This window comes from Buteo buteo, chromosome 2, assembly GCF_964188355.1.
Source record: "Buteo buteo chromosome 2, bButBut1.hap1.1, whole genome shotgun sequence".
In the NCBI taxonomy this organism is placed as follows: domain Eukaryota; kingdom Metazoa; phylum Chordata; class Aves; order Accipitriformes; family Accipitridae; genus Buteo; species Buteo buteo.
The window spans coordinates 36,225,696-36,279,537 of NC_134172.1; the positions used below are offsets into that span (position 1 = coordinate 36,225,696).

A 53,842-nucleotide genomic window follows, 5' to 3' on the forward strand; every position below is an offset into this window, starting at 1 on the left:
CTTGATGCCTTCCCCAGAATGACGTGTCTTCTTTCAGCATATGCGTAACTGCCCTGGGTCTTTAAGCCACTGGAGAGATGCCAGCCTATGCGCCGTTATCTGCCTCTGGGGTATGAACACAGGGCATTTCCAAATGATTTTTTTCCTGGGGAGGTTTTCGTTTCAATGCTCAGACCTGTGTCCCTGCCCATGGCTGTGCTGGGAGACCAGGGCATCCGTCACCTCAGCAAGCAGCCCCCCGTACATGGCCTGCCACACACACGCGTTACGCACGCAGAGCTCGCAACACAGGCTGAGAGCCGCGATACTGGTGTGTGTGCTGCAAGCGACCTGGGTCACGCTGAGGCACCCATGCGATGGAGACTGTCACCTGAGAGGCAGCAGATTGCAGGGTACCAGGAGAGAGAAGGATGTACCCTGGCTCTCAGTGCAAGGCTGAAGCAGTGCTTCTATGTGCAAAACCAGAAAAAAGCTGCAGGGAGAGGATGCAGAATTATACACATCTTGCATGCATAGCTGTCTTGCACCTCGCAGGTATATAGATGCCAAGACTTGCAGCTTTTTAGGGTACACCCCATTGGCCATACCAGGAGAATTGGCATCATGACTCAGTGAAGGTTTAGATACATAGCTTAGGGCAAGCTGAGCCTTAGTCACTGGAAAACACACAACCCACTGTGTACCTCTTTAGCATCAGAAACAAGAATTGTCGTTCAATCTACAGATTACCAAAAGCATATGAAATTTTTCCTTTCACATACAAAAGCAGTGAATAACGTATCCTTTCACATGAAAATATCTTTTCAACTACTCAGGTTTTCCCTTGTATGTTTATTTTTTGCCTGCTACTTCAATGTAAAAAAAAAAATACTGTTTTAAAAATTATATTTTCCTGGGCATCCAAGTATAATATTTCTATTGAGCTCAGTAAAGTATCAGCCCGGTCCTCGCACATGTGTTTCTGTGTTAATAGTAGGTCTACTGGACTAGAAGCCAAATTGCCTGCATTTATTTCAGTGGAATGACATTGGCAGAAAACTGAGTTGCAAACAAGAAAGGGATGTTTCTTACTAGTCTCAGGGATGGATGGGCCTGATGAATCAATTGCCTCTTTCCCCTAGAGATGGTCCTACCAACTCGCACAGGCTCACTGGGGAAGATGAGGAGTTAGGGAGAGAGGGCTGAGTCAAATTGTTGTTGCTGACTGCCCAGGCTAGTGCCCCATCTTTTGCAAGCTCTATAATTCCACGATTCAAAAAGAAAAGCCAGGTCAATTTTGCTTCCCCACTTCATTTCACTTTCTAAATGATTTAGGAGAGGCTGTGCCCTTGGACCTCCCAAAGAAATTCCATTTTGTGAATCTCTTTAGCAAATCTGGACTTCTCCTGACCTCTTCTTTCTCCTTCTTCCCTTTAATTCTCTTTTGATTCTTTCCTTTCCCCCTACTCCTTTTCTATATCCTCATTCTGCCTCAGCTGTACTCTTTTTCATTGAAAAATAAGGTTTTTCCCAACCATCAGCACCTCTTTTTGTTCATTACTTGGCCATTCTCATCTCTCCTGCAAATTACCCTCAATCTTGTGAAAACTATATTGAGGAAATGAGTGATAAAGGCAACCAATAAATAATTTGCCAAGTTCCTCTGTATCAAAAAATGCTGAGAAGGCATCATTGCTGCTGCTAAGCTGTGAGACCCAAATACTAAAAGAGATGGCAAGACATGTTCTGTTTTGTCCCTGCATGTCTTCCCTGACATGTTCTGTCTTGTCCCTGCATGTCTTCCCTGTATGGTTCATAGCCTGGAAAGAACACCCTGGTCCTCAGGTCTCTTTCCTGCCTGCCACCTACATGTACAAAATAATCCTGTTGTAAAGGTCTGCCTTAACAGCAATTGGGGGTTTGAGGACTTTTCCTTTCTTTCCTTTTGCTTCTAATATGCTGTGAAAGGTGTCTAGGAGTTTCTTTGTTCTAATGGAGCATGGGATCATTCAGATGGAAGGCATCTCTGGAGGTCATCTAGGCCACCACTTTATTTAAACATCCAGTTCAAAGTGAGATCAAGTTGCTCAGTGTCTCTCAGTCAAGCTTTGCACACCTCCAAGGATGGAAATTCAACAGCCTCTGGGCACCTGTGCCAGATCTTGACCAATCCCACTGTGAAAATTTTTTCTGGTTAGGAAATTTGTTCCATGGTTAGGAAGCACTTTCTTTGAAACACACATCTCAATTCACAGCTAGGTTAGACCCATGTGTTGATTGGTGTCCTCTCTGGTATTTACACTGCTAATAGGAAGCAGCCTTGGTCCCCTCTGAGGCTTTGTTTTGCTAGACTAAACACAGTGTCCACTTCCCAGCTCCTTTCCAGCACAAAGCTCTCCATCACTCTGACCAATCTGGGCACCCTTCAGTTTCAGTCCATCTTTGTTTAATATAGGCAATCAGAAGCATGAGCTAAATTTAAACAAAATCTCAAAAAATCTTTGAATCAGGGCAGTAAGCTTCCCTCTTTTCTGCTGGATATACCTCGTCAGACCACTCTAAGATCACATTAGCAGCACATCCACCACATACACCAAGGTCCTTCCCTTCCACAGTTATTTCCATCCAGCATATTCACTGCCATCACAGCACCCAGCTCATGAATTCCTTCCTCGCCGCGTACTTACTAACGCTTAGCAGTGCTCTCTCCCTTTTCGCCAGCTCTGTGCACACCTAATCCCTGCTGTCTCACAGCTTCCTCATCACTGCATCCCACAAGACTCCATGAAAAGGCTTAACTGAAATTCCCAGGAAGGAAACATATGTTTCCTTTGTGTAGGAAATAGCTTCTCAAAGATTGTATTGGGCTGACACAATCCAACATTGTAAAGTCATGTTTCATTTTATCCTGTTCACCTCTCAACCACTGTTCGTCCTTTCATTTAAAATTTTCTTGAGAGCTTTGCATACTATTGCAGCCAACTACACAAGACTCCCTGGGTCACCTCCTCTCCCCATCTTCTTAACTAAAGTGCCCAGGTTTGCTTTTCTTCATAAGTATGTTATTGTCCTCATCTGAGAGGTTTGAAACTAAGAATACTTGCTACCAGGGCTGTGCTTCCATGTACCAGTCCCTCCAAAATTCATAGGCACACTTTGCTCCACAATAATCCAGGGGTTCTCTGCAAAAATGCCAGACTCCCTGTATCTTGAACAGCAGAAGGGGCAGAAAAATGATGACACACGTGAGATCCAAAATGACTTACGATCATCCCAAAAGTGTGCAAAAAGAGACAAACTGAGCAACAGCTGGCAATATGTTCATGGCTGTGGAGGCAGTAATTTCTTCAACTATATCTCTATTGTCAGAGCTTATCTGTTAGCCAAGGGGATCCAAAACACTGCCATAGCTCTGCAGTTTCATTTCTGGAGTTACTAGCTGGAAAAACAGTGAGGAGAAGAGATGCAATCATGGATGAGGAGTTAGCTACCAATAAGCGAGATTTCAATTTCCTTCTAATCTCTTTCTTTGTTGAGACATGCCTGTTTATCCCAGTTGTGTTATCCTTTTCAAACAGCATTCCCAGCAAAACAGTTACCAGCACTGCTATTATGGTACCCATAGCTAAAATAGATTTGCAATATGGGGAATATCAAGAAGATGGATTTTGCTGGCCTCTTCCCAATTTTCTTGAGCACTTCTTGAAGTGGCAAAAATCCCTTGGTGCAAGAGGTGCCTATAAAAGAAAATCTTTTCTCCTGTAATCTTTAAGAAATCTGCATGTAGAAAAAGATTTTAAAACAATTTTTAATGTGATACTCCACATTTAGATGTCTTACTTTCTAAGTTCAAATACAGTTGTGAATAAAATCCCTGATCCTCTGCTCAAAACATACCATAAACCTCCTACCGCACGTCAAGTGGAAATTCTGAAATTTCATCCTAGCAATTTAAACCAGACCTAACTCTTTCATCTGTGCAATCACTTACAAAACCATCATTAAAAAAACCAAAACATCACACAAGAAAGAACTGCCAACAACAATAACCCCAACCTTCTGTTGCAGCTCAATGGTAAGAACACTAAGCTTAAAAGCTAAATCTTGTGGACACTGCTATTTAGTTACGAAAAATGGTACCTACGTGGTATGAATTGTCAAAAATTAGATTTATCAGTACTGTAAACTAACTGTAATGAATAAAATGTAGAAGGCTGGAAAGTTAGAAGTCAGCAGAGAGAAATGACACAAACCATGTGAATGTGAATGGTTATTTGTAATAGGCTAAGACCACGTTATTTACGTAAAACCGGCTATTTTCTATGTCTAAGCATGACGCTTCATGCCAGGATATCACATCTTTTTCTCCTGGTGCTCTCTTGCTCAGTCTATAAAACTTTCATATATTTTCAGGAAATATTTAACATATTCCTGCCATGTTGCATAAAACTCTGCCTGAGAGAAAGGTAACTACATCTGCCAGCTCCGTGTGTGCTGAGAAATGTGCGCCGAAGCTAAAGGCTTCAGACAACTTACCTTAAAAAAAGCTTTGTTGTAGCAGAGCCCTGGTCCAGCGGACATCCTCATCTGTTTCACTGCTGTGACGGGGCCTAGCGTCACCATCTGTGTCAACAGGATGACTCAGAAACACGGGGCTAAGCACCTCTTTGCAGGTCTTCCACATTTAAGACAACACTGTGAAAGGAGCAGGAGAAATGGAAATGCAAACAGAGACACTTAAATATCTCAAGCTAGCATTCACAGCGTGACCCTTTGGTGAACATTCAAGAACAATTCCAGGCCATGTGAAGTGCCCAAGGCCGTCACGTGGCTCCTTCCAGAGCCAAGGCTAAAATTTACATTACAGACCATCCCTCTGCCAGAGATTCTCCACAACAAAGTGGAGCGTGACCATAGTTGCTGTCTGTCCCACGGCGGGGAGAGGAGCCGAGTCCTCCTCGCTCCAAAAAACACTGACTGTGTTGAGGTTTCAGCAGCTTTGCTGGGAATCAGGTCGAGGGAGCTTGAACCCGAGGGGTGTGAACACCCCTGGGTGGCTCCGGTTCCCCCTGGCTCCCGTCACTGTCAGTGTAGCTGACGTACCGTACAGCTGACTGTACTATAGGCGCGGATAGTGTAGCTGAAGAAATGATGCTCCTTTTCTGCATCAGGAAGAGGACAGCTACGTCACTGAGAATGACGTTCAAGATGACGGGAGCTGTGGTTCAGAAAGTCTGTCACTGCGGCTTCTTAATTTTCTGCTTTGTGGAAGCGCTCGGTGCCGGCGGTCCCTGGCCCCAGGGCATTTCTGTCATCCACCCAGCATTGCTGCCAAGCTCCAGAGCAACGGACATCATGAGCCGATGGTCCGCTATAATGATCCATTATATGTTGCCTAATATAGAGTAATTTTCTAAACAGCCACCTCTTCGAATGTGCCCAGTTTTAGCAGGAAAACTTTCTAGACTCTCATTTCTAATTCAGTTTCTGATCAAGACAAGAAAGCTGAGCGACTATTGCAGCTGTCCTGCAATTTGGAGACACTAGGACTCCTGATTTTTTAGAGCATTCACAGCTGAAAAGGAATATTTTCTACTTCATGTAAATTACTTCTGATTTACTAAAACCATTCCAGATCACTGAAGGGAAGAAAATAAAGGTGACATAAAACCACCACTGACATTTCTTTTGCAAGGCTGCACAGTAGCAGTGGCTTGCTGTAGTGTAACATATAAGGATGGTTCTCAAGTGACTTTTTTCTTCCTGATAAACTCTTGCTTGAGAATGGCAGGTTATAAGTGCTACAGCAAGAAGCAAAAGAGAAAAAGAAAATAGGAAAGAGTAGAAATAGAATAAATACCTGCACAAGCTGCTCCAAAGGACTTTGCTATTGCTTTACCGGGGGGGGGGGGGGGGGGGGGGGGCGGGGCAGGGAGGATTCTCTGATGCTAACTGAGGGAATGTCATCCCATGGCTTTTTCAGTCCAGTTTAAAGTCAGGGCTACCTGAAATTGTCTATACTTTATAGTGTGATGCTGTATAAACACTGAAAGGGAGCCTACCACACGCGCACAAAGGAACATCCTAGGCAAAAGCTGATTTGGGGGAAAAGGCATTTTGGTGAAAAAGAACCTAAGTACATGGAGGGGGGGGGGGGGAGTTGAGGATTCAAAAAGTATATGTATCAGTAGGGAATTAATAGCAAACTTCAGGAGTATCAAGAGACATTGCACTGTGGAATTACAGGGTCCTGCAGATGTCAGGAGGAGCTATTCAGGAAAAGGCCCTTATTGAACCAATTAAATTTTTTCAAACTAAAAAGAAAAAAATCATCTATTTCAAAGTCTTTGAAAAAAGGTATCGCTTCTGGCAAGTGGCCACAGAAAATTTATTTCAAAACAAAAAGCCTGTCACTCCAGAAAACCTGGGACTTCATTTTGGAATTATGAAATGTCATGGTCCCATCATGTACTTTGTGACATTTAAACATTACACTCTTCTTGTTACTCCAGTCTATGTCAAGATTACTAGTGCTTAAGGGGCTAACTCAGAGGAATAAGTGGCAGAACAGGCAGAGTGACTTCATACCCTGGCAATGGAGTGTCCTGCGTCAATGGCAAGCAAAGAATTTCAAGCAGATGTCATCTAATGTTTGGGACCAGTAGCTCCTCCTTTTCTGAGGAGCACAAAAAATTAGATATATTTCTTACTGTGCTAGCCTTTGTTCTAATGGTACTACTTTTAGAAAAGTTTTCTCAAAGCATGACGAGAAGGAGCTGAGGCTCAGAAGAGAGTGAAGAAATTGTACAGAAAGTAGGAGGGATGGTAGAAGCCATTTCCCACTTTATCCATTTGTCTGTCTTTCCTTTTACATATAAGACAGTGCCAGGTTCTTAATGAATTCAATAGAAAAGTTGCCATTGAGTTCACCTTTTTACAGTATTTTACCATACTATTGAGAAAGTTTTAAAACAGCTTTCCCTTTGTGTGACACTGACCTTTCCCTTTTGAGAAACAGTTATTTTCATTACCCCTGTGACCCATTCTCCAAAAAATATACAAAAATTTGTTCAATACAGACACATTAAGGAAGCTATGAAACATGAAACAAAAAGTAATGGAATTCTAGAAATGTTAGGGGACCTCCCATGCATTTCTTATCATCATCAGAAGCCAGAAAACATTAGCTTTGTTTTGCTGACTGTTTGCAGGCTTTTGATTCTGCAGAGGTTCTCAGTAGACCCAAGAGCACCAGAAGCTCTGGCTTCACCACCTGTCCACACACCAATGCTCCTTTCAAAAGCTCTGCTTTCCAGAGGTTAGGAGCTCATGAAATTTGCAGTCTAAAGGGTCTTGCAAACCCACCATGTGGCTTAGTAGAAAAAAAATTGTCAGCTGTGAACTTACCTATTCGGATGGCAAAGCATGCACTGACAGTGCTCAGCAGCTGCAAAACTCTTCAGCCTGAATCTCTTGGCTCTTTCATCAGGCAAGTGGAGTCCAGTCAAAATCAGTGGCGTTACAGCAGCATATAAGACATGTGCAATGGCTTTCCATGGACAAGGGGGTAGGGCTGGCCAAAAAGACTGTTCAGGGAACAGCAAATATGTCCAAAAACATAATCTGGAGCTGAAAGCAGGTGGGGAGACAAAAGTCTTCATGAATTCAAATTGAATTTAACTACTAGCTTTGTCTGTTAATAAAAAATGATGAACAAGTCAATGTCTTAAAACTTTCTCTTTTTTTTGTCTGGTTTCAAGAGTATGTGCTGCTTTGGAGACAAGAGGCGAATGGTATTTTGAGGTGAGGTAAAACATTTTTAATATTCAACACAAAGCCACAGTGATTTTTATTATTTGTTATTAGTACCGTCCTAGGAGTGAGGTATTGCAGCTGGCTCCATCATACTGACACAAGCGTTCAGGCAGACACACAGTGACTTAGATCACAGAACAGATCCCGATGAAAACTGTTTTTTATTAAATTCCTTTGGTGGCTTAGTTTCCAACTAGATCCTCTCGCCAGTCTGACACAGCTGCCCAAATGCCGGAGCTGACACACATGGGAGGTGCTGAGAAAAAGTGACTCGTGGCAGAAGTCAGACTATGGACTGGCAGTGACGCTCCTTTTGGTAGTGTCTTTCCCACATTGATATCAGCTCATAACAGTTGTGGAACCACAGGCTAAATGTCAGGCAGAAAGCAGTAGATTTCACTAAATAGGCATGTGGCACCCAGGCTAAACAGGAGACATAGCACATAGCTGATAACTGCATAGCAGTCTCCAAGGAACGTCTTCTATGTGACTTTTAAAAAGCACTTTTTTAAAAAAACAAAGTAGTAGAAAATAAAATTTTAGAAAGTAGCAATTTTACAAAATGTATAAAATATGCAACTTCACACCAGAAATTTTGCACAGACCATTACAAACACATAATGAAGATACTGTGAAATGAAACACAAAAGTTTAACTAATCCTTTCTTAAAAGTGCGTGTAATTCTGACCAAAGTCTTTGCTCTCTGTTCATGTTTGCCAATGGTTACTGTATTCACAGGGAATAAAGAGAATATACTTTGCTGCATTCACACAGACACGTTTTGAAAGTCTAAGCACTTCATCCTGACAAGTCCAGACCAGCAGTATCAGAAAAAAGTAGACCATAGAAATCCCAGGATTTGAGCATTTATAAATAACAATGAAGAAGATGAAAGCAAGAGCAGCAGGGAGTGAGGCGTGATGCTGCAGAGCTGAAGTACAAAGGGAGATACCCAACACATTCCCTCTCCACACCAGAGCTGCCGTTGTCGCACGTAGCTTCAGGCGTAGGGAAGAGCCAGGGGCTTTCAGATCAGAGCGGTTCAACTAGACTGCTTCTGGTTTTTACTTTTTAACTTTTGGTTTCGCGTGTATTTTTAACATCAGCGGGGGAAATGGAGTACATTCTGTGTTTGGGATGAGCGATACCAGGGGACTTTACAGCGAGCGGCGCCTGACTGGAGCAGGCAGAGCCGCGGTGTTCCCCTGCCAGCCATGGGCAGACCCCCCTGCCAAGGAAGGGGTAAGCAAGAGCTGCTTTGTTGCGTGTGGAGCTCTTGCACCAGCCCATAAGAAACTCCAGGGAGAGGAGCTTTTACCCCTCAGAAAGCAGGCATATCTCCCAGGCAGCCTGGAACCTTTTCCGGGGAGGATCCAACACCCAACCCTCCTGGTTTTCACTGTCCAGACCAGCTCCCTCCCACAAGGCAGCCCACGGAGGAAGCGAGGCCCTCACCCCCGCTCCGGCTTACCCAACAGCTCTGAGGTCAGAGTGCGCCCTGGAACCACTTTCTATTTCTGCCGAAGGGCCAGATTTCTTGTACTACGTATTTGAGCAAACATCGCCTGGAATCCAGGTCAGCCCACCGAGGTGGCATGCGGACTCCTGACCTCCTCTTTCTGACAAAAAATGGTTCACTTTAAGAGGAGGGATTGGAAAACGTCTTGGCCAAGATTATTCTTAGGAGTTGGGGGACTTTCCTATAAAGTAGCAAACCTGGATTCATAATCCCTTTAGATGGAGAAGGGATATGATTCAACATCCACATCCTGGTTGAGCAATATAAGTAGAAAGCACCAGCCCATCTAATTGGACATCTGAAGGAGAAACCTAGTTGGACCTAGACCACCTGAATCCTCTGGTGATGGGATCAAAGTCCTTATAGCCAGCTTGGCCCCAAGGATGCTTTTGCTTCAATAACAGCCATGTGGGAAGAGTGAAGATTACAGATCCAGCACAACCTATTAATCCTATTATAGTGTGTTGGCATGTAATTAGAAAGGGCTCCCGCTATAATCAGTAGGTTCCCTTTCACAAATTCCATTTAGAACAATAAAGGAGTTTGCTAGAACTCACCCAGAAAGGAAAGACCCAAAAACCCCAATGTGTAAGGTACTTTCTGAGTAGCGATATTCAGGTTTCTCATCAAGTTTGTAAGGCCAAATGTGTGACCAAAGTGGCAAACCCCACAGCAGCTCCACCATGTCTCTACAGGATGCTTGAGCTAGAAAGCCTTCATGAAATCGTACAACAGTTATTGCAGGTGCATAGTGCATTTTGGTTTTCTAGTTACCCATCTCCTAAGAAAAATTTCCAACACATACAAACTGCTAATGAAATGTTATCTCCTGAAAGGAACGTACGGAAGCCTTGCATCTGATTCTGGCGATGGAGTTACAATAGTTTTGTCAGTGGCCCTGTTAAGCAGCATTACCACATTATAGCATACGTGAAAGATAGGCCTCCAGCCGGACAGTCTACATGTCTTGTTATACTTAGATGGGATATAAATTACATCTACCCACATTCAGGTCTATTTCCCTATTCTAAGCTCTAAGCTCTGATGCAGAAATAAAGCTCTCCAAAGCATGAGAAGTACTACCTCTTGCATCATTTTGCATACAGTGGCAAAAATAACCACTGATACCACCCAACTTCTGTTCCCAATGCAGAAAGACATTGCTGCTATCCAGGAAAAACAAAAACATCGTTATATAACTTGGGTTATCTGTAGGTAATTTACAATGTCACAGAAAGGCAATCACCAGGAAAAGCAGAACGAGGATGTACAGCTAAATGTCAATATGAGTGAGACAATAGTCTGATAAAGGGATTACGGGCACCAAAAAATTAGGCATGAATGAAGGTAAACACATTTAGATCTACAGATGTCTCATTGAGAAACACATCAAACTTTTACATAAGAGAGAAACAGATCCTATGGTTACCGAACTGAACTAGACTTGGTATGCATTCACGAGTGTGATTACTTTATGGATAAACACTGACAACCCTTCGGTTTCCTTTGGCATTGAGCAAGCTCCTCGGAGAGAGAACTTACCTTTTGAATGCTTTGTAAAACACAATCTACGTCTAATGGACTACGTTAAAAATAGCAAACAATAAAGATAGCAAATACTTACACCATTCAGTACCTCCCATACACTCAGGCTCCTCACTGTGTTCTCTTTTCAGCTTCATCATCTTCCCCAGTGACTGAAAAACCTCACTCTTCTCCTTTGTCATACAACTTCTTCGAATTTTCATCCTTCATGCTTAGAAGAGAGCTCAAAGGGAACCAAGAAGTTCCTTAAACAGAAGTGGAATTTACAGCCAATTTATTTTTAAAGGGGGAGAGAGATTTTCTATAGAAGCACAGCCCAACAATAATTTAAAACACAATACTCATAAAATGGGATCCCTGTCAAAACAGCATGTTGCCATTGTGGGCGGTGAATGCAAACAAGCCAGATAACAGTTAAAGTGCAGGTATTGTGCTTGTGAAAGACAAAATGCCACCGAGGTAGTTCTAGCTCGGCCAGTTCTCTGCTCTGATGCCTCATGCAGCCCTGTGAAGAGACATGACCACCACACCAGGCACACGGCGCCGTGATGGAGACAAAGCAAGAGCTACCTTCCTTCCAAGAGAAAAGTTTGTGGAATCACTTTCTGATGCCGTTTCTCAGTGCAGCCACAGCAGCAAGTGCTCCTAATGCAAATCTAGGTTCACTGGCGAGTGTTACAATATTCCCATCTGGAGTGAAAATGCTTGTGATCATTTTGATTTGAAGGAGATGTGGCTATTTAAAGTGACCTGTGGCATTTGGATATTCCCCAAGAACAGTTATCTCCAGGACCTCTTTCACCTAGCACTGCGTACCTGCCAGCCTCGAAGTTGGCTAGAGAAGACTGGCATGCTTTCTCTTCTTGAGATTTTCAGCTTTCAGCTAACTGAGATTTTTTCCTCTAAACCTAAAGGCATGGAAATTCATGGTATTTGCATATGATACACTCAAGAAAAAAAATATTTAAGCCTATTACTACACATCCTAGCCTTGTTTAAAAATGATGCAAGTCTGCCTTTAGGGAAAAAAATGAGCAATCCCCAGAGCTTTTCATCAAAAAATCCCCAAACAACTCTGCAGTTCTCTAGCAAACAACCAACAGAGAACTGAAGAACTTGCAAAGCCACAAAAGCAAAGGGCCATCAGTCAAGTGCACCAGCACTCTTTGGTGACATGCAGCTTCTGAAAGCAATGTTTGCTTATGAGAAACATGAACACAGGATATTAATGACCTGTTCAACCTATTCAAATACAGCACAGGGCAGCTTGGTTTAACACTCACACATTCAAGCTCTTAGTGGAGCCAGTGGTGACCATTTATTTGAAAATGAGTAGGGAAAAAAAAATCTAGTTTTTGAAGCTTGGGATTTTTGATGATGATTGTTGAAGATGATACTACTAATGCTTTGTACCATGAAAACTCCAGAAAATGTAGAGGAGAGGCACGTAAGCATTTACAGACTCTGTAATGTCAGTGAATGCTCAATATAAAGATCCTTAAAAGAAATGAGCTCTAGAATGAGTAAAGTGGTCACATCTTGCTGGACTACAAAGAACTCATCTGCACTTTTTACAAGTTCTGTAGGAACTCAAGATCCCTCATTCCAAGCTTTGAGGGATTCAACTGGAAATATGTCAGGGGAACTGGACATGAGCTTTCCACCTCATTCAAGACATTTGGAAGTTATTCCTTCAGTCATTGTCACGATTCCACTCATGAACAGTCTACCAACAATTGGCATTTTCTTCCACATACAAACTAACACTTTTACAGAACACCACCATCTTTGTAGTTGTATTCCTTGTCTTATTATCAACAGGACAATCTGAAGTCATAATCTCTAAATAAGCATTAGTGGTTGTATTACTACTGTAGAACAGTAGGGATTATTAGAAAGAAAAACCAGTCAAACCAAACACACAAGTAAATCAGAGTGGAACATACTGCAGCCCTAGTAATTCTCCTACTTTACTGAAAGACCTTATTTTTCCATGTAGGAATGCCATTTATATAGCCATTTAGTTGACTCACAGCATTCAGCCAGCAAGGTCTCCTGCTGCTGCCAGTAGCACTGGGTTTTACCTTAGCCCATGGCGGGGCTCCTTGCAGACATGTGCCTGATGGCTGACAGAAGAGGGGTGACAAGTTTTCACCACGACAGCTCTGCAGTCTGTTGAATTAGCAGCATCTGTTTTTTTAAAAAGGGAGAGTCCAAATGAGGACACCCCAGTTCAGTCACTGTATCGTCTCTCTCGTCTCTCTTATGCCCCGTGTTCTGTTCTCCCCGCTCTGTGCCCTCCTGTTAGTGCCCCCCCCTCCCCCCCCCCGAAGCTGAATCAGCTCTTTCTCTGGTCTTTCTTACATGAGAAAACAGCACCGATTTCATTTTAGAAAAATAAAAAATAAAAAAAAAGGTCAGTTTGCCCAAAATCGGGTCAAGACATTCCCAAAGTTCAGTGTCAGCATGCCTTGCACAGTTTGACTCAGTCCCCACTCTGCAAGATTAACTCAAATGGGCACACTTGCCCTGGGTGAAGAGTCCCTCTGTGAAAGGTTAAAATTCCCAGCACACCTCCCAGGTAGGCAGAAAGAGATAAGGCGGCAGATAAGAGGGAACTGCGTGGCATTTCCTGCAGCCACCCTCCCGCCCGAGCCGTAGGAGCTGGCTTTGGTCCATTCTCTGTGCATTTAAAGGGTACGAACGGGACGTATTTCATCCTTCCCATACGTAGTTCGCAGGGAGAGAGGCAACTTCGGACTTACACGTACTCAGCACCTCGACAGGCGCGTGTAGTTTCCCGTATACGAACAGTAAAAATAGCTAAAACGCAGAGATAAACGCGCGCAAGGCAAAATCTATAGAACGTTAAGACAAACGGGTGAAAATCCGTAAAGCGCGTATGCAGAGGGGTATGTCCGCCCGTATGGCTTCCGGGAGTGTCAGTGCGGCCGGAGCCGTCCCCGGCGCCGCCGCCGGCCCGGCGGGGACAGGTGAGCGGCTGGCGGCGGCGCGGCGGGGCAGCACGGCCCTCAAGGAGTTACTACGGCGGGTGCAGGAGGGCGATGAGCTCACGCTCCCGGCTGCCCCCCCCCGGCCCCGTTTCACAATCCCGCCGCACTCCGGTGGGGCGAAGGCTCTGTGGCAAGCCCGCTGCCCTACACACCCCCGTGTTCTCATGCCGGATTTTCCCGGGCCATGAATAATCTCGAAGCCCCCTCGATAAATACACGTTCAGGGATGCCCGGAGCTCATTCAGCCCGCCAGCCTCGCCGACGAGAAGGGGCCGGGGCCGGAGCCGGAGCCGAGCAGCCGCACCATGAAGTTTCCCCGGGGCTGCGACCGCGACCGTGACTGCGACCGCGCCGGCCGCCGCCGCCCGCCCGCCCTCCGCGCCGCCGCCGCCGCCCTGCCGCCGCTGCTGCTCCTCCTGCTGCTGCCGCGGGCCGCCGCCGCCCCGCTGGCCGCCGACTCCTCGGGGGAGGCCGAGCCGGAGGAGGCGGCGGGGCGGCGGGCGGCGCTGCCCGACTGCGTGCGGCTGGCCCGGCTGCTGCACGCCCGGGCGGCCCAGCTGCAGGAGGAGGTGGGTTCGGGGCGGCACGGGGGGTCGCACGCAGCCGGCCCGGGGGCGGCCGCCTCCCGGCCGAGGTGCGACGAAAGTTCTCGGTGTCTCTCCCCAGATGTGCGAGAAGTTCACCGTCTGCAAGAACAGCATGGAAATGCTCGCCCAGAACAACCTCAACCTCCCCAAGGTGACGGAGGAGGACGGGTGCCTGCTCGCCGGCTTCGATGAGGCAAGGAACCCCTCTCCTTCCTGCTCCAACCCTACCTACCTGGGGCAATTCTCACCTGCTCCAAAAAACCGTGGAAGTCGACCTGGAGATCTGTGCCGGCTCCGGCTGGCTTTGGCGTGGCACAGACCCCCACGCTCTGCATAAGCGTCACCCGCTTACCTGCGCCACACCCGCAATATCGCGGCCGAGGCATTTCTGAGCTGTACGTAACTTTCTCGCCCTTCTCTCATTTCAGGATAAATGCTTGAGGAAAATCTCCAGCGGGCTTTTTACGTTTCAGACGTACCTTGAATACATACAAGAAACTTTTACTAGTGAAAAGCAAAACGTTGAATCGCTGTGCTATAGCACAGAGCACCTGGCAAATACCATAAGACAGATGGTGAGTTGGTTTTACATTCACTCCAATAATTGTTATGGCTTAGCACTGATGTGTACTCGGAGAAATAGGATGCTATGTGAAGCTGAACATCTCCCACTTTCATTTCTCTCAGCGGAAACAGGTGACGGTTCCTTAATGCTCAGATACTTACCCTTACGACTAACTTACAGGTTTTACAAGGCTTTGTTTTCTTTTCTTAAAGAAACAACTCCTCTTCCTACTTTCTGTTGTTATTTCTAATTTCCAAACCAACAATTAAATGCGTCATTGTTTTAAGAATAAATATACTAACGCTGCCTGGCTGACAGAAATAAGATTTCTCAGGGAGCTTGTTCGTAATTGTAGAACTACAGTTCAGTCCTAGCCTTTTAATGTTGCAACCCCCTGACAAGTAGAAGTAACCTTTTTTAAAAACCCATATAAATAAGAGAAATACATTTTTACAATATTATTAACCATTAAAACTCTCTAAAACAAACTTTTAAGCCAAGCTGTATGGTATATTGAGAGATTGATCAGTAGCTCAAAAATCAAGGAAGAACGTTAAATTCAATTTTTTACTAAATTGAACTCGAATTTTGAATTTAGTCAAGTTAATTTATTTAGTCAAGTTAACAACTTGACTAAATAAAAGGTGCCGCCTATTGAAAAGCACACATTTTGCTTGTAATCATCACCAAAAAAAAAATGTTCCTTCTTTTCAAATACCCAATTCTCTTTTGATTTGGTAAAATAAATGCTATTCATTTCTGACAGTCATGTTCTATGTTTTGGAGAGCTTTGAAAGATCACACTTCAAAAATTCACTTCACTCCTGTATTTCTTACTCACGTGAATAACCCTTAACATGAATATTTACCTCCTTTGTCATCAGGGCAACTATTTGCCTGAGTAAGAACCAACCCAGGTGAGTAAGGACTGCAGAAATCTCAGGGCATTATTTCCTTCAAGGCATCTGTTTTTTGGCATCTGAAAAGCCCATTGTGTGTTTGCCATACCTTACCTGACATATTTATTTATGTCCATCATTCTTTAAGTGAAAGGGAGCTGAACTGCTTTTTTCACACTGTGCTAGCTAAGAACAATAGTCCCGTCATAAGACGGCAACTGACTACTGGCTTCCAACTTGATATATTAGTTTGCAGAAAGTTCATTTCCTAACTGGGAGAGACTAGCCTTTTTGGAAAATTAGTAGGATCGAGGTAGTTGGAACAGGCAGAATTAAACACAGTTATCAACAGCAAAACCCATACTTGTGGAAACTACAGAGTTTTTGAGAAAGAGAGGAATCTTGATTTCCAGGTTGGAAATTTTTCTTTATGAGAGAAGTCTACCTGCTATTTTGGGCAAGGAAAGCAAGGACAGAATCTGTCACTTGTGGTCAGGTAGATCCATCAGCACGATACCTGTCTGGATACCCAGATACAAACTTTTACAGCATGCGACAAGTTGCTGGATATACCAGTAACTGGATGTGTGATCAGAATCCATTTCCAAGTAGTCTGGACAGAAAGAATATTCTTCTCTTACTGATTTTCACAAAAAAATATGTTCCAGAAGGAGATGTGCATGCTTTTGCCACTTTTTAAAGGGTAGGAGAGATCCTAAAAACCAGCATGAAGCAGATACTTTACTATTAGACTTCTAGACCCCAAATCATCTCAAACAGCTCCATAATTTGTGTGAGTAACTCCCATTTTCAGAAGTCACCTACCCACTTCATAGGACAAGTTTTTAAAAGGCATTTGGGTACCAAGTGCCCAGTGCTGTCAGTCAGCGTTAGGTACATAACTCCTTCTACTCATCTTGCAGTTAGGATCCCACGCATCAGTGAAAGTTGGTGACACTTGGTCTCCCACATGCCTAATTGCTTGGAAAGTAAGAACTAAGCAGCTAAACAAGTTTGACATCTTTGGAAACTGTTAATCTACTACAAAATGTGAGAATACTCCAATGTCATCCAATTAACTTATCACTCACATTGTAGCGGCCAGTACAGGTAATCACCACCAACAAATCATGATCAGCATCTTCCCACTAACCACACGGCAGGCAGACAGCAGGAGAGGTATCGATCTGTTCAGTGCAGCACGTTGGACCGCGACACCAGACGTTGCATTCAAACCAGAACAAACAGTATAGATCAGACGAGACCCTCTGATTCTTCCGCAGCAATTGTAGCAGGCATCAACATACCTCAAACCCCACTGCAGAAGCAGGGCTGTAAGGAAGCACAGGTCCCAGGGGGGTCTGTCGTCCGCAGCACAGAAAGGGTGGATACGCAGCTGGTTGGGAACATATTATAAACCGATGCTCTCCAACAAGCTCAATTACAACGTTTTAACCAGGGCACCCCAATATTGTCTTTTTCACAGGTGGCCAATCCCGATGAAGTGATCATCCCAGACTCCGCCACCCAGGAATCCCTCCGTGCAAAGCTGAAGTCCAATAAGAACTGGATAGAGAAAATCACCACCCACCTCATTCTCCGAGACTTTACTTCATTTATGGAGAAAACAGTGAGGGCCATTCGCTACTTGAAAAACACCAGGAGTTTCAGTGTCTGAATGTTTTAATTCAGGCATAATCCTTCGTTACAATCTGTCATGTGGCAGATGACAGTGTTGTTCTGTTTTAAGAACCAGAAATAGTAACAATGGTTTGCATTTATATACATTCTCATTTCCTTCTAGGAACCTATTTATTGTATTTAAAGTATTTATTAGTTTCTAATGTTTCCTATTTATATTTTCAATATTTAGAAATAATTTAAACAAAGGACGTATTTTATTTCATTTCTAATGGTACTATTGAAAATATCAACTTACTGAATATGTATTCAACAAAAAATATTTTCAGAAGCCAGAAACATTGTGTAACTTATGTTTTTAAAATATTTGAGATTATATTTATGACTTATTTATATTTTTAAAGCAAATAAAAGCTGATTTTTAAAAAAACCAAAACTGTATAACGGTTTGAACTGTAAATAAGACTAAGGAACTCTCACATATTCAATTTGTAATACCTGCAATTATCAAAATAACCACTTTCAAGAATTTAGATTTCATCTTTATAAATAGGTCAGTTATCTACATAGCGCATATGTAAACACACATACAGACACCTTGATCAACATATAATTCTTAAAATGGGATAAAGGAACCACATCTACTGAACATTGCACTTAAGAATGAACACAGTAAAGCATCATTGCTCTTGAGAAACAAATGAACGAGTCCCCTATATTTAATAAGAATGCTCCATAAAACTGTAATTGTTTCTAAGCATCTCCTTACAAGTCAAGCAATCTCATTCAAACAAATGAAATGGTAAGATACCACATTAATAGCTTTGACATGAATACTATCATCTGATTAGACTTATTGCTGTCATCCAAGGGAATTTTCCAAGTTTAATCAAACATCTCTCCCCCATGAAGCAGAAAAAAACAAACAAAAAAAACCTTAGGTTCTTTCCTCAAGTGATATAAATCAACATATTGCTGCTGAGATATCAATGACCACTGACAATCTAATGCATTTGTGTTTTGTCATTTATATTCCACTAGCATGGACAGACCACATAATATGAATGCATATTCTTGAATACCGTAGAGAAAGAAACACACAGGTCCTTAGCCCAAGTACCAAACCACCGAAACGTTCCTTAGCTGTATCATCTGCTTCATTGTGGCTGTGCAGGTACTTCGTATACCCAGATTTGGAGGAATTCACAGCACACACAAGGGATGCAAGCAGCAGTAGCCCCTCAAGCTTTGTCCCTACAAGTGGTGGAACATTAATTACCCTCTCTCTTGCAGCACAGTGGTGCAGATGAGGAGATGAAAGGCAAGCCCTGGAATGTGGATGTCAGTAAATTCTCCTCTTCCTCTGAGCGATCTGATTGTCCACACACACATTCCACCCCTTGGGATGCCAAAACAGTGACCAGTCCACCCAGAGCCCACATCTCAAGAGGCTCAAACCAAAACAAACCACGGCTTTGCCCAATATGGTAAAAACAATGTTGAGTTGTGCAACACCTCAAGAAGGAATGAGGAGACCTCAAGGTGGTTGCTTTCAAGATGTCTGTGGTGAATTAGTTTTTCTCACATCACAGAAGATCCTGCTTTAGCTGTCCTGGCATGTACTCTAGGAGACATAGGAAAGCCTAGTTTGACTTTTTGCAGCTTACCTTCACAAAGATTTTCTTAGTGACCATCTGGTTAGAGACCATCCTGGCCCTTATTATGTCCATAATAGCTATGAGACCCAAATGTGGATCCCATATTGGACCTTTTAAGGACTTTATTATTACTATGTGAGAACAGAGAGGGAAAGAAAAAAAACCAAGACAGACTAAAAAGAAAGCGATCTCCCAGTCTCATCTCTCCCCATAGTGGATGGCTGCCTGAGATCACCATTAGTTACTATGTACACTGCAGCTAAACAAACTTGCACCAATTTCCTCCTTGAATGCCAGGAAGCATTCAAGATACAGGGTAATGAAATCTCATGCAATTGATAGACAAGCGTCCACACTTCCCACCGGCACCCTTCAGCTGCTGGCCACCCCAGGTTGCCTGCAATTCTAGTAAAGATGTAAATGCTTCTACATTTTAGGATGCAGAAGATAAGCAAAGACTACCACTTGCTGGGTGGGGAGGTCAACTTTCAAGTTCTTCCTGGAGTGATGCTGAGAGCTGATGCTGAGCTGCCATCATTTTACCTGTGGCTCCTCCACAGCCACCCGCAATTCTCAGGGTACTTCCACACAGCAGCTGCCTTGCTGGCTATCGTTTTGCTGTCACTGTGCCAACTTCAGGGACTGCGCCCGGGATAAGCACCACTTGCTGAAATCTACACTCATTGATGCTTGTGGCACATGAAGACTTGCAGTGGGGAATTCATATGGAAGTCAGAGAACTAAACACTGTTGAGCATGTTACGGGGCCTCTCAAACTAACCAACTTACTGTCCTTTTTCTAGTTTGCTGTGTAGAAAGTATTTTACAACAATCAATAAACACACATGGACATTTATTTTAGTTGGCAGACCAGCACAAACACATAAAAAACCAGAACAATACTAAAAATGAGCATTCCTAACTCCTACAAATCAATCCTCAAAAATAACTGTGCTACTTTTAGTAACAATGAAATACCTCAATGCTTCTATTGAAGAGAGCTCTTCCTAACTGACAGCTAACTCACTGAGCAAAAAACCCAAACACCGCCCCCCCCCAAAAAAAAAACCCTAACAACAACAACAACCCAAACCCAAAGACCTGCTAATAGTTGCCTATAAAAACTAGGAAAGTACCCGGCAAAGAAGCATTTTGGCTGCTGCTGTACAAGACCAGCCTCTCCTCCCACATCCTGCTAGCCCATCTCATGTTCCCATTGCACCCCTACTTGTTAACTTCACACAGAGATTTCAGGATGCTCAACAGATTACTAACTCCCTTCATCCTGAATTTGCTTTCCCAATGCAGGAAGAGGGTAAAGCTATGTTAAAAAGCATGCATACACTCTACAGTATGCAAGAAAAAGCCAACAGGATTAAGAGACAGTGTTAAAGATGAGAAACAAAATATTCCTCAGTGCTGTGGACATGACACTAAAATGATAGACAAGAGAGAAAAAAAAACTAAAAAGACAAAATGCAACCTAATACTAAACTGTAATGCAAAATTACTTAATTATTTTTGCAATGACAGTCTCTGAGGTATTATTTTTCTATTTTTTAACCATACTTTTTCCTCAGATGTGTAAGAAAATAAAAATTTTAAAAAAACCAAACATTTCAGCCTGATCCACTTCCCAGGTTGCAGTACCACCCCCTGCCCAGTAAACCTATGTACTGATGTAAACGCTAAATTTTGGCAGAAAGAACAGATACTTGAAAGAGACTGTCTGCACCTCTAGTACCTTCACAGATTTTATTTACGGCTAATGGCAAGTGACGTTAGCAAGACAGAGCTGATGCTATAAGAGACGGAAGTATTACGCCACTAGTGAAACAAGGGGAGCAGGATCACTTTTCAGCAGTAATGAGCCATTAGGTTGGCTTAGCTCGAGGGGAAACTTTCCCCTAAGTTTGCCACTGTTATTTGTGACTAATCATCTTTTCCACATTCAATTTAAAAGATAAAATGGTGGAAAGGTTAAATATACAATAGTATATATAAAAGTCAGATCCTAGTGGTCAAGAAGTGCTGCCAAATGTATATATCTTACTACAAACCTTGTGATATTGGGTGGGAAGCTTTCTGTAAACCATTGCTTCTCGAGTCAAATGATTAAGTAACAATTTCTGATCTCAGTTAATTTCTTTCTTCTTCTTGATAAGAGGAAAACCAAAACCCATCCCCTCACGCCCAGAAAATGCAACCTTGGCAGGCTCCAACACTGAAATACCATTTCCTCCCTGAACTCTTAACAAAATCAACTAATTTCTATATAAACATATTTAACCAAATCTTGGTATACTTTCAAGACCGACCTTGGTGGTCGTCAGAAAACACACTACAGAAATTTTGCAATCTGAATTTCTATTCAGTGATCAGAATCTAAGAAGATTCAATCTTTCATGAGAAAAGATATTTTTTAAAAAATAACCATTCATCTTCAAATTCAGAAAACTGAGATTTGATTTGCCCTGCCGTACTTACTTCTACCAGACAGTGCTTACCCAACAAAGTATTTTCAAGATTTTATTCCATTTCAACTGTAACAAGGGGAAAATTCTGACTGGTTTCAGTAACAGCAAATGTATTTATAATTAGCTGTTTCTTTATCCCTTCAAACTTAGGTATTAAAAGAGAAAGTTCTACATTCTGTACCATATAAATATGGACAATATGATGTATAAGCAAATTATATTAACAGTTTTATTACCTGAGATAATCACTCAGAGCCATTACACACATACACACAAAAGTAAAATCACCTAGGGAAAGCTCAAAGTTCCATCCTCAGCTCAAACGAGAAGAGTTACCTACTATGCTGTCACTACAGTACAGAAATAGTCTTTGTCTCCTCTTCCACTTCTAACAACCTGGGAAGAGATGTAAAGGGAAAAGGGACCATATATTGACTACGCCTGTGGATCCCACATTAGTATGTGTTAACAAATGCAATGAAGTTCTAGGATGTCCCTCAAATTGCAAGACCAGTACCCCTCCTAATCATATAGCTCAGTGACCTGGGACGGGACTACAACAGAAAATTAATCTGTTAGAAGAGAGACCATTTGCGATGAAGGCAGATGTACAAGCAATCCTCCAGTCTGGCTGGAAAGGGACTGCTTTCAGGTTGCACTGTCACAAATTGCACCATTTCATGGGTCTCTATGAGACTAAGCTGGACCCTGAGAAACAGAATTGGAACACAATTGGAAATCTGGGCTTATCTCACTTCCCAGGCTAATAACTGCTCCCTGCTTTGCAGTTGCTCGAACTTCTTATTTTCAATAGGAACTTGGAATTGATTTCTTAATCAGAAGAAATAATCAGAGAGTAAATACCCTTTTCCACTTAGCAGATAAGCATCCCCTCTGTCTTACCCAGCCCCTAATCCTGAATTAACATAAGCATAACCAAGAAACAATGCACATAACCCACAATCTTAACCAAGAAACAGCTCTTGCATTGCACGCCATCATGGAAAAGTACTTAAAAATTGCAATTAAGTAGTCACTTGTAAAAATTAAATTAGTCATTTGACATTTAACCAGGATGTGGTCTCTACTCCCATGGTGAGGATATATGTAATGAGCTTTTATTTCCAAATATACCATCATCATCATCATAGCTTAAATTCCAAGACTGTAATGAAATATTTCAAAAAATATCCAGGGTATATAGTTTAACATTTTTTTCCTGATAAAAAAAACCAATGTGTTAGATCCCTGTTTCACTTACAACACAATGCAATAAAAATACATATTAAGAAGCACTTTGCCACCTAAGGGCATTTTGGAAGACAGCTGTACAAAGAAGTGAAGGACAGGTTTTATACATTGCCAACACAAGGGCCCGTTGTGACAAAACTAAGAACATTGCTTTGGTCTGCAGAGTTCACGTTTGAAGGCTGTAGGTTTAAGTTAATGTGACTTTTGCTGATGAATTAATTCAAGAAAAAAAAGCACGTACCCTCTGTTTGTAACTCTGATGAGATACAGTACAGTGACTTTATACCAGCCATGTCTACACCAAGAATTTGTAGCAGAATTAAATACTTGTTCCAAATTTCCTATCAGCTTCATTTTTACCTCACAGCTGGCCAGGCCTCAAAAAGTTTTTGGAGCAAACAAGTAGGTTCCTTTGTAGATTAACTTATTAAGAACAAATTTATACTGAAAGCCAAGTATCTTTTATTTTCCCCCTTCTTTAGTGATGACACTAAACAGACCAATTTTTCACACCCTACTACCAGGAGACCCCCAGTCCAGACACCAAGACCAAGAAAACCACCAAACTTACAAGACTCCCTCAGCATCACACACCAGGGCTCTGTGGCTCCTTCTCTGATGTGCACGCCTTTTTCTCATTTCTTACTTCCTTTTCACCTTTAAAAACCTTGTCCATTTTTCCTACTCTTTATTCTTCTGAATGACCTTCTTGTCTTTACTGTCTTTTCAGTACCCTAACTTTCTCCCTCCCTCCTCCCAGTCTTAGCCCAATGTCTTTGTCTCCCTTTGCACTGTTTGCTATGCCCACACCCAAGGGCAGCTCCTCAAAGCTGAGCTTGCAGGAGATGCTTTGCTAAAGGGGCTGTCACAACTGAGGGCTGAAGAGTTCCTGCCTACCATGATCACCAGATGGTACCAGGTCATAACAGATCTTCTGACTCCAGCTGAATACAATGAGGGGAGAGGCAGTTTTAAGAAAATATAGAAATGATAGAAAAATACAGAAATTGTTCCTGCATGGTAAAACCACCACCAGCTGTTGTGGTCAGTGTGCCAGTGAACAAGATATTCAGAAGACGAGATACCGTATTGCTCCTTGCCCATCATAACCTCCTGACACTTTGCTAGTATTTCACAAACAGTCTGGCTGGAGCAGGAGAAACAGCCCATTTCTTCAGTCCTGGGTTAAGGACAATCACTTGTTCATGGATACCCTCCTTGGAGACCAAACAAAAGCCACTGTTGCCATTGTCACTCTCGTAGGAGGAGGGTGAAAGGCAGACCAGCACCTTCTGACAAGGAGAAACGTTGTCCTCCTGACATGAAAGGACCATGGGCATGGGACTGCAGGTCACTCAAGATGGAGAACAGTGCATTCTTCTTGCATTAAAATCCTCAAGATGGCTTCATTTTTGGCAAGCAGCATAGTGAGCATGGCAACCTTTCATCTTCCCAAGATGGATCCAGGTGGAAACATTCCCCTGGCCCCTTGCACAATTGTTTGTCACCAGGTACAACTGGCTCCAGCAACAGCCTCCCGACCTGAGGTATTCCTGACACTAAGGCAACCACAAGCACACTCCACCTCCACTTCAGAGGCACAAGGCACACAGCAAACAATTCCTATCTATCTCCAGGTAAGATCAGCCGGAGAGCTGGAAGTTAGTACAATCTTCAAAGCACATAGAAAGGCATCAATGATTTTGCTTCACACATCTCAGACAGTAGCCTTGAGCTCAGCTGTGAAAGTCACAGCTCAATCTTCAGTAAACTACACTCATCAACTTTATTCCAACACTAAGAGTCCCTAAGTGGTCTCGCAGGACAGCATTACAAACCCCATTACAGGGAAGAATCCATACTTGGCTGCAGAAGCCACCGATCCACTTGACAGAGATCAAAGTCAAGCAGGGGAGCTCACGTTTGTTCTTTTTTAAGTGTCTCCCATCCAACAGTAAAATAAAACTTTCTCAGGTTTTACTGAGAGAAAGATGAAAAAGCAAAAATTAGAGATTAAAACACTTTGAACAAGTAACACCTAACTTCAAGTCCCTAGCCCACAGCCTTGACAAACATGAGAGTCCCTCCACTTTACTCCAGAGACCTGCCATCTTCTCCCTAGCACCACTAAAAAAAGTCTTGATAAAACTAGCGTATTTGCTGAAGTTACTTAGGGAAATTAAGATTCTTCATAGGACTCTGTTTCACATACAACTTCACACAACACTGATATGCTCTTACAAGCACATATGAATTTTGTGAAAATGACAGTAACTGCAAAGTAATTTCAAGATATTGCTACCAAAGATTCCTTCATTTTTTAAACTTGAAAAAAAATTTTCTCCAATTCCATTTTTTGCTACCTTCCAATTAATTACCAAGACTTACGATTAATGCTTATTCTATTTTTTCCAGGGGATAAAAAGGAGTATTTATTTAAGGAGTTTCACTCACCTTTTAGTTAGAGAGAAAGCTTGTCATGGTTTAACTCCAGCCAGCAACTAAGAACCACGCAGCCGCTCACTCACTTCCTCCCCCCACCCACTGGAATAGGGGAGAAAATCGGGAAGAGAAGTAAAACTCATGGGTTGAGATAAGAACAGTTTAATAGAACAGAAAAGAAGAAACTAATAATGATAATGATAATACTAATAAAATGACAATAGTAACAATAAAAGTATTTGAATATATGAATGATGCACATTGCAATTGCTCACCACCCACCGATTTATGCCCAGTTAGTCCCCGAGCTGCAATCCCCCCCCAGGCCAACTACCCCCAGTTTATATATTAGACATGACATCACATGGTATGGAATACCCCTTTGGCCAGTTTGGGTCAGCTGCCCTTTGCCTGTGTCCCCTCCCACCTAACTCAAAAACATAGCACTATACCAGCTACTAGGAAGACAATTAACTCTATCCCAGCTGAAACCAGGACAGAGCTATACTGAATGAAACACTGTCTGGCTGTACAAATGAAAAATGTTATACTACATAATATTGGCATTCAATTTAACTTGACTTGAATGTACTATGAAAGACATTTTGTTTTTCCTCAATTTCAAAACCCAGAGGTACTAGACTAATGACTTTCCTGAACCATACTTGACTATTACTTTTTTAAGAGAACAAGAATTTCACTTATTTCCACAACAGCAGTGAATTACCAAAAATCTGCTATCCAATGTGCTTGAAGTGAAATTTTAAAAGTAAAAATGCACAAGTAGTATTTATCCAGTAATTCCAAGTCTCAAAAAACCTGAGGTACAACTACTTTTAAGGGAAATTTTCAGCATGTTGACATCACAGAATCTGGCCTGTGCTTGACACATCCACACTTATGTAAAACTTAATGAAAGAGACCATAACACTTCCCTATTTCTCTACCTCTTGCCAAATACTATTATTCCTGGAAAGCAGCCAGAGCAACCATGTGGTGGTTAAGACCCACAAACCACATCCCAAAATGTCTGACACACAATAGAGCATATGAAATACACTTCTGCAGGTGTTTGGGTCCACCCACCCACTGCTGCATTTTGGGTATTGTATACTCTTGTGAAATGCAAAATCTGATTTTGAGAAATCTGAGTTACTTCACACTGAATACCGTATCTGCTAGTATTGACTATCTCAGGTTATTCGGCTAGATTCAACAGAAGAAAAATGTTCCTGATCATGATTAAAACCACTATCAAGTACCAACAGATTATTGTAATTAGGATCAGTCAAGAAAAAGGATCAGAATTTGAAGTCCTTTCATCATTTAAGACATATAAGCGGTTACATTAATCTCAAGTTACCATAAGAAAAAAGGCACCAGAAAAGCTGCACTAGCACAGGATATAGGGTCACAAGAAGTGTTCTGCATTCAGTCCTTGCTCTATTCCCGTCAGCAGTCTATTATCATTAGCTATTCCACTATTTCATGACATTTGATTTAATTACCATGATTAGTGGAATTTTAAGGAACATGCTGGTTTGCATTAGCTCTCATAAATGTTTCCCACTTTCTTTTTTTCCTTCCCAATTCTTGACTTTCAATTTAATTTCTTCCTCTTGGCTCATTTCTCATTTTCTTTCCAGTCACATCTGCCCTTAAACACAGCAACATTTTACCATGAATCTTCATAGCAGATGAGAAGCTGAGGAGTCTCCTGTTCCTTAAAAATTTAATTAATGTAAAAACGATCTGAAAATCTATGGGGTTAAAAAAACCCCCAACAATCTGAAATCTACAATACTCTTGTTGCAATGATAATTTGGAGCCAATAAACATTTTTTTAAATCACTGCATAGATACAGACTACCCTGTACAGTTCTAGAGAGAGAGAGTAATCTACCCAATGCAGCTTCTATTTAACAGAAACCAAGCAGCTGCCATTTCAGTGCTTGAATCTCACTGTTAAATGCAAGAAAACCAACTGAAGCCAAACCAACAATATTCCAAAGAGCAAGACTTTGGAGGAAAAATAAAGCATGCACCTTGTTTAGTGTACTTGTTTTCTTCCTTCAGTTACACATTAGTAACTTCCTCTTACAATAAGAGCACTATATAGAATCATAGAATCGTTTAGGTTAGAAAAGCCCTTTTAAGACATCAAGTCCAACCGTCAACCTAACACCACCATGCCCACTAAACCATGTTCCTAAGCACCACATCTACATGTTTTCTGAACACCTCCAGGGACTGTGACTCCACCACTTCCCTGGGCAGCCTGTTCCAATCCTTGACAACCCCTTCAGTAATGAAATTTTTTCTAATATCCAATCTAAACCTCCCCTGGCACAACTTGAGGCCATTTCCTCTTGTCCTATCTCCAGCCACCTGACAGAAGAGACCAGCATCCACCTCACTACAACCCCCTTTCAGGTAGTTGTAGAGAGCGATAAGGTCTCCCCTCAGCCTCCTTTTCTCCAGGCTAAACAACCCCAGTTCCCTCAGCCGCTTCTCTCAAGACTTGTGCTCCAGACCCTTCACCAGCTTTGTTGCCCTTCTCTGGACACTCTCCAGCAGCTCAATGTCTGTCTTGTAGTGAGGGGCCCAAAACTGAACACAGTACTCGAGGTGCGGCCTCACCAGTGCCGACTACAGGGGGACAATCACTTCCCTGCTCCTGCTGGCCACACTATTTCTGATACAAGCCAGGATGCCGTTGGCCTTCTTGGCCACCTGGGCACACTGCTGGCTCATATTCAGCCGGCTGTCGACCAACACCCCCAGGTCTTTTTCTGCTGGGCAACTTTCCAGCCACTCTTCCCCAAGCCTGTAGAGCTGCACGGGGTTGTTGTGACCCAAGTGCAGGACCCACCACTTCGCCTTATTGAACCTCATACAATTGGTCTCAGCCCATCGATCCAGCCTGTCCAGATCCCTCTGTAGAGCCTTCCTACCCTCAAGCAGATCAACCCTCCCTCCCAACTTGGTGTCATCAGCGAACTTACTGAGGGTGCACTCGATCCCCTTATCCAGATCATTGACAAAGACACTAAAGAGAACTGGCCCCAAAACTGAGCCCTGGGCAACACCACTTGTAACCGCATATACACACACAGCACTTTTGTTGTGTCCTCCTACCCCATCCCAAATTATGGAAAATGTACGTAGTGTTTAAAAGGTAAATTTGGCAGAAAAGTATACATTTTACTACCTGACTGTGCTAGGAAAAAACATATACGTCTTTCAATCCTTAGTGTATCCAGACATGAACAAATTCAAGAGGAAGGGGGACAAAAAAAAAAAAAAAAAAAACACCAAAAAAACCACCACACCAGGTCAGCATAGTGACCAGCTGCAGAGGTTTACCAATATTTGGGCAAGAAACCTTTGAAGAATCTGAAGTATTTAAAACATTAGTTCAGTTTTCTGGTTACTGTGAAGATAAAGAAGAATCTTAATCCAAAAGACCTTCATAACAGGGATAAATATGGGGGCTGAATGTCACCGTATTTTGGAAAAAAAAACCACAACAAAACAGAAAACCCACACAATGGGTCATCCTTTCCGTAATAAAGAAATTACTACATTATACTTATGTAAAGACTTAAAAACAATGTGTATCCATTCAAATCATTTATTTAATTACACTGTAATGCAAATAAGTTAGGTCCATATAAACCCCATTTTGTCGTATGTACAACCGATGTCATTAGCAAGCCGATTGAGCCACCTGGTGTAAGTGTCCGCCTCATCCTCTGGAATGTACGTATCTTCAGACACTTTCTCTGTCCATCAGCTGGTTCTAGAACAGGACCGCCACATCCTTCATCCCCAAAGTAGACTGAAAGGGGAGGGAGGAGGAAATGAAAGTCAGATTTGCAGCATGTAGTTGTTTTTAAATGGATATTTGTAAAACACAAGTCTGGAGGAACAGCCCTGTAAATGTACAGAATAAATGCTAGCCCCCAACATACTGAAATAATGCCACCTTTAAAATAAAATTTAAGCCTATAGAACATGAACATGTGCTCAGAAAAAAAGAGCATCTGTAAGCTTCAGATTAGACCAAACACATGCTTCTGGTATCTATGTACATACACTCTGGTGTGAAATACATACTTTACGTTGTGCAGAGACACACTCAGTGGACCAAGAAAAACGTCTCACACTTCTAGTGAAGCTAAACATAGAAACACTGTCAGCAAACAAACAACTCCAGCAAGTTAGTTTTTAAGACACCAGAAGATTTTACTGAAATTGTAACATGATCTTGACACTTTTTTCATATTTTCTACTGTTAAAAGTAGCTCCCTTGAATCGCTGAATCCTAAAAATGGGATTTCTACACATTCTAACTATGTGAAGCTAGAAGAGTTAATATATGACTTTGCAAACAATACATACAGTCCATCAATTATTCGTCTTAGGAATACCTGGTTCTGCACAGTAACCAAAGTTATTTCAAGAACAATGAGAGAGTCACACTTTCTTCAAAACTTTAATTTAATTAGTTTGACCCATGGAAACCCTCCGATAAAACTCAAATGCCACAAGAATTCAAGTATTACTAATGCCATGACATTGTATGACATTAACAAACAGTCCCACAAGAAAGAGGCAACATGAGCAATGTTACTACTGTATTTGCAAAGGCAGAAGGAAATGGGGTTTTGTTTCAAATTCATGCTAGAAAGCTGAGAAACTTGCAGAAACTGGCTCTACAACAGATTAGAAGGGCAGGTGCCATTCAAAAGGTACAGGAAGTCCCATATATTAAAAGCCATGAAAGATAAAGGCCCTCCTAAGAACTTGTATTTTGCTGTCTTCTCTTTTAGATTTCTAAAGAAACAAGAACCACAATCAGCTATGCTTTCACCCTAAACAATTAAAAACAAAGGATGAAAGGAATCGTCACAACTGTTGCTGTCCAGAGATAACACCCCAAACGGTAACTATGTGCAGTGGGTTTGCATGTGCATCTGGAACCAATACATACCTCCAGATAGTTGGCTCAGGCATTCCAGGATCTGCACCTCTCTTAAAACCTGAAGCGAAACATACATTACATATATATATAAAAATATGTATGTGCAGGCTCCTACATAGTTAAATAACTATCAAATTATTCCAGCCCATTAAATTGCAATAAAAAAGAAAACCTACTGAGCAGAGAACTGAGATTCATGAAGTTGTGTACTAATCTGAATAAAAATTGCACGTTCTTGTCAGGGTTAGAAAGCAGATAAAATAAATACACGTGTACAGTTGTTGTTGTTTGGGGTTTTTTTAAATTCTTACCTGCATCTTTATCTAACTTAAGATGCAGGGACAACTAGCTATGTGAGATGGAGGAAGTTATCTACCCCAAAGATTAAGACATACATACCTACACACACACGCAAACATGCAGATTTAAATGTTGTTCAGAAAGTAACCTAGTAAGGCGGTACACACAGTGACACCTATAACTGGTATAAGTGAGCACCTTGAGTCCTAACAGGCAATGTTCTGCAATGACATCTGATGCAGAACTTAAAAGTAGTATTTTAGTAACAGTTCACTCAATATAGGATGACAGAATTCTAAATGTTAAATTAAGCAAACCCAAAATCTTCTATTTTTACTGGCACTTTTTGAAAAGCTACCTAGTTCTAAAGCTTGCAAAGAAACAAGATGTTTGTCAATCCACTAACACCCAGGAAAATGAAGAGAAAGTTAATTACAAAGAGCTCATCCCCAGCTAATGACTCAAATGCTAATTCACTAAAGCAAATGTATGCTAGAGAAGCAATTGAAGGTTCAGTGTATGAATATCTTTGCCTGCTGGATTGTAAATTAAAAGTCTTGAAGCGGAATCATGCAATTCATACACTGTTCAACACATCCTCTTCTACACTCGCTAGCTAGAAATGGATGTTATATGAAAAATATATCATTCCCCTCATTTACAGAAAATAAATAATTAATGTCAGCTTGCCTGAAACACAGGCCATGAAGGTTAATGCAAAAACTTCCATTAACTTCATGGGCACTGGGTTAGCTCTTTGAAGGTAACCTTGTGTGATTTGAGACTGTTAAACATCCTGACCCACTTTCTTTGGCTGCCACACTGTCCATCAAAATTGCTTTAAAATTTATGAAGTTGTATTAGGAGTCACACTCTATGTGAATGCTTCTGACTTTCCCTCCCCACCCCCTAGTATTTTTAAATAAGCAACCCAGGTTTAACAAAACTGCACTGGTCTAATTTACCTACTTAAAACAGAGGCATCTGCTTCAAAGCAAGTTTAAAAAAAATACAACAAAAAAAAAAACCAGACCAATGGCCTATAATTGCAAATTCACATACCAGGGTCCCTTGTACATCCCCTGAGCATCCCATCCTAACCCAGAAAGCCTTTCAGAGAAAGTTAAAAGCTCAAATTTCTGAAAGTTTCCTTGTCCGTGTTTAAAATGTATTTAATCTACACAGGCGTCAATACAAAAATTTACCTTGAATTAGTGACACCAAGGGCTGCATAGCCTCTTGCCCTTGCACTGTATCACACCTTCCCTCCCAGATTCAAATGTAATCCCAGTACAAAAGAAGTTCTTCCAATTCTACAGACTTTGAGTGCATGCCACCTCCAAGTGTCTATGGCAAGGAAAGGCGGCACCTGCACATCCTCTTCCCATCTGCTTACACTTAATGTCCTTTCATTACAGCAGACAAATTTATGAGACGACAATGTAGATGTGGAACAGCACACTTATTTTCTGGAGGTATGAAGTTAAACTACTACAACTTAGTTTATCACTGCTACATAACAGAAATATACTAGGCACCCTGATATTAGTGCAACTGTAAACACAGTAAGATGGTTTATATGATGTGAAGCAACTTATTTAATTTCCTCTGGTATCCCTGAGAACTAATTGCATCTTTCCCATATTCATAGATACTGTTGTAAAAGGAAAATCAAAACCAAACTTCAGCAAGAACAAAATTAGGTCACAAAACCCTGCTGAAATTCCCACTCCCAAATTATCAACTTAAAATAACTGACAAACTAAAAATGGAAATGTAATTAAACTTTAAACCTAATACTGCCAATTAGTTTTTTCCATACTGTTTGAAGTGTCGTCTTTTACTTGTAGTTGTTAAAGCTTATATGTAATTGTTGAAGAGATCAACTTTTTCCTGATTGTTGTCTATTATCTGAACAATCAAAGCCCTTCAAATTGGACACTGCATTCCCCTCAATTAATCAAAACAACCTATCAATCAGCTTTGACTGTAAACACATCAAGCTCCCAACCCTCCTTCATGTTTGCATTCAAGGTGGAGGTGCCTGCCCGTTTTAGATGCCTTTCCCAAAAGGCTCCACAGAGTTGGGGCAGAGTAAGCCAGATGAACTGCGGGGATCAGCCTTCCTGAGACCCCTTGTCACAGAAGAAGTGAACAAAAGCGTCAGGCTTATTGCACGCCTGCGTATCTTAAGTAGGTCAGGCTCTTTAACAACGACAGCTGATGGCATACAGCCCAAGCTCAGCGGGAGAACTACCATGTGGTAGCGATGCCCAGCCAGCCCCATGACAGGAGCAAGCGAAACACATCCTGGGTGCCAGGCATGACGTCAAGGCATCCCCCGAATGCCCCACAGCAGTTCGGAAACGGGAGCCACGCCATTTTGGGAGAGACTGCAGCCTGCGCCTAGCTGCAAATTCAGCCTCAACCAGGGGCTGGCAACCCCCTTGGTGCCACGAAGCAGAGCGCCCGGCCGCAGGCAGCTCTCTCCTCACATCCCGACTCCCTCCTGCAACAAACACCGAGGCTAGCCTACTAAAGCAGCCAGTCCCCGAGGCACGGTTAAGTCGCAGCTCTGCCCGCTGTTAAGCCGCTCCGGCCCGCGCTCAGCCCGCTCCCCAGCGGGGCCCGGCCCGCCGCCGCCCTCCCCTCACCGGGCACGCAGGCTCAAGGCGCGCTCCCAGCGCGGGAACAGCCTCCAGGAACGGAAAGGGGCTGGAAATCCTTTTTAAAGAAAAAAAAAAAACACCAAAAAAAACCCCAAAACACAACAAACACAAGCCTACTGTCTCGCCGTTCTCTCAAGGACGAGCCTCCCGCCCCCCCACTACCCCGCGGGTCCCACAGGACACCGCCGGACCCTCAGCGCGGCGCCCCCCCCCCCCCGCGCATGCGCGGTGAGGGCCGCAGCGCCCGCGTCGCGCCGGGGCGCCCCTCCCCCACGCACATGCCCTTCCTCCCACCCCCCCCCGGCCTCCCCAACGGCCGCTGAGCGCCAGCCCCGCCGCTGACCTAGGTAGAGCACGACGGGGATGAAGCCCCAGCGGATGGCGAACTGGCCGCCCTTGAAGAGCTGCTGTAGCCGCTGCTTGGCCTCCTTGCTCAGCTTCGGCATGCCGGCGGCGGGGGAGAGAGGAGGAGGAGGAGCCCAGCCGCCCTTGTAACGCTGCGCCGGCGGCGGTGGGCGGGACCCCATGGCGGCGGCTGCGGCGGCGGAGGGGCGGTCCTTCCGCCAGAAGGATGAGGAAATGGCGGCCGCCGAGCTCCTGCCGCTCGTCGGCGCTCGGCGGGCAGGCGCAGCGCGGCGGCGGGCTGCGGCCCGCGGCCCGGAAGGAAGGGCTCGTTCCGCGCCCGGCGAGGCAAAGGCAGCGGGCCGAGGGCAAGCCCGCCGGAGTCGGGGCGTTTGTTCGAGGGTGACGGGGTTGGAAGAGCTGTGGGCCTTCCTCCTCTGCCTGTAGGTCCTGCGTTTGTGTGTTTGTGTTTCTTTCCCGGAGCTCTCCAGGTATGCGCACCCTTTGCACGCCGCCTCTGGGGGCTGGGAAGTGCCTTTTGGTAAGTGAAAGGTAGAGACGGAGTGATAAGAGAAATGTTTCTGGTTGAAATCGGAAGCGCCTCTTCATCTTTGATACCAGGCTGTGCCATGTGTTCAGTCCGTGGATGCGCGGAGTTCCGGCAGTGAAAGCTCGACAGAAGAAATATAGGGAGAGGCATTCTGGGTTTAGGCCAAATGTCTAAAAAATGCCACTACAGCACTTAGGGCTTGTTGTCCTTACAAAGTCAGAGCCCGGATAGGTACTGAGTCACTTCCTTTTCTAACGAATAAGTGAGCCGTCTCTGCAAGAACCCCTTGCAGAGCCATAACCACCAAGCTATTGCCTGTTTCACGCCACTACTTATGAGACATTTTGCTGCATGATGTCTGTGCCGTGGACTCCACCGGTTATGTCGTAGCTGTACCATGTTTCCATTCTTTCTCAGGTAGTCTGCTGCCTTTTGCTGTAATGCCAGGTCCAGGTCTTCCGGTTCCTGTATGGCTGCAGTATTTAGCATCGGCAGTCTATCATGTCTGCTAACCGTACCAAACTCCTGTCATAGTTTGGAGGGAATTTAATTGTATATGGAAATTCTGAAAACAGTTCCTAGATATCACACCTTGTGACAGTGCAGAAACCTACTCAGTTTTGTTCATAGTCATGATTTACTGACCAGACACAGTTAAAGTTCTGCATGTTATGCATTGGTTTGCCTAAGGCAATTGCTTGAAGTTCTGTGGCCATTTTGTCACGTTAAGAATGACAACAGGTCAGCGCTTTTAGATCCAAAAAAGAATCCAGGGCTATGATACATATCACTTACACAGATTCCTCATTTCTTCTTCCAATGTGTGGATGTCTGCTCTGCCATTCCAACGTGATGAAAATATGAGCTTAGAGCTTGCTCCTTGCTTTCCAGCTAGGGACAGGTAGCAAACTGCAAGCCACGTGAGAGATTCTGGCAGTCCACAGCTTGCTTTTGCCACAGTCTACCAATAATCAACATGTGGGGGATAAAAGAGCATTCTGGTGATGTGGTGGCACAAACGTGCTGTCATGGTACAGAACACACAAATAGCCTTTCCTCACGCAAATCAGTCTATATACACTGTGCTTTCATGTGCATTAAACACATTGATGGGATACATCAGTATTCCTAGTCATGTGACTGACACATATTTAATGATATCTAACTAGTAAAGCAGAGGCTTAGAGTTTGTGAGTGGCTTCTTTATAAACTGAATAGCTTATCTCTAAAGAAAGGTTAAGCACTAGTGCTGTAGTTCATCAGCAGATGAACATAAGTATGAAGCTTGGACTGTGAGCCTACCCCTTTCCCAAAAGAATATGCCTTCATGACAAACGGCACAGGATGTGATCATATGTCATATTTTCTTTACACATTCTCAGCCATTAGGGGCAAGTGTGCTCCAAATAAGGGCACGTAATAATGGAAGCACATGTTGTGTCCATTGACTTTCTAAGAGTTAGTTTTGCTTGATGAAGTTTTCGAACAAACAGTTGTGGCTTACTCCTCTTTCTGCTGCAGGGATAGGTAGAAAAATACTGGCTAGATATTTTCATTTCACTTTAAAAAATAATCATCTTGCAGGTAGGGCTTTTTCCGGTTCCTTGTTTAGCAACCAAGGTGGTGTTACTTCAGGATAGTACCTCCAGATTAATGGAATACTTTCAGTAACAAATCCAGAATTTATGGAACATACTAATGAAGGCTTTTCTGTGGTGGTCTTAGGCAACTAGTAATACAAATAATTCATCCATAAAAGACAGAGCTGCCTCTGAAATGCTGTTTGTCTGTTGCTTTTTTCTGGGTGGTATTAAAGGTGAGTTTGTACTTACCAACGTGGTCATTCCTACTTTGTCATATCTGGCCCGGTACTTGTACATCAGTGGATTGCTGTATTTCTGCTCCTGCAACTGAGTACTATATAACTATTGCTAAATTATTTTAGGGATAGTCTTCTATTCAAGCTGGGAATTCTAACTTGAAATTGAGGTAACAGGAAGTTAAGTGGTTGCTGCATGAACCTATTTTTCAGCAGTTTGTATTAAACTGATTTTCCTTTGTAGATGAGACCAAATCAGATCTGTTTCCACAATGTAGTTACTGTTACAGCTTGTTCTTCCTAAACATACAAAACCAATTGTTTATTACAGCACACAGCTTGTTAATAACCTCTTACAAAATATTACAGTAAAACGTGACCTGCTGTATTGGAATTAAATTCAAAAGGTATTTTCCTTAAACTTCTTGTAATTTTAGTGTAAGTGGGATTCAGAAGGTCAAATGTAATAAATAACTGATCCAAATGGTTAAACAGCTGTCTCCTTTGAGTATAAATTGGTTTAACAGTGTCACATGTGATACAGTATATTCTTATTGTGGATTTTCTTGAGAAAGGGTATTCTCAAAAGTGTCCTATGTGTACGAGCTGCTTCTCTTATTTATTTCCTTCACACATCAAGTCAAGGAATAATTTTCAGAGCACAGAAACTTTCCTTGACAGCTCTCATTTCTCATGTCCGCTAATTCTAATGTTTGACTAAAAGCTTGTAGGTTATTATTTCCTTTATTTAACTATAGAAGCCAGGAAACTAATAGCAAGAAAGTTAATATTTCTTTGCCACAGTTCTCTTGCAAACAAAATCAGTGCTGTGGCCTAAAAGAGCACAAGTGCATGTGTTTTTTATGCAAATAAACCAAAGTTGATTCTTAATATCTAATGGTCTAAATTTATATAGTGTTACAGACTGAAGCTGAGAAAGGATATCTGTAAACAAAGAAAAGTGACTGGAGAACGGCACTTCTTCCATCATAACACACATCCATAGTCTCATACTATCCAAAGTATCATATTTGCAGTAAAAAAAAAAAAAAAAAAAAAAAAAAAGCAAAACCTGACAACCCCCCCCCAACAAAACAAAAACAAACACACAAACAAACAAAACCCCAAACAACACAAAAAAACCAAAGCATACCAACAGTAAAGGTTTGTACTGACTCTAGAAGTTTTCTGTGCCTTTATTTGGCACCTTTTGCACCTAGGATATTAGAGGGTCTAAGACCTCAACAGTCATTTGGTGAGCTATTGACTCGGCCAAAGGGTAAAAGAGAGAGCATCAGTCATTTTTCCCTGCAAGTGCAAGCTGGTGGGACAGCACTATTCAGATAATTGAAATATTAAAATTGGCCCCTAAAACCAAAAATCCCTGTGATTAGGCATGAAACAACAAGCTGTTTTGAAGGGAAAGGAAGTAATACCCAGAGAAATGAGTACTTTAATAAATTGATGGAGGCAGCTTTGCCTGGAGAAGACAGAAGTAGGATGGGGGTGTGCTGTGGGTACTAGTTCATGTTTATAATTTATTGTGGTAACACTTCCATGAAGGATATTGATTTTACTTATGGTTTACTTATTGGTTTTTCTTATGGCTGATAATGAAGACAAAACCACTTGGAATGGTGTATCCATTAAATAAGAAAAACAAGAGCCCCAGTTGCTGGAGTGACAGAAGAAAATTAATAATACTATATGTGTTGAAAGTTTTTTGTTACAAAAAACCTCTTTGAATTTCTTTTGCCTCATAGTTCATGTGATCAGCAACAACAATAAAATCAGAAGTAAAATTGCAGAGTTTTAGCTGGGACAACAAGAATGTGAATCCCTACTGTTTTATTAACTTGATTAGCAGTAATTCCACAAGTGCTGTGTTTTCATAGCAAATAAATACCACTAACACTCCTTGTAGAATGGCCAAATGTTTCAGTTTTTATGGGTAAAGGAGAGAACTGAAATTCTTATAGACATGACTGAATCACTTAAGCATCACTCACTCTGTCTGATGGCTTTAGCTTGTCTTTGTTTTTTTGGTGCAAAGGGTACATTTCAGGTTAAAGAATTCCAGACCTCTAAAGCTTCATCTCAACACACAACAAAGTAAAGCCATGCAACTCAGAAGGCTGAAAAAGGAGACAAAGTGAAGTGACACATTAAAGTTTGTGAAAAATCACTGTAAACTCTACATAGGAAATCCCTGCAGACCTCCATTATGCACTTACCACTCTCACTTTTGAGATTTCACCTTCAATTTACTGTCAAGAAACTGCATTAAATTCATCTGCTTGGGAACAAAGCTTGAGTTTGCCTCTGTTTAGGAGGAACCTATATTTCAAAGATACTATGGTAGATATTTCATACTTGAGGATTATAGGGAATAAGCATAAATAATACAAGAACATAAGCAAGAGGTACTTAACAGGTTTCCATTACAGGCTGAATCTTTACGATGTCAGTAAAAATGGTAGTATATTATGACTAGACATTCTATTTTACTTTATTGTTACGATTAAACTTTCTATTTTTATTGTGCCCTAGTAATGATGGTCCTTTTCTTCCATTCCATTTTAATATCCCCATTCATTTAGTCTAATAAATCCCAGCTACTCTGCAGTACTGCTGGTCTGGGAAACGTTCCTTGTCATTTCACAAAGAGACAAATAGAAATCAAAAGCACTACAGTCAAAAAAGACTAAGGCTGTCCGATTATGTCATGTGGAAAATGTCAGAATTTGAAAATGTTTCTTTCCTGAATGTTGTTAAGACCTAGATTACTTGGGGGTGAATATGTTTGATTTTTTGCATTTAGCATATTTTCAAAACATACTTGGAATACAGAGTAGTAATGCATATAAAAAAATTCTGTCCAGATTAGAATCTCTTTCATATTGATTTCTGTGTGATACTCACTGGCTGTACTCTGGTCACTGTCTGATACGGGATGTTTCCAAGAAAAGTAGTATTGTCAGATGCCTATCTAGAAAATTAGTAAAATGATCAGAGTGGTAGGAACAAAAAGCAAAGTGTAATAATTTTGTATATTCAATACAATAACTATACAATTTATGTATTTAAAAATAAAACAAAACCAAGTTGTAATATGGGGTTGAGTGCAAACACAGTAATAATTTCATGATTTTTCATTACAGCTCCCAAGGCCAGTGAAGGAGAAACAGCAGTCTGGGGTGAGACAGCCTCATCAAATGCTTTTAGAGACCTCTAAGAAGAATTTCTGTTGTGCTTGAAATTGAATATTACCTGCTGCAAAACTTTACTGTGGTTTGGAACTTGACTTTCCCATTCCCCTCATCTTCATTTAATAATGAAAATAAAGCATTATATTTAAAGATACTGCTACATTTTACCATAGGTAGTACCTCTAAAAACACAACAGTTCTTAAATGCATGTTTTTATGATTGCACTGCTTGGCCGAGGATGAAAACAATAATCTGATTCCTTGCATACTTTCAGTGATACGCAAAAATCTGATGGATTAAAGGATTTTCTGAGGCCAAAACTAATATCCATGTTTACTCATTCTTTGTTTTTAAATTAAGCTCTTTTTTTTTAGCATCTGAGCAGTGAAGGTTTCAGTAGGTCTAGGAGGATTTCCTCTGAAGATATTTGAATGTAAACCTTTTATTTGTCAACAGACCTCAACTAGATTTTTGTTGCTGAAGAATTTGTTGTTACAGCAGCACACATCTATAAAGATTTTAAAGGACTTCTTAAAAGATGCTTGGTTAGGCAAATTTTTACAGTGATTGAAACAAGATGAGGAAAAGAGTGAATCTATTCTGATTTCCAAAACAGTCTTTGCTCTTGGTATACTTGGTTTTTATACCAATTCTGACCTTAGTATATTGTATTAAGGTGAGGCAATCATGAAACTGAGAAGTCTTTGCAATTAGTTGACAGCATTGCACATGAAAATGAAGTATTTATCTTTGATACAGAACATATAATTGGAGCATTTGAAAAATAAGAATTGTAATTAAAAGTCATTCTGCTTCCTCTCTTCAGCGAGCATTTGTGGTAATAGTCTTTCTTAGCATCCATCTACAGGAAATACATATGCTGCTGAAACAACTTTTTCTAACAGTGAAATATTTGAAAATCATAACTGATGCACAGCATTCACTTCACTGATTTACAATAGCGCTTTTGGATGCACTCTTTCAGATTTTACAAGATAAATGCATACAACAACAACAAGCTACTAATTATCTCCTGGTTATAAGCAAAGAGAAAAGAAGTAGTAAAGCAAAAAGAAGGACCTCTGAGTTGAAATATGCCAGGTGGATGTGGAACAGGTCTGTGTGGATTTTCTGCTAGAATATGACTTTGTTCTGTTTTTTATCTTAAGTCACTGTTAAAAAAAAAAATAGTTTCAGTTACTCTGTATATCCCTAATATCCTTTTCCTTTGGCACCTCCAAAACAGGAAGGATGTTTGCTGAAACTAAGATTATTTTTTTTTAAGTATAAATTAAATTTTAATTTAGCATATCTTTAATTTAAATAGAATTTAAAGAATAGCTTTAATTCTTACTTCAAAGATAGTGTTGTCATTATAATAGTTTTTAACAACTTGTAGTGCAAATTACAGAGTTCAGAGCATAATAGGAAAGGTAAAAATTACATATCTTTTCAGATCTTGAATAAGATTACGGAGTCAACAAAATAAATGTGTCATGTATATATATAAACTGAATCTTTCTCAGTGTATCTAAATGTTGAAAAAATTAGATAAACTGGATGGAGGTATTAATTTATCTTGATTGTTCATTAACAGAATTTATTAGAATCGTTAATTGTATCAGAGCAAAGTATTTTTTCTGTAGATTTTTCTATTAAATGTCCTTAAAACCATGTGCAGAATGTTACTTCCCATGTTGTATATTATTAGTTCCAGCAACTGTGATACGAATTATACACTGGTGGGCTTTTGAAAATCAAGAATCTGTGAGGGAGCCTAGATGGGACTTTTAAAAGAAATTGACCAATTATTTACCTACTATTACAAAATTAAAAAAAAAGTGCTGACTACAGGTCTCAATTAATAAATTGCATCAGCTTCTATTAATTTAGTTCATCCACTTCATTACAGAAAGACACTATTGATCCAAAATTTATTAGCAGTGTTTCACGAAAGCCAGCGGAGGGCAGACTTGAATTGGAAACTATCTTTGCTACTTCAGTTTCTTGAACTTAAAATACGAGACAGTCCCTCGGGCTCAAAGCTGATGGCAATCTCATCACTTCTCTACTATTCTAATTACACTTGTGCTCGATAAAAGCTTCTTTACAATTGCTCTTTGACAAAATGAGTGTTTTGCTATGTCACAGTAAGAATAGCAAATGTTTAAATAAAGATGCTAATAGGAAAGTGGATAAGTCAGTGTATTAGCAGCTGTGTATTACTCACATGGGAGAATCCACACTGCTTAATAATTAACCATGTATATCTTAAAATGGTTTTTAAAAGCTAGTGAATATCATTATCCCCATTTTACAGATGAAGAAACTAAGGAATAGAGTGGTAGCCTTACAAGTTACCCATCTACGTGACCTACAGAAGCAAGAACAAAAATCCAGATTTCTGAGATCTAGTCTAGTGCTCAAGCATATCTTTTGCACACATAAACTATGACATGTCTAACTCTTGCAAACATTATGGAAATGGTTGCTAGCAGCCCAAATTGCTGAGGCTGAGGAGCTTACACTGATGAAATAGGTAGGTAACCTGGCAGACAGGTTGTAGGTCTTGAGAAGAATATTCTCAGGATGATGGGTGGTGATCAGATCAGATGGCTAAAGATCTGCTTTAAGAATAGTATTTTATTATTAAAACAAGTAGTCTGCATTTTTATGTATATTTGTCATTCTCTAAGTTAGGTTGTACTCTTTCTGAGGAATGAAAGAATCCTCTCTATGTAGACCTTTAAAGCCATTCCAGTCTCAGTACTAGGAAATGTATGGTTAAAAAGTCAATTTGCATACAGGTGAAGGATTAAGATGCTAATAGTCTGCTCCTCACTTCCCTTCATCTTCAATTACAAGGGTTTCAAATTATGAGTGCTACAGCAGGCTTCGTATTAAGTCACTAAACCCATGCTATTTACTGTACCTGTGGTCAGTAACATTCATGGGATTAATGTGACTATCTATTCAATTTTCTTTATATGCTTAGAAGGTCATTACCCATTGTAACAGCTTTTTAAATTGTAAAAATAAGGTGATTTTTTTTTTATTTATAAGCTTTAGTGTAAAAACTGTTCTTTTTGTTTCTAGAGAAGACTGGAGGCATGCTGTTACAAAGCCTGTCATTTCTAAGACTTGTATAAGATAGAACACAGAACATTTGATGCTGCATAGTGAAAGCTCCATTTGTAGAATGAATAAGCGCATTGCAGAATGCATTTTTTCCTTTTTTTTTTTTCTTACTGCTAGTTTGCAGTGGACATTTGTTGATGGTGGGAATTAGTCATTGGTTTATATGACTCCAGTGAAAAGGACCACATTGAAAATGATAAATTAGAGTGTGAAAGAGTGGGCACTTAGAGCTTGGACTCAAATACTGTATTACTGTAACCTGTTACTGTGTTACTCATTTTTGGTATATTCCCAGACAAGTCACGTTAACATAAGAGTCAGAAATATCTGGCAGTGATTTAAAGTAAATTAAAACAATGTGGGAATTATTCCAAAACTTATTACTGTAAATTCAAGCAATGAATTTCAGATTAACCTTCAGAGAAGTAAGTCCAGAGACAGGCATGTGCAGGGAGGGCTTTCAGACAGCCTTTATGATAACCTGTTACTGACTTTTCCACTCTATCTTCAAGATTTTCTAAGTAAGTACTGTGTGCAGGTTTGTAAAAATAGATTACAGAAGGGTCCACTTTGAATTCCTTTAAGATTCTTGATGATTTCTCTTTGTACTTTATAATCTTACACCTCATAAAGAGTTAACATCTCCAAGTAGTCATCACTTTTCATAACTAACGGAGGCCTGAAAATGCAATTATCTCATAAGGGAAAAGATTAATTTTCTCTTCTGCAGAAGGTAAGCTCTCCTCTTTTCAAAATAATCATTAATTGAAGACAGTTATTTACAGACTAATTTTATAGTAAACCACTGTATCCCTTAGCTCAAGAAGAAGCAAGAAAGATAATGATTCAATTAACTAAAACTGCTGCTTTGAGAAATGCGGTTCCCAGTGACAAACTCCTTTAATTCATCCCTAATTACACATTACTACCTATAAATTAAAAAAAAAATAAAAATAATTATTTCATACTCCCAGGGCAAATGCTATGATTTTGGGAAGGATACATATAATAGACCATATTTTGAGTCTAAAATTAAACCTTGATTCCAGTGTAGCACCAATGCCTTCCAGAATTTTTTAGATTTGCTGTATTTCAGCATGAGGAGGCTTTAGCTCTCTTGTTTAATCACCCCTCAGTCTCTTGCAACAGTGCTAACATGTTCTTCATTGTCAGTGCAGAAGTACAATATACTGGAAAAGCTAGTGAATTCTCTGGCAAGAGAGCAAAGGTGTGGGTTCATGGGAAGGACAACATCCATCTGCCCCCCCAGATAAATCTAAGCCCATCTTCCCAGCTGTTAGGTGGCTTTTCGTACCTTTTGCTCCATGGTAAAAACCAAAACTTTGGGTGGTAAAATTCCCTTTATATCAAAACCACAAATAAATCCACTCTACATTTTTTAATTTTTTTTTGACAGACAACTTGTAAGCTATAAACATAAAAATCTTGTATAAATAGAAAAAGTGTTGATAAAGCAATTATGTAAAATAAGGTGTATACGAAAATTAATGTCAAAAACATCCTGAATATGGGGAAAAAATGAAAGTTCCACGGCAGCAGTTACATCTCTTCAATACGTGGAGTTAAAGGGGAGTTTTACCTTCTGATTGTTACCTGTGTAACTGATTACGTCTTTCAGTTAAAACCGTTAACCATTATTAAGGGGAAATAAGCCTGAGCTATTGGGGGCACGGTATGCTGTTCCGGCTGTAAGCTTCACAGGTTTACAGCTCTACCTCTGTGATGATCTTTTCTTACACTAATCCTAGATGGTGTATATTCTCTTTTGTTTGTACCCACTTTCCCTTTTACTTGCAATACGTACATGAAATGTTCAAAAAATTAATTATTTAAGAGCAGTTGAGATGTTACTACCTCAGAAGCATGTCATTGTTATTATGCACAGTTGTGTGTGTTCTGCTGAGCAGCCCAACTCAGTTATAGAGGGAGTTGCAGGTGATGCAAAATAACTGTCTTAGAGCAATAGCTGTTGCTATAGGCAGGTTGACCAAAAACCTGTTGCTATATTTCTTTACATGGAAACAAATGAATAGGTATATACTGACATTGTGTGCCTGTGACAAAAAATAAAATAGTATTTTATTGGCAAAGTATACTTAGTATTGGATTAAAAAAAAATAAATTTGAATATGCCATGTATAAAGCTTGTACAATCATACTTTATCAAAATCAGTTACTCTAGTAATGTACTTTCAGAGAGGGCATTTTTAATGACAGTGAAAAGATACTTCTACATCTATGGAAGTTAAAGCCTGCTGCTGTCAAGTTGCCAGGACCCTTAAATGTGTGCTGAAGTGTCCTTTTCCCTTTTAGTAAGTTAAGCATGTTTATACTTACTGTCACAAGTAGCAGAAAAACACTGATGATTGCTTCCACGTTTAGAACTTTGTGGACTCTACTACCTGTGAGCAGACTCTGCTTAAATTATCTGAAACTACTAATCACTGATCTCATTCTTGATATACTTCAGCCTCCAGCAGTCTGCTGCAACTTCTCTTACACCTTCTGGGAATCTATGTATAGCAATTTCTTTTTCTCCCCAGTTGGCTCCAAGCCAGAAATACAGCCATTTGCACAAATGCTTCTTAACCTTGTTCACACTGGGTTTTTTCACTTTTTTTTCTTTCTGCTTCTCTGGTTGTTGCATGCTTTTATAGTAAATTTAGTACTTGTGGAGTTTCCTGTATAATAAACCAGTGGTTACCGTGAATTTTCTAAACTACTGTTTGTTTCACTTCAAGTGCACTGAATAAACTTATTTCTCCATTGTCATTTTATGGGGATCTTACTGTAACATAGGAGTCCTAAACATTAACACATTAATCAGCTTTCTGATAAGATTGTATTCTTCCTACTCAATAGGGCATAAAACCCAGTTCATAGAGGAGGGGTGCAGTGTTTGCAGAGTAACCAGCACTTTGAAGGCTGGAAAAACATTAAGGCGCAAACATTTCTCACCAGCTACTTGGCAAGTTGCAGTGTCCCTGACATCAAGAAGCTGGTTTGTAACATAGGGAAGTTGTGCTTGCCCCAGGAATGATATTGGTATCCAAACTAGCCTGTCTTAAGTTAATTCTGAAAAGCCTGCAGCTCACACACATGTATGTATACAGACACTTATGCATTCATTATATGTACATAAACATACATATACAGAACTGTAGGTTTATTAGAATTAATTTAAAATGAGCCAGCTTGGATATCAATACCAACACCATTACTGAGTATATATGTTTATACATGTGTGTCTATATGTATATACAGATAGAGCAAACCTCAGCTGCAGCTTGGAAGTGCTTAATGTTACATATATGGTTCTAGGTAACTGGAAATATGTGACATTAGAAAATTAGGAACATTTTGATTGGAATCATTAGGTTGATACATAGGAGTTCTATAGTAGAGACAGGAACAGATAGTCATCCTGAATTTTCTGATTCCACTTTCCACAACAAATTAAAAAAAAAAAGTTTTTCCATGCACTTACCTTCCAATTGTGGTGAATGCTATACCAGAGTCCAGTCCAAACTTTGAAAAAGCCAGGAAGTGTGTGATGACAAAAGGAGTCAAGGACCATGTCTCTATGATTGCATACTTGGTCAAGAACAAGGATTCTGCATTAAGATTGTGCATAGGACAGCGTGTGGCATCTCTTACTACATTCTTCCATAGGATCTTAACCACATTTAACTTCCATTTTTATTTAGATCTCAACATTAAAATAAAAAAAATGCAAATTCTAGCTTGTGCAAAATTTGGTTTATCTCCAACTCAGATAAATCCAGCCTTGTGTCTTCCAGTCCTCTGGGGTGTCCAAATACCTGTCCCAAGAAGACATTACTCTGCATGGAATAAACTCTCACTCCCATGAGTAAACTGTTAGATCAGTGAAGTTTTTTTCTCTTTAAGGTATTGCATCACGCACTTGCAATTTTTTTTCCCCCCTTAAGGCAACTGGAGTTTTCAAGCTGTCCTGTTTAACTGTGTCTGAGTTGGAAGTCACTGAGGTAGGAAACACATTTTAGCCCTAGTGCTACAAATGAATCCAGTTACAGAAAGAACACTGTTATTAAGAGAACAGATTTTTAAGATGCCGCTTCCAAGTAACAGCGAGTTACAAAACAGGGCTGAAAGCCAGGAGCGTGCAGGCTCCCACCGGTCAGTTTTCAGTTGATCAACGTTGGGTTTTGATAACTAGCTGCAGAAGACAAGTGACTTTACTGTGCTATCCTACATTTCAAAGTGTCCAATGCTATCATGTAGTAGCATGCTCTAACACTGGCTGCTAGATGCAGACTCGCCCCTCTCGACTCCATACCCAGCACTGATTAGGACTAGCAAACCTCAGCTTCACCATTTAAGGTAAAGTCAGGATTTCACCTCCTGTCAGCGATAACATACAACTTCCATTGCTGGGCAGAAGCAAGAAGGTATTAAACCCTGAATGGTTTGCTTTTCTCCCACTAACAGTAAATTTAGAGCAGTAACTTCACAACACCAGTGGGAGCAGTGTGTTCAAATCCCCCAGCACACGTCATGGGAAATACACACTGTCAGTTTTCCATTTACTATTTTGGCAGGCATAATTTTGTTATTTTTCAAGCTGTTTATATTGGCCACCTCGGTGTTTTAATTATTTCACATGTACTTTGGCATTTTAATAAGCGTGTGCTTCAGCAGACATAGGGGATGGAGTTCCCCTAGATTTTAGAGTTTTCTTTCACTGCGTATGATACCTTAACATTTACAAGCTTCGTTTACATTTCAACAGCATTCATCTGCATGCTGTGAAAGACTGTGGCATTAAATTATTCATTTTAGATTATAAATCCTAATAAAAAGGGATCAGGAATATCTACAGCAGCTGTAGAGATTTGCAACAGAAAAATGAGGGCTGCTAGGAATGAAATATGAATGGAAGTGTGTGCAAGCCCTAGCAGGAACAGCAGAGTAGAGGGTTAAAAGAATGGACTGTTTTGTTAACACAGAAAACCATTCCCAGCAGAAAACTTAAGGAATCAGTCTGTTTATGTCACAGCCAAAGACCTGTACTTTGAAAACACCCACACCACGGATGACCTGTCAACGAAAGACCCATCATCCTCACTCCCGGAGGATGGTAATAAGGCTGCAGCATCAGAAACACCTTGCCTTTCCTGCTGGCCCGCCAGGAAAACACACGTTGAAAACAAGGAAAAACAGGCAATGAGCACCAACCTAGCCTATCATTTATGGAGAACAAAGTAAGCAGGGTTCTGAGGTAAAAGATGACGACACACCAGCTGATGCATCCTAAGGGATATGAAAGATATGTCCAGAAACCGCTTTGTTGTCCCCAGTCAAGGGGAACCTTGGGCATGTGGTGAGAGCATCCCTGCGCCTTTGTGTCAAACACAAGTGATCTTGGCCAGGCCACTTGGGCTTATGTGTCCTCATGAATATAGGAGTGTCGGAGTGTGAATGAATTAAATCTATAGGAGAATGAGTGTGAGTGGATAAAATCAACTTGCTTAAGGATTTTGTGAATAAATAACCACTTCCCCTTTCATAAGATCTCACACTGAACTTTCTCACACTAATTTCTCTGTTACAGCAGTTTCCCATTGTTATATGAATGAGCAGTCATTCGTGTTGAGGACCATATCATAACTCCCCCACAGACAGAGGGACAGAGATATTCATGACTTGATCTAACTCTTGTATTCATTCCTAGTTGTGGCATAATAACAAACTGCATGTCAGTTTATCTACAAGTATATAAATGATAATTTCCTCCCATTTCTTTTCTAAATGCCTAGTTTGCTTAACAAAGAGGAATTTTGTACAGCATTTCATGCCATGGAATTTAATCTTCTCTGAGGACACCCATTCACTACTGGAGTAAAATAATCATAAATCATAGTTGAGTAGTTATTGATAAAGAACAGTTACTCTATGGAAAGCCATATGAAAAATAAAGGGTTGGAGAGAAAGTGGAGAAGGAAGGGTGAAAAAGTCTGCTTTAAAGTCCTTAAACAATAAAAATGGGGAAATAACATATTGGCCTGAGGCAAGGACAATATGGACTTGGCCAAAGTCACAGTATGACTCGAAGATGAGAGGATGCTTGAATAATGCCTTCCAACACCCCACACTAATCTGGGTCCATAGTGCTAGAGGAGACTGCTAGAAGGGCCCAGGTACAACGAGGCTGGGCTGTAGCCTGCAGTAATGGAGATTTGGAGGTGGTGTTTCTTTCACAAGCTTTGGTAGGCTTCACATATCAAGTCCTCTAAATGACAAGATTAGGGCAACAGACTACACTGCCTTTTGCACTCCCCAGTAAAAATCTGGTGGAGAAATAAATATCCTTGTCCTTCTCTCTCACCAAAGTAGCATTAAAAGAAGCTGCAGTATGTACATCCATTTAGCTGGTCACCCAGATGTCAGAGAGGCTCAACATCCTTGTATTAAGTACTGCAAGAGCCTTTCTCTCAGAGGACTAAACATTAGATGTTACCTGGGAGCCTGCTGTATTTGATCTTAGACCCTTATCACAAAAAGAGCTTAGGCATTTGTTCTGACGCAATCATACATTCATTCTTTCAAATTTAGTTTGGGCATCTGCAGAAAGCAGAAAGTCTACTGGTAGCTCACCGGCCAGTTCACTTCTGCTGTCCCCGGAGATAACCATGAGCTGGTCTTTCTAAATGTTTATTGACAATATTACACTTGTTAGTTTAGCCATGGTAACATGCTCACCGCTGTGTAACAGATTCTTTCACAGCAAGCGAAGGAAAAGAGGGCAGGTGCTATAAGGAATTGATACTACTTAGAGATAGGCCTGATAAATGTGAAAGCTTTCAGAAACTAAATTTGTTTCCAAACACTCAACCGTTTTACTACTGACATCATAAACTGGATTTTCTACCCAAGGAAAACGTCTTAAATCCAAAGCAATCTCAAAATTGTCGTCTCTGGAATGCCTCTAGATGTACAGAGCACAAGAGCAGAATTTCACTCCGTATTTGTTCTTTTACAATTGATATTGGAAGGCTTGCAAAGCTGCTGCCTTGATACATATTTGGCACATACTTCATCTTAAATCAAACGATGAGCACTGGGGAGGAGGAAAGCCTGGTTTGCTAAGAACCATATCTGCCAAACAGAAACCAGTATGTATTTGGGGGGAAAAAGTGATGTGCAAAAATAGGTTTAAACCTCATTTGCCCCATCACACAGCTGGACCACTTGTCACCAGGGTAGGTGACCTGAGGGATACTCTCAGTCATGCTAGCTACCAAGAGCTGCTAGAGGCAGGAGATGACCTGACTACAAGGACTGCAGGAGGTCCAACCTACTGTGTGGTGACTACAACAGCTGCTCCACCAGCAGTGCTCAGGACCTCCCATGCTACGTCTGATCCCTCACAGCTGACCACAACAACTTTTACCTTGCCAGGCAAGACACGGCATAGCAGCGCAGCACAAAGAATAATCAATCCACTTTCTAGATTGTCTCCAAGGATAAAGAGTCTTAATTCAGGCATTACTAAGTTTCAGAGCCCCAAAATTACTCTGTCGAAATTTAATTAAGCTGCGAAAGCAGCCAAGCACCAGGTACTGACAGTAATTCAGCCATGCCACATGCGCTCAGTCTCAATTCTGTGCAAGACTGCAGCATCCATAGTAGGCAGCAAGGCAATAACCAGGAGCTGGAAGGAAGAGGTGCGTAAGCCACTGCCAAAATGCAAAGAAGCTCTCCTCTGGCTGTGTAACTGCTCTGTTTTGAAGCCATCACAGAAGTGTTTTCATTAGAAAATAAACAAGCTTATTGGACAAACCCTATCACCATCCTGAAAAGCCTCACGAACCTGCCTGCAGAGAAGTACGATGCAGAGGCCAGCCCAGGCATCACTTGCAAATGAAGTTGAAACTATCAAATCTCCAAAAATATGAGGCACGTGCTGAGAAAAAGGTTTGGGGTGTTACTCTACCTACAGAGGGAAGGGGTGCTCTATCATCTGCTGATAGGTATGTGTTATATACAGTTTTGGTTAACTAATTGCAAGGAATAAATCTGAGGGAAGCTAACCAAAAGACGGGCATCTCTAACAATTGTCTTGTGAAGTTTATGTGAAGCAGTAATACAAAAAAAATCATGGGCAGATCTTTGACCATGAGGGCCAGAATTCAGCTACATGCACAGACATCTTTGGGAGCTGGCAAGACTGGCCAAGAGATGGAATAGTAGATTATGACCTTTTATATATTTTATATAGAACACCTAGAGGGACAATGGATAAGACACATCCTAGTGTTTCTGACATATTTTTCCTTGTAAAAGTCCCATTTAGGAACAAAGCATTTCAAAATGCTGGTGTTTCTGTGTAAGAGAAGTTCATGCTCCCACCCAGCCCTGTATAGATGGCAAGTGTTTCTCAGATTGCAAGGTCACGGCTAGGTGTGGCAAGCGAAATACAAAACATCAGAAAAACACAGCACTGCTCAGCAACTCCTTTTCCTGGCTAGGCCAGTGAGAAGAAACTGCAATTATGGAATCAATGTTGTGACACAGTAACTGTAAAATACCTTTAATCAGTGGGATCGGTTCCCTTCCTCCCGAGCCAGGTTTGCACTACAGTTAGAAACTGCGGTTTGTTCTCACTCGCCTCAGGGCTTCTGAGTTCCTGTTAACACAGAGGGAAAACAGAAAGTTTGATAAACACTGCTAAAAGACTCTATGTTATCTGAAAGCATGCAGTTCATCACGCAACAAGAAGAAATCAATTCCTTTTACCTCAAGGCATAACACTGTGAGGTCTGTGTAGGCTCTCAGTGATATTAGTGCTGTCATGTCTTGCTTTTTTTTTTTAACCTCTTCACCTGGGATATTCCATTTCCCTCCTTCACAGGAATCATAAATAGTAGTTGTTCCTTATGCAGAAGGACTCCTTATTTCTTTGTTGGCTGTCACTGCAGCTTCCAAGAAAGTCTACAAACAACTAGATGGAGGCAGCCACCACTAACCCAGGAACAGCTATCAGGAAGAGCTTATACTGGTGTAATCCTGTGAAGATACATACATTGCAAAATACCATCTGAGTAAAATGGAAAAGGCAGAATGGTATTTTTGTTTCCACTTGACAAAGCAGACCCATACCATAACTACATAAAGACAAACACAGGAGGTGGGATGTACGAACATTTACATTTTCAGCTCAAATACCAACATTTCTGGGCATGCTGCCCCAAACAGTCTGGTGTTTGAGTAGATTTCAGCTCTTGGATAGATTTCTGTACTTTCAGAAAGAAAAACACCTCTCTGAAATGACATTCATCTTGGCTTTTGCAGCAGAGAGCCCCAGACCGACATCTATCAGACCCCTGCTTTTCTGCTCCTGGCTTCCTATGAGGGCCGAGGCGAGGGGGAGCAACCCAAGGCCAACAGCAGCCAAACTGGAGAGGGCTTTTATGGTATAGAGGGCATACATGACTGATACACTTTTTGAGCAGCCACCATATGACTGAAAGGTGAGGTCCAGGGATGCTCCAAAACCACAGCACCAAAAACGTAGGACCAAGCAGAGCAAGCCACTACAGGAAAGCTCTGGTTCACAAGGTATCTCAATGCTGGCCTGAAAAAAACAAATCTGAAAGCCATTGACTTTCAAGTAATCTGCATGCAAGAGATGCTTATTTATGAAATTAGATACCCAAAGAAGGAAGGGTAAGGTAGGTGCAATAAAAACACAGTCTAAGATGATGCTCTCAATAGGCATCAGCACCGCCACTCTTTCTGAATTCAGAAGTCAAGATGTTTGCTGGTAGAAAACAGAACATCCACCTTCATTTCAGGTAAGTGGAAATACTGTGAAAAGATACCGGAGTCTCCCATTAAGTGGTGTAAACGGTGACAGAAGAAAGCAATACTGTATCTGTGCTGTGCTGATGTGACTAAGTTAATGAAATGTGGTTTTCCTGCCTTACATTGCACATGCTGCAACATCTTCAGTGAGATTCTGATCTATTGAAATGAGATCAACGCTGTGCTGTCTTTTCAGAGCATACCTTTCTGGCTGCAGCTATCATCAGGAGAATGTGGCATCAAGGGCTGTGGTCTAAATGGGCAAAGTATTAATTATCCCTTAATTTTCCATCCATGCTTTTGAGTCCTCAGTATAAGCTAGTGCAAACATTTAGGCAGGTACCTAACTCCCTGTTTTCCAGACACGGGTGGATAAATGAATGTTTAAGTGGTGTGCTTTCTTCTCCAATTGAAGGTAGCGGGATACTTTCTCACCTTCAAGCAACCAAATGTTGTGAAGGCTCGACTCCCCATTTCAGAAAATACCTCATGTTACTCACCAGGTTTTATTTAATTAATAGGGAATAAAAATTATTAAATACACTGGCTACAGTATGCACAGTCTAATAAACTGCACTAATAATGGTTTTCCTGGCACCACAAAACATCACGTTTTTGCGTGATATCCAATATTGAGCTGTCTGAAGCAGAACAGAAGACACGACTGATCTGTGTTGGAAAGTGCCTCCCTTTCACAATTAGCCTAGCTAGCTTCATTAAGCTTACTTCTCTACCACACCATATTGCCCTTCATGCCAAATACATACCGTTACATTCTAGTTTATCTTCACAGACAAAAAGGGCTTACATGGGGAAAAGTTAGAGGAATGGCAATATGTTGTAGTGTATATTCCTTATTGTCCTTTTTAAATATTCCAGCAACTACGCCATTATCTCCGGTTCCCAGTGGCTGCAGGTTGTGGCCCCAGGCTCTATTGCACCAAACAACTGGCTTCTCAAGTTTAAGGCTTTGTCTTCATCCTCACACTCATTTGTGGTATCTGCACCCACACAGACCAGCCCTCTGGCCTGAAAATCTGTCAGGAGAGGTGAGGTAGAGGAATGATTTCTATGGGACACTAATTTGAAAACCACCCTCCGTTTCTAAGCAGTATTTTAAATTAGACACAAGCATAGTATCAAATAGAAAACAAACGTTTGAGAAAAGCAGTCCTTTAGACAACTCTGCATTTTTTGGTGAGCAACCAAAGCTGCTATAAGTTAAAAGTAGCCAATTTCCAGACACCTGGAGACATTAAATCAGTTTGGAACAGCTCTGCTTACCTTCAAGAAGTCCACAGAAAAATTGCACTTTGCAACAGCTCTTTTCTCAGTAATTCTGTGTCTGCTCCTAGGGGATATTTCTGCACCTTCATCTGTCTTCTTTTGTATTGAAGTCTATTTACAATAAACAGCAATAATAATAATTTTTAAAAGTCACATGCTAATACAACACATTAAATGTATGTTAGATTCTGGTAGGATATTTAGCCTAATTTTAATTGCTACACTTTGAATGAAGATTAGTTTTATGCAACGCTGAAACCGATCAGACTTCTGTAAGGCA

At 41.2% G+C, this 53,842-nt stretch overlaps 2 protein-coding genes and 1 non-coding gene across 3 annotated transcripts; 2 read left to right on the top strand and 1 right to left on the bottom strand.

Moving 5' to 3' along the window:
- The first annotated feature begins 14,178 nt into the window (after nucleotides 1-14,178).
- Nucleotides 14,179-17,916, top strand: IL6 (interleukin 6). Its single transcript, XM_075050602.1, is given in 4 exon segments — nucleotides 14,179-14,465; nucleotides 14,467-14,653; nucleotides 14,889-15,035; nucleotides 17,411-17,916. Coding segments are annotated over 4 exon segments (813 nt in total). The 3' UTR covers nucleotides 17,603-17,916.
- An 11,097-nt stretch (nucleotides 17,917-29,013) lies between these two features.
- TOMM7 (translocase of outer mitochondrial membrane 7) lies at nucleotides 29,014-33,898 on the bottom strand. Its single transcript, XM_075050615.1, has 3 exons — nucleotides 33,693-33,898; nucleotides 30,390-30,438; nucleotides 29,014-29,234 (listed from the first exon to the last, which is right to left on the bottom strand). The coding sequence occupies exons 1-3, from the start codon at nucleotides 33,874-33,876 to the stop codon at nucleotides 29,219-29,221; spliced, it is 249 nt and encodes an 82-aa protein (XP_074906716.1). The 5' UTR covers nucleotides 33,877-33,898; the 3' UTR covers nucleotides 29,014-29,218.
- Nucleotides 33,899-39,499: 5,601 nt separating this feature from the next.
- On the top strand, nucleotides 39,500-39,587 carry LOC142028809 (small nucleolar RNA SNORD93). Its single transcript, XR_012649703.1, has one exon. It is a non-coding gene; the product is annotated as a small nucleolar RNA SNORD93 (small nucleolar RNA).
- The last annotated feature ends 14,255 nt before the right edge of the window (nucleotides 39,588-53,842 follow it).

What these genes read in the sequence shown, in the direction of transcription:
- TOMM7 (XM_075050615.1), bottom strand. Translation starts at nt 33,876, where the DNA reads ATGGGGTCCCGCCCACCGCCGCCGGCGCAGCGTTACAAGGGCGGCTGG. An exon ending in CCCCGTCGTGCTCTACCTAG is followed by an intron (nt 30,439 to 33,692) that starts GTCAGCGGCGGG and finishes GTTTCGCTTCAG; the next exon opens with GTTTTAAGAGAGGTGCAGAT.